The 72,089-nt window shown below is 46.9% G+C and overlaps 1 protein-coding gene and 1 long non-coding RNA gene across 2 annotated transcripts; one reads left to right on the plus strand and one right to left on the minus strand.

Annotated features, from left to right (window-relative positions):
- Positions 1–25,174: 25,174 nt before the first annotated feature.
- LOC146170937 (uncharacterized) lies at positions 25,175–45,424 on the minus strand. The gene is made up of 3 exons (XR_014703061.1): positions 45,272–45,424; positions 41,053–41,256; positions 25,175–25,631 (listed from the first exon to the last, which is right to left on the minus strand). It is a non-coding gene; the product is annotated as an uncharacterized LOC146170937 (long non-coding RNA).
- Positions 32,166–38,580, plus strand: LOC146170938 (uncharacterized). The gene is made up of 9 exons (XM_084586693.1): positions 32,166–32,416; positions 33,043–33,167; positions 33,266–33,451; positions 33,517–33,601; positions 34,713–34,859; positions 36,461–36,682; positions 37,897–38,071; positions 38,158–38,231; positions 38,308–38,580. Exons 1-9 carry the CDS (start codon positions 32,270–32,272, stop codon positions 38,578–38,580), a joined length of 1,434 nt encoding a protein of 477 aa, XP_084442819.1. The 5' UTR covers positions 32,166–32,269.
- Positions 45,425–72,089: the final 26,665 nt, after the last annotated feature.

Here is a 72,089-nt window from a genome sequence, read left to right on the forward strand (position 1 = left end):
CTAAGGAGACGAAAGATTTGATTAAGAAACGCCAGAGTATGAAAGCTTCCAATCCAACAGACCAGATAGAACTGGCCGAGATATCAAAGCTAATCAATAAGCACAAGGTGGCCGATATAAGGAAGTATAACATGGATAAAATTGAGGATACTCTAAAGAACGGCGGAAACCTTAAAGGGATAAATAAGAAATTGGGCGTAGGCAGAAACCAGATGTATGCGATATGGGACAAGGCGGGCAATGTCATCATGAATATGGACAAGATAGTCAAAGTAGCCGAGGTGTTCTATACAGATTTCTACAGTAGCCAAAGTAGTCAGGACCGTGTTGAGATTGGCGATAAGGAAAAACTGTCAGACGTTCCACCAGTGACGAAAGACGAGGTCAAGAAAGCGTTAGAAACTATGAAATGGGAGAAAACAGCTGGAGAGGATTAGATAATTATAGAGTTATTGAAGGACGGGGGGGGGGGGGGGGATAGTGCTAGAAAGACTAGCCACCCAGTATACGCAGTGCCTGGTGCCATCGACGGTACCGGAACAATGGAAGAATGCAAACATTATCCTCATTCATTAGAAAGGGGACGCTGAGGACATTGAAAAATACAGATCAATCAGCTTACTGTGTGTTACGTAAAAGGTATTTACTAAGGTAATCGCTAATAGAATCCGGACAACCTTAGACTGCAATCAAGCAAAGGATCTAGCAGGTTTTCGGAAACGGTACTCTACTATCGATCATATTCATACCATCCACGAGGTGATAGAAAAATGCTCGCAATATAACCAGCCCTTATACACAGCACTCATTCGTTACGAAAAAGCATTTGACTCAGTAGAAACCTCGTTGGTGATGCAGGCTTTGCGAAATCAGGGGTAGACGAGCCGTACGCGAAAGTGCTGGAAAATAAATATAGTGGCTGCACAGCAACCATAGTTCTGCATAAAGAAAGTAACCGAATTCCCATAAAGAAAAGTGTTAGGCAAGGAGACACGATCTCCCCAGTGCTATTCACAGCTTGTTCAGAGGAAGTATTAAGAGACTTGGAATGGCAGCGGTTATGGATAAGGGTAGGTGGAGAATACCTCAGTAATCTGCGGTGTTCTGATGACATTGCCTTGCTAAGTAACTCGGGGGATGAACTGCAAATAATGATTGATGACCTAGACAGGAAAAATAGAAAGGTAGGCTTGAAAAGCAATATGCAGAAGACTAAGGTAATGTTCAACATCCTCGAGAAGAAAAGTTTACGTTAGGTTCGAAGCGCTGGAAATAGTGGGCAAAAATGTCTACTTAGGACAGGTAGTAACCGCAGATCCGGACCATGAAAAGGAAATAACAAGAAGAATAAGATTGGAATGGAGCGCATTTGGAAAGCACTCGCAGATTATGACTAGCAGCTTACCGGTATTGCTCAAGAGGACAGTACACAACAGTTGCATCCTACCTGTAATCACCTAGGGGCTGAAACATGGAGGCTAACCAAGAGGGTTCTACTTAGGTTGAGGACAATGCAGAGGGCTATTGAACGAAAAATGGTAGGGGTAACATTAAGAGATAGCAAGCGAGCAGATTGGGTCAGAGAAATAACTCAAGTTACTGACATTCTAGTGGAAATCAAGAAGAAGAAATGGGCATGGGCGGGACACGTAATGCGAAGAGAGGATAACCGATGGTCACTTAGGGTAACAAACATGATTCCCGCGTAGCAGGGAGCGGCAAAGTTAAATGGCCGGATTAGGTTAAGAAGTTCGGAGGGGTCAAGTGGATGCAGCTAGCACAGAACTGGGTTAATTGGAGAAATATCGGAGAGGCCTTAGCCCAGCAGTGGGTATAGTCAGGCTGATGATGACGATGATGAATCTCATTACGGTCCTGACTGTTTTGGCTACTTTAGAGATCTGTATCGAACTCCTCAGCTACTTTGATTATCATCTCGATATTCGTGATGACGTTGCTCGCCTTGTCCCTTATCGCACACATCTGAGTTTTGCCTGTGCCGAATTTCTTCTTTACCGCTTTAAGGCTTCCCCCGTTCTTTACAGCATGCTCAATTTAATCCATGTTATACTTGCTTATATCGGCCACCTTGCGCTTATTGATTAGCTTTCATATCTCGGCGAGTTCTATCTGGTCTGTTGGATTGGAAGCTTTCATGCTCTGGCGTTTCTTAATCAAATCTTTCGTCTCCATATACACCTTACCGGTATCCTCTGTAACTATCCTACCGCCTACATCTCCAGCGCACTCAGTAATGATATCTCTGAAAATATTTTTCATTGCTTATAGGGTAATGTCTTCGTCCTCGGTTAGAGCTGAATATCTATTCTGTATCCAGATCCTGAACTCTCCGGCCCTTCTCACCGTAATTCGTTGCTGGGTTTTTTTATTACTAATCTGTTGCGTTCCTTCTTCAGATATAGGCTAATTCGGGACCTCACCATCCTGTGGTCACTGCATCGCACTTTCCCGATTACCTCTACATCTTGCATAATGGCGGGGGTTGAACACAGTATGAAGTCAATTTCATTTTTAGTCTCCCCATTAGGATTTTTCGATGTCCATTTCCGGTTCTTCCGTTTGCTGAAGAAAATATTCATGATTCCTAAGTTATTGCGTTCTGCAAACTCAACAAATAACTCCCCCATGCTATTCCTAGAACCAATGCCATAGTCGCCTACTGCCTGGTCTCCTGCCTGCTTTTTCCTTACCTTCGCATTTAGGTCCCCCATTAGCACAGTACACTGCATCTTTACATTTCGCATTGCTGATTATATATCTTTGTAGAAGCTTGCAACTGCCGGGTCATCATAACTACATATAGGTGCATAGGCCTGTACAACCTTCAGTTTATACCGCTTATTAAGCCTAATTACGATGCATGCCACCCTCTCATTAATACAATAGAATTCATCTGTATTGCGCGCTATACACTTATTGACAAGGAAACCTACTCCTAGTTTTCGCCTCTCCGGTAAGCCTCGATAACACAGTGCATGCTCATCCTTCAGTACAGTATATTCCTCCTTCGGCCTCCAAGCCTCTATAAGCCCTAAGACAACCCATTTCATGCCCTCTAGTTCCTATAATAGCACTGCTGAACTAGCTTCACTAGAGAAAGTTCTAGCGTTAAACGTTGCCAGGGTCAGTTTCCAATGGCGGCCTTCCAGCGGAGCCAGGAATTCTTAGCACCCTCTGCTGCGTCACAGGTCTTTCCCCCGCCGTGGTCAGTTGTTCCGCAGCCGCTGGTGACTGAGAGCCGGGGTTTTTAAACAACTAATCATGAGAGGTTGCGGCCAATTACTGCACCAGGGTGGCCAACTCCTGTTCTGAAGAGGGAGTGCGTTGCCGGAGGTGTTCGCCGGCATCAGCTCGCACCCCAAGCCTGTTTTTACAATTCCATCGACACGCAGATTTTTTTTTAATCCGGTGGAAATTTGCGCGGCACCGGAACTTGAACCCCGGTCCTCTTGCTTGCGAGACGGATGTTCTACCGTTACGACACCGCTGACTTTTTTCATAGGGCCAACTAAAGCTGTGTATCTAGCACCGTATTCTAGCAGCAGCTTGGTCTCTCCAGGTGTTAAAGGCGCTGCGAATAAAGGTAAGCAGATGAATTTTAAACTATTAAATAGTCAAACTTATTACGAGGTAACCTTGCAAGGTATAACTAGACCAATAATGTTATTGCAAATCTGTATCACAATTCTCATTCCGAAACAAATATTTGAAACCAAATAGCCGCCCTCCTTCAGCGCTTCAGTGCATATTTTGACGTGTCCCAGCCTTCCTTGGACCGCGCCTTGATCGTTTCTCATGCAATCGACACTGGTCCTCATGTTCCCCTGCGGCAGCGACCATATCGCGTGTCGCCCACTGAGCACCGCGTCATTCGTGACAATGTCGCCGATATGCTTCAACGGGGCATCATACGACCATCTCATAGCCCTTGAGCGTCCCCCGTAGTGTTGGTGCCGAAGAAAGATGGCACGATCCGCTTCTTAGTGGACTACAGGCGTCTGAATAAGATAACCCGCAAAGATGTTTACCCACTACCACGAATTGACGACGCGCTAGATTGTTTGCAAGGAGCGGAGTTTCTTTCGTCGCTAGATGTGCGCTCTGGCTATTGGCAAGTACCTATGGCTTCCGCTGACCACCCGAAAACAGCCTTCATCACTCCCGATGGCTTGTATGAATTCAATGTGATGCCATTCGGACTGTGCAACGCCTCCGCCACCTTCGGGATAATGATGGATAACATTCTCAGTGGGCTCAAATGGGAAACATGTCTTTGTTATCTAGATGACATTGTCGTTTTCTCGAAAGATTTCCCTTCCCACCTTCTGCGCCTTTAGCGTGTCCTTACGTGCCTTACTGAAGCCGGCCTACAGCTCAACTTGAAGAAATGTCACTTTGCCGCTACCAAGCTCGCAATACTTGGTCATGTCATATCCAAGGATGGCGTTCTACCAGATCCTACCAAACTTCGTGCGTAGCAGACTTCCCCAAGCCCACAACCTTGAAAGAACTTCGCAGTTTTGTCGGCCTATGTTCGTATTTCCGCCGGTTTATCCGCAACTTCGCCAGTATCATCGCCCCTTTAACGCAACTTCTCGCCGGAGGCCCGAACCTCTCCTCTTGGTCACCAGCCTGTGATGTTGTGTTCAGTACACTACACCGTCTACTGGTCTCTCCCCCTATACTCCGCCATTTTGACCCTGCCTGCTCGACCGAAATACACACTGATGCAAGCGGCGTAGGTCTGGGCGCTGTTCTTGCTCAACGGAAACCTGGACATTCCGAGTATGCCGTCGCGTACGCTAGTCGTACCCTCCCGAAAGCGGAATCGAACTATTCTGTGAACGAAAAGGAGTGTCTGGCCATCATATGGGCCATTACCAAGTTTCGTCCTTATATTTACGGTCGTCCATTCTACGTTGTTACTGACCACCACGCGCTCTGTTGGCTATCCTCCCTCAAAGACCCATCCTGCCGTCTCGCCCGCTGGGCGTTACGTCTTCAGGAGCACGATATCCACGTCATCTGTCAATCTGGACGCAAGTACACCGACGCTGATGCCCTTTCCCGTTCACCACTTCCTAACGACTCGACGGCTGGCTTCGTTTGTGCCTACGATATGTCGCCGCTCAACATTGCCAATATGAAATCTGAGCAGCAGAAGGATCCATGGATATCCTCCCTCTTAACATTCCTGTCTACGCCCGCAGAGCTGTCTACGTCACGTGCACGTCGTCGTCAGGCCCACCACTTCGCCACTCGTGATGGACTTTTATACCGCCGCAATTACCATCCTGCAGGGCGAAAGTGGCTTCTCGTGATTCCGCGACATCTCCGTGCTGAAATCTGCGCCTCTTTCCACGCCGATCCCCAATGCGGCCATGCAGGTGTCATGAAAACCTATTCTCGACTGCGTATGAGATATTACTGGCGCGGTACGTACCGCTTCATTCGTCAATACATCCGATCCTGTACCGCCTGCCAACGTCGCAAGAATCCAACCCCTCAGCCAGCCGCTCCGTTGCAGCCATTGTCTTGCCCCAGCCACCCTTTTGACCGTGCCGGTATCGATCTGTATAGCCCGCTTCCGACCACTTCGGCTAACAACCGCTGTGTCATCGTAGCCGTTGACCACCTAACCCGTTACGTGAAAACATCGGCCTTGCAGTCTGCCACCGCACGGGATGTTGCTTCATTCATTCTGCATCGCCTCGTTCTTCGTACGGCGCACCGAAAGAATTGATCAGTGACCGCGGACGTGCGTTTCTTTACGACACTGTCGAAGGCCTCCTCAAACAGTGCCAGATCATTCACCGGAGCACCGCAGCGTATCACCCCCAAACGAACGGCATGACTGAGCGATTTAATCGCACTCTTAGTGACATGCTAGCCATGTACGTTGATAGCGCTCACTCTAATTGGGACCAAGTGCTGCCTTTCGTAACGTACGCCTACAATACGGCTACGCAGACTGCGACTGGGTTCTCGCCCTTCTTTCTTTTGTATGGTCGTGAACCCACGTCCACCATGGATACTATCCTGCCCTACCACCCCGACGCTTCAGAGACCACTCTACTGTCTGAAGCACCACATTTGCCGAAGAATGCCGACAATTGGCGCGCTCCTTTACAACGGAGAACCAGGCTCAACAAAAGCATAACCGCGACCCTACAAATCCAGCGCCTTCATATCCCTGAGGTGCCCTCGTTTGGCTCTGGGTGCCTTCCTCAGCACCCGGCCTTTCATCCAAACTCCTATCGCGCTATCATGGACCTTACCGCATTCTCAATCTTCTCCCGTCAATTACGTAGTAGAGCCCTTGAACCCATCCCCAGATCATCGCCGCCGCGGCCGAGAAACTGTACATGTCGACCGCCTCAAGCCGTATTTGATCCCCCTACCCTTTCCTCACCATGAGTCGCCAGGATGGCTCCTTTTCCGTCGGGGGGTATTGTAGTAATCCCGATCGCCATCAGCTCGCGCGCCAACCCGAAAAGGTAGACGAAGTGGAGCCGGAGCTTTGTTGGCACTGCACTGTTGGCAAGCTGTTGGTTCGAACGCTACCCCCGTCGCTTTGGTTTGCGGACGTTGCCTATGGTGTTGGTGCTCCAATAAACACCTTACAATACAAAAGCAGCTATGTTTGGCACTACACATAGCGGAAACTGTTTAACCTATTCTGTACTCTCTATTTAGAACGTTTTAGGCACCTACTGCACTCAGTGACCAAATGTTATGGCACCGCTACCATTTCTCCATTATATATCCACCTCAACTCTTGACTATCAAATCCAGCTCAGCCCCTGCTCCATACAGGGTGAAACTACTCATTGCACGAGCTGCTTCCAAGATGGCTCTTTCCAATCAAAAGAAAGTTGCAAAGGTACAGCCTTAAGCCTAATTAGTTTTCTTATTTTCCTTCCTGTAGTTTTATTATTCTGCTCTTATAAACAACTGCCATCCAAATATAGAAATCTGCTGCAGCACTAATGTTTGTCTTTCTCAATGTCGATCCATGCCTAGTTTAACATTGAGGCGCGTCTACATGCATTGTAAATGTCATAAAAAGAATTTCAGGGGGGCGTGGGGAACTGCTCCAGAATATTTTACTTTTTCCTAACGATGTTCCTGCGCATGAAGCTTATGCACTATCAGTGGCACCACCGCATCGCTGCTGTGGGTCAAGGTTGGATTCTACGGTAGGTTTTGCTGCATGCTCTGCAACAGGCTCTAGCAAGAGCTCTGTTGTAGGCTCATCTGAAGGCCCTGTCGTGGGCTCCGAGGTGTGTGAGTTTTGCTCTGGGATATCGAAGTCACTCCCTCCAGTGCTGCCATGGTAGCCTGTTAAAAGCGAATCTTGAATGTTGGTGCAGTTATTATATTTGAATGGTACCTGCTCTGCAGATGAATCTTGAAATAATGCTGACACTGCTTAAAAGTTTCAGCTCTGAACTTCACCAAACATAAATCTACCGTAGAATGTTCAATTTACGACGTTGAGGAAGGTGTTGAGATCGGCGAGGAAGCGGTGCGATCTGCACGATAGCAATTGCAGCGACTGCTTCTTCTTCGTCAGCGTCAAGCGAAGGGGTCCATCTTCTTCATAATGCCCCGAGAGAGAGAGAAACCATCCTGGCGACTTAAGGTTACAAACATACAATGAGGTCGCAGAAGGGCTTAGGGCGCTGCACATATAATGTCTCACGACCACGGCGCCGGAAATCGGAAGCTGGCGTAAGCGGCTCCACAATGTTCACTGGTGAAGTGCGCTCAATGACACGGTAGCACCTATGATAATTAGAGATAAGATTTGTTGAGAGGCCGGGGCTCTCGGATGGAACGCATAGCCACTCGAGTGAACCCCGCTCGAACAGTTGTGCATTCTTCTGATCTTTGTCATGGCGATGTTTTTGGCGCCACTTATCGTCGGTCGTGAACGACCAGGCAATGTGGTGGCATTCTTCGGCATGCCGTGCAGCTTCGGTCACTGTAGTACATTCAAATGCGTCAGGGGTGTAGGGGAGGACATAAAAGGGGAGCAGCTGGATGCCGACTGTAAAGCAAAAAGAACGGAGAGATACCCGTGCTGTATTACGTTGCAGTGTTGCAAGCTTAGGTGATATAAGGGAGGACAATGTCCCAGTTCATGTGTTTGTATCCGGAGTGTTTCGCGAGCATGTCACGGAGGGTGAAAATAAATCGTTCAGTAAGGCATTTTGTTTCCGGGTAGTAGGCGGTGCAAATCCAGTGCATGATTTTGCACTGACAGAGCAGGTCTTGAGCGACTTCAGATAAGAAAGCACAGCCTCTGTCGTTAAGTAATTCACGAGGAGCACCATGACGGAGAACGGAGTTCTTCAATAGGAAACCGGGGACATTTCGTGCTGTTGCAGCTGGGATCGCGGCGGTTTTGGCATATCGCTTCAGGTGGTCGTCGACGACAATGTGCAAACGATTTTCATCAGCTGTATAAGGGTCATAGAGGTCGATGCCAATACTGTCGAATGGTCTTAGCAAACATACCAGAGGCTGCAACTCACTAGCCGAATGGTGAGAAACACGTTTGCGGAGTTGGCAAGCTAGGCACGCTCGAACGTACCAAAGAACCAATTTGTACATACCGCGCCTATAGTAGAGAAGATGTATTCGAGTGTACGACTTGAAAACTCTGGCGTGACTGCGCTGCGAGTCACAGTGAAAAGCGGTCCATGTTTGAGTCTGTAGATGGCGCGCAATCACGAGGAGCCATTTCTGCCCACTTGAGTTGTAGTGGCTCCGACAAAGGAGGTTATACCGAATCTCATATTGGGAAGCTTGGAGGCGAAGAGCACTTAAAAAAGTAATCGCCGAATGGGTAGGGAGGTAGTCAATAAGAGATGCGTTCCATGGATCTTTTCGTTGTTCGGTGGTCATGTCACTGACGTCGAGCGAAGATGCCACGGAGCCCAAGACGTAGAGGCTGGCAAGGTCGGCTGGAAGCGAAGAGCGAGATATAGCATCCGCGTCTTTATGCTTGCGACCAGATCGGTAAACAACACGGATATCGTATTCTTCGACACAAAGAGCTCACCGAGCCAAGCGGCCGGAGAGGTCCGTGAGCAATGAAAGCCAGCAGAGGTCATGATGGTCCGAGACTATATCAAATGAACGACCGTAAAGTGAAGGGAGAAATTTCGTGAGTGTCGAAACAACTGCCAGAACTCCTTTTCCGTTACGGAGTAGTTCGCTTTGGCTTTCGTAAGAGTACGGCTGGCTTAAGCGACGACGTATTCACCGAAGCCAGAGGGGCGCTGAGCAAACACAGCACTGAGGCCGGCAAAACTGGCGTCTGCGTGCACTTCAGTGGACGCCTGAGGTTCAAAGTGGCGCAGTATGGGCGAGGCTGTCGTCGCGGTCTGGTGCCCAAAGCGAAAAATCTGACTTATTGATGAGGAGCTGAGTCAACAGGGCGACAATGGAAGCAGAGTTGCGTATAAAACATCGAAAATAGGACAACTGGCCCAGAAAACTCCTTAGTTGCTTAATGGCACTAGACTACGGGAAGGCAGTCACAGATCAAGTTTGACGGGATAAGGTACGGATACCCTCCTCGGACACAACGTGGTATAATTGGCTAGCTCATGAGCAGCGAAACTACACTTCTTCAAGGTGAGCTGCAGCTGCAGACCGGCGTTCGCAAGACATGTCAAGACCTGCTTCAGGCGAGAGAAATGGGTCGCAAAATCTGGCGAGAACACCACGATGTCGTCAAGGTAACAGAGAAAAGTTTTCCACTACAGACCAGGCCGAATCGTATCCATCATTCGCTCGAATATTGCATGGGCATTACAGAGTCCGAAAGGCATGACGGTAAATTCAAAGAAGCCATCGGGAGTGACAAATGTTTTAGGGCAGTCTTCCCCAGCCATGGGAACCTGCCAGTAAAGCGGATCGTAAATTGAGGGAAGAAACTAGTTCAGCGCCTTGTAGGCAGTGCAATGCAACATCGATGCGCGAATAAGGGTAGACGTCTTTCCGCGTGATTTTGTTGTGGTAACGTTAGTCGACGCAGAAGCGAATACAACCATCTTTCTATCTCACCAAGACAACAGAGGAGGACCATGGACTGCTAGAAGGCTCAATCACACCATTCTGAAGCATAGTGCTAGCATGGGCTTCAATAACTCGGCGCTGGATGGCCGAAATTCGATACGCGCGCCGACGCAGAGTAGCATGGGAACCGGTGCGAATGTGGTGAGCGACAGGTGATGTGCAGGTCAAAGTGAGAGTCGAATGAAAAGCGGTACTAATGAAGCAATGCGAGACGGTCAGGTCTTTGGGGCCCAGAAGATTGGCATTGATGGAGCGAAGAAAAACGTCGGCAGAAGACTGGTCCAGCGCAAGAAGGTGGTGTGAGTGCAGCCAAGTCAGCGGGCGGCGAAGATTTTGTTGCATTACCGGTGAAAAAGGAATCAATGAGTTGTATGTTGCCAAGGCATTCACCGCTACACAGGGACACGGGAAATGAGAACGGGTTAGAAATACGGAGCGCGGTGAGGCCAGCTGATAGAGAAAGTACGGGGTAAGGGAGGGAAAGATTTTTTGCTGTTTACAAAGATGGGTAATGGCGTGAAAAGTATCTCCGCACTGCGAGAAAAAGCCCTAGCAGTGGGCGCAAGAACGAAAGAACACGCAGGTAGGTATACCTTCGGCAACGATGACTTGGGAAAGGAACGTTCGGCGACGGCTCTTCAAGCTCAAAGAACTCCAGTTCGGCGCGAGTGCAGTTGATCACCACATTATGACGCGACAGAAAATTCCAACCAAAGATAAGATCCTGAGAGCAGGAAGGCAAAGTGGCAAACACTACTGCGTACACAACTTCCTGAATGACGACTCGAGCTGTGCACATCGCTATTGGTCTCGAGGTCGAACAGAGGCGCCACCTAGCGGCATAATGCCGCACCCTACTAGGTGTGAATGCGTTTTCGCGTCGCGTACGAGCCCGCAGTGATTTACGTGCGCGCTTGCGGCGTGTACAAGAGTGATTTTTGTTTATTTAGCGGTTTTTGTGCGCTTTTGCTTACCTCTCTGCCTCTTGCAAAATAAATATGAACAGCCTATTAGCCCACGCTCCATTAAAAAAAAAAAAAAAGATAATGCTTGTCGATATCGAGTATGTCACGCTGGAAAGGATGTCATCAGTCGATGTCATCAGCGCTTGAGATTCTTTGACAAGCGGTGTCTCAAACGAAGCTCTGCTCGTTAGGCGCCGTGCCAAAGCAAAACAGGTTGCTGCCGTCAATACAACCTAATGCAAATGCCTAAAAATCGTATTTCCCGTTTCTGTGTGGAATACCGCAACTACCGAAACTTGCGACCGCAAATTGCTGCATAGCGAAATCCACGTTGAACAATCCACTCTTTGTCTTCTGTATCCATGATAGCGTTGTCTCAGTAGCTGTTCTTTTTTTTTGTGTGCTGTTAAACCTCTGTCGCGGTTCTCAGTCGTAGGGTACTCAACTGCTGATTTTGAGATCGGGGGGTTGGACCCCGGCGTTTTCGAAAGGCGCTCCTCAGCTGTGGGAATTTACTGCACGTTAAGCAATCCCATATGGCCAATGACACCGAGGCGCGCCCTTACATAATCCGTTCTCACATGGCGCGTTAAACCCACATATGCATTTTATTTCTTTTTTTTTCTGTTGAAGGATTCTGCGCATCCGTAACAGTGGTAAAGAGTACATTTCGCTTTAGAGAAAAGCTCGAAAGTTTGCGAAACAAGTCTTCGCAGCACCTATTAAACTAAACAACATAATACATATGATCGAAGTACACTGGTAGCCCATTAGAATCAATAGAACCCCTTTTCGTCTGTGCTGTCTTTCGAGCAAACCGGTCCTTTCTGACAAGGGGAGTAATAGTTTCGTGCAGGCTTAACCAATGGTGTTGTTTAGTTCAGGAATAAAACATACTTATAGTCACATGATAAGATGAACACCATTTCTTTTATATATCCAGTATCTGTTTTGGAAGTAAACGACAGAATAGCCCCAAGTCACTGCTCAACAATAATTGCAATGATAAAGAAATCTTCAGCCTTCATAATTCGCTGCCTGAGCATGACAACACAGTTTTTACGATGTCTTCGCAGCTACTGATTCGTAGCTTGCACTTTAACCTTACTGAAAGTGAATCGCTGATAGTCCTAAATTAATTGTCAAGTTTGTCACATAGTGAAATTCATTGTCATTGAAAAAAATAATTACACTACTAATTTATCATTTATAAACATGACATAGGTCAAACATTCCTTATAGTTCTCTCTGTTTCAGGAATTCATTTAGAGTCATTTCAGACAACAACACCGATTATTTGCCCTAAGAGGCATCCGCCTTGTGAGCTCGGCAAACTCAATCCACCCACTGCTCTACACATGAGTAGTCAGCTTTCCTATGCGGCGAGATTGTTCCAACTACCGCACGATCGCGCTTATTTCGCATGCTAGCAAGGTGATGTTAAAAATCCTGCAAGGTAGGCTGCAGCAGTATGTGGATCGGGAGCTTCCGGACGTGCAAGCTGGGTTTCGCAAGGGCAGATGAACTAGAGACCAAATTGCCAACCTTCGCTGGATCATGGAAAAAGCAAGAGAGTTCCAGAAACCCATTTACTTCTGCTTTATTGATTATGCGAAAGCGTTTGACTGCGTAGATCACAGTAGATTGTGGCAAGCTCTCCAAGAGATGGGAGTTCCAATTCACCTCATCTGTCTCCTCAGGAACCTTTATGAAGGGCAAGAGGCCACAGTCAGAACTGGGCATGGTCTTACTGATTGGTTTCCGATTGAGAAAGGGGTGAGGCAAGGCTGCATACTGTCGCCCTGCCTATTTAACCTATATGCAGAGTGCATCATGAGGAAGGCCGGTCTGGACGAGTCTTCAGCTGGAGTGAAGATTGCTGGAAAACGTATCAACAACCTTAGATATGCGGATGATACCACTTTAATGGCAGAAAGTGAAGTGGAACTCAAGAGACTTCTGATGCGCGTACAAGAAGAGAGTGAGAAGTTTGGGCTTAAACTGAACATTAAAAAGACGAAGATCATGGCGTCTTGCCCTATCAAGTCCTGGAGCATCAATGGACAAGAAGTGGAAGCTGTGACAGATTTTCTGTTCTTGGGCGCCAAGATTACCTCTGAAGGAGACTGCAGCCATGAAATTAGGAGACGCCTGCTTCTGGGAAAGAGAGCAATGGTTAGCCTTGACCGCCTAGTAAAGAGCAGAAACATTAGTCTGCCAACCAAGATCCGTATAACCCGTGCTATGGTCTTTCCAGTTGTGATGTATGGATGCGAGAGTTGGACTGTGAAAAAGGCTGACCGCCGAAGAATTGACGCGTTTGAATTGTGGTGCTGGCGAAGACTCTTAAGAGTTCCTTGGACTGCCAGAAGATCAAATCAGTCGATATTGTCGACCATAAACCCTGACTACCTAAACCCTACGGCAACCCGCTGGGCAGTACGCTGTCAGTGCTCCATAACCTGCTTAATCCTCGAGTCAAGTGCGATATAATGAACCAGGCTGCCTCGATTCATTTTAAAGTACTGCAGATCAGAGCACGAAGATTGTTTCTTCGTGAGCTTGACACTAAAATTAGCCCGTCTCACTCGTATAAGATACGCGCACGCTGCTGAAAAGGCAATAAAATATGTGATATTCAGGCCCGAGTATCAGGCCTGTGAGCGCCGTACAACGCAAAAAGCGTGCAAAGCGATGCCAGTAAATCTAAAGGATTTGTGGTTGCGTGCCTTGTTTTCCTGAAATCCGAGCATATTTTTTTCTTGTTTGCTTGCATTGGCAAAATCTACGAATTTTTTTTCTGCAATATTTGAACACTCTAAACAGTAAATCACTAATGCATTGCATAAGGAACGTTTTCATCGCCAACAAACCCGCCGTAAACGTAAAAGCAGACGTACGCCGCCGGCTGCCGATCCCGATGTTGCCACCACACCTAAGTCATCTGGCGGCGAATAGGCTCTGCTGGCTGGGCACGTGCCATGCATAGCGAGAATCCTAAAAAAAGATGTCTTACTTTGCGCAATGAGCGGCAAAGACTTGCAGCCTTGGCAGAAACAGCAGCGCCGGTGTCGACTAAAGCCAGCACTAGCACGCCCTCAACAGTGACTGCAAGCAGGTTTGCAGGAGATACGTTAGGCCTTTTACAGTTCGCTCGTTGCGGAGTTCTCGCTTCAGGAACGGCAGCATTCGGTTTTCCTCTTGGTCATGGCGGAGGAACAAATGTAAAGGGTTGGCGATGATCTGGCGAAAGGGCGCCAACTTACGAGACAGCTCGCAGTTTGTGGGATGTAGTGATATCTGTCGAGCACCGTCCTCGCGGATAAAGTCTGAGCTGCTGCAGCAGCGAGGAGCTCTCGAATATAGCGGAGAGGCCAGACAGTAATCCGACAGGTACTGCTTGCGCAGCCCATCGTAGCTCTGGCAAAGGCTGACAACTTGAGCAACAGTGGTCAAAATCAACAAGGTTGACGACTGGGCTAGTTGGTAAGGGTTCATTTTTAACCAGCCAAAGGACGAGACACAGGCAAGAAGACGACAGGACAAGGCTGGAATAACAACTGAATGTTTATTGAACGAAAGAAGACAACGAAGACTCGTTCTGAAAAACACGCTCTCAACCCAACCGGTGAAATGGCATGAAATTGAGAAGAGGAAGAAAATTCAAAGTCAAGGCTTAACAAACGGCTTTTCTAGTAGAGCGAATTCCTTACAATAAAGGCTAACCGATGCCTTAGCCACACACTTATCCTCAGCCTTAGCAATGTAATACGCCTCAACCAACTCTCTACACAATTGTTTACCATTGCTGTAAACTACAATCGTATTACTGAAATCAGGCGTGCAAAGAGACGGATCATCCTCCGATTTACACTCCCAGCATTGCACATGTAGCTCCAGATTAGAATTCGCCTTCCCTCAGAGAATTACAGCGAACAGTTTCTGGATTTGGATCTGTGCTTTGGAGACAATCACGTGTGTTGGGACTACAGCCCTAGGTCAGAGAAGCCTCTGCTTAGCTTTGAATCGGACCACTCGAGGTTGGTAAAGGATGGGTTGGCAGTCACATGCATCAAGTCCGCATTACGTACATTTTGCCAGCACCGTGTTCAAGATGCATTTTCACAACAAATTTCGAAGTAGTTGGCGGCAGGATGTCCAACTATCCATCTCGCTCGTCTGTCAGAACATGTTTTAACACGGTCGAGAAACAGCAAAACGGGGCATGTTGATTTTGGTGTGGCGTCACGGCGAAGGAAGGTGGCTGCCATACCTTACCTCCACGGCGTTTCGCACCGACTCAAGGAACTTGCGGCAAGGTCGACGTTGACATTGTATTTACAGCGAAAAACAATATAGGAGGCTTATGCGCCAGACTTAGAAAGGGGCTCGACAATGTGGCTCGTGATAGTTTTTGTTGCAGTGGCACATAAGAAAAGGTTCACCACCTGCCGAATGAAAGTGGTTTATCGCATTCCGCTCAATTGTGGCCGGTTCTACCACGGGAAAACAGGCAGATGTCTAAATGTGCGCCTGACGGAGCACTTTAATTCTCTGGGAGGGAAGGCGAATTCTAACCTGGCGCTACATGTGCAATCCCGGGAGTGCAAATCGGAGGATGACCCGTCTCTTTGTACGCCTGATTTCAGTAATACGGGTGTAGTTTACAGCAATGGTATACAATTTTGTCGAGAGTTGATTGAGGCGTATTACATTGCTAAGGCTGAGAACAAGTGTGTGGCTAAGGCATCGGTTAGCTTTCATTGTAAGGAATTAGCTCTATTAGAAAAGTCGTTTGTTAAACATTGACTTTGAATTTTCTTCGTCTTCTTCTCAATTCCTGCCAATTCACTGGTTGGGTTGTGCGCTTGCTTATCAGAACGAGTCTTCGTTGTCTTCTTTCGTTCAATTAGCATTCAGTTGTTAGTCCAGCCTTATCCTGTCCTCTTCTTCCTTGTGTCTCGTCCTTTGGCAGGTTAAAAATGAGTGGTCAAATCCCGGGATGTTAAATTTTGAAAGGCGTCATTTCGATACCCTTCATGACATGCTTTATCATTTCTGTTTCTGATATCTGGGAGATCAGGCGACTGCACAGAGCGACCACATCTTGAATGTAAGTTGCGTCTCTCCGAGCGGCTGTGTTCGATCGTGCAGGCGCTGTTTGGCGAGGAACGTGCGTACAGCATGACGACCAAACAAAGTTGTAAGATTCGCTGTGAAGTTGTCCGAGGTCGTGATATCGGTTTTGTGGTTATGATATCACAGGTTGACAACTCCGGGTAAATAAAAGATGACGTTCGTTAACTTCGTGGCATCGTCCCACTTATTGTATAACCTCACTCGCTCTTATGAAACAAGCCACCCAGTCGGAAAAAAACTACAGAAAAGTTTCTGTTGTTACGACAGAATTTCTTTGTGGGTTTTGACGGGAACCCTGTTGTGGCAACAGAACGCCCTGTAGTAACATTAGAAATGTTTGTAGTTACAACAGGAAAGTGCCACAGAACTACAGAAAAATCTTAAGTTTACGAAAGAGCTGCACAATAATTTGTCGTATTTTTGACACGGTTCTGTAGCTTTTTCGACTGGGTAGACTCGTCACAGTCAGTGTCGTCAGTCCCACTGAAGAGCGCAGGGTATCGATGGCGCTAGGAGCCAGAGCAGACGACCGGTGGGGTCATCGGGGTGGCGTGTAAGTGTTCGTCTTGGCCATACGAGGTGCCGGTAGCGTGCGGATGCGGAGCTGCATCGTGAGGCAAGGTATCAAGCCGCACCTCCACCAAATGTAGAAGGTTTAATTTACGACCTTGAGGACGGCGTTGAAGTCGGCGAGGAAGCTGGGCAATCAAGACCGGTGTGATCTGCGAGATAGAAATTTCACTAACTGCTTCTTCTTCGTCAGCGGCCAGCGAAGGGGTTCATCTTCTTCTTCACACTACAAATACTTAGTATAGATGTGTCTGTGAAACTAGGCTTTTGTATCAGAACTACAATACAGTTAAAGTTAAAAAATAAGGTACGAGCATCCAAGCAGATTTTGAAGTATAGTAGCGTTATTTACGAGGCTTGCATTAAAGTAAGGTTGGCACGGCGAACACGTTTCAGGCCTCAACGTCACCAGAGTTAAAGCTACAAATACTTAGTATGGATGTTTCGTTGCAACTAGGCTTTGGTATTGTAAATAGAAAAAAATTAAAGGTAAAAACCAACATGCCAGGACCCAAGCAAATTATGAAGGGCAGTAGCGTTGTGTACGAGGCATGCATTAAAGTTTGTTTTCTAGCTATCTTTCAAGCTGTTAAACTAGATGCAGCTAGGCTATTTCCCTTACACATAATATATGCCTGCTCGGATGAAGAGTTACGAGAATGTAGAATCAGAGCTACAAATTCACGCGGCTGACATGGCCTCAAAATTGTCGCTGTGCATACTCTGATCTGGAAGTGTCAAATGAGTGTCTTGTCAGCCTGCAATGCAGTGCTGATGTGATCGCACTATCCATGGAAATTAAGCCCCCAGCGCATTTTGAAAAATCAATCGGACTCAAGACTCGCAGCACACAGTACAGTACAGGAATTGGTAAACGTTTGCGAGATTCGGGCCCCGTCAGCTGAAAACTGATGCAATTGGTGAGGAATGCGTGTTCCCTCATTGTTCCAGTTTTCCAGTAAACTGGTTTTCCAGAACACGTAATTTGTTTATTTTCTCCACATCCACAACCTATAATTGTTTGATCACGTATGCATGCCGCCTTTTAGTGATTCGGTAAAACACTTTACAACAGCTCAGTCCAAAATCATGAAAATTATATAGGGATAATAGTGCCTGCAATATCACCAACAAACTATGGCTTCAAACGCGTGGAGGCTGTACTCCGCACACCTCACCCATATCAATAAACCTCGAGCAGTCCCTATTATAGCACAGCATTTACAAGAGCGACGCTAAAACTTATCGATTGAATTATAAAGACATGATATAAGGAGACCGCCAGCCGGGATTGGATGCCTAGGCAGTACGCTCTCCTTAAGGTACACCGAACATGGTCATGAGGGAGGAAAAGCGAAACAAAGTGTAAAGGTGTACTTTCACCATACTATGAACTGTGAAGGAGATAATCTTGCCAGCCTTTACCAGGTAAAACGGCTCTTGCGCAGGTGTCGCCGCCTCACCTGAAGTATTCTTGCTTCTATATAGCGACCCTGTTACCGCAAAAGCTGCTACTGAGTAGCTGGAACCACGACTCATTACGCAGCCACCCCGCCGCCATTTTCTCCACAACAGTGGCTTTGACTGAATGCGGCTGTCATCTCTCGTGACTTTGTCAATTTCATCGTCGGGCAGGAAGTTTGTTGCTTTCCTTTTCTATTGAGTTTCTGCTCCGAGATCGTATCTTGAATACGGCCTGTTTGGCGTTGCTCCAACTGTGGCTGAGAGTCAGACGAGGACCTGGCAGCTCCGAGCCTGAGCATCAAGGCTACACGTCGCATATACCGTTAGTCTGCGAACAAACTTCACCTGGTCTCGACCAAATCACAAACATCATGCTCTGCAATCTGGAAGGCCAGTCGATCACAAAAATTACGGCTACTTTAACCAGTGATGAAGGAAGGGTGTCCTGCCGCAGTCCTGGCGCCACGAGAAGGTGACATTCATATCCAAACCTAACAAACCACTTCTACACGAAAACCTTGGTCCGATTTCGCTGATCTCATGCTTCAGGAAGCTCTTCGAGCATGTTGTGTTAGCGAGACGTACAACACATATGGCAGACAGCAATCTATATCCGCACAGAATGGTGGGATTCCGACTACATCTATCCGCACAGGACTCCATGCTGCTACTCACCCACAACATTTCTGACCCACTTTTTCCTGGTCACACCAAGGCAGTCTTGGTTCTGGATCTGTCGAAAGCTTTCGATCGCATCAAACATCAGGCGATCATCACTGCCCTATCCATATTGATTGTAGGAGCGCGAACGCACACCTACATTCGAGAAATCCTCGCTGATCTCACGGCTGAGATATATGTCGTCCCTTTTGTTTCCTCCTCCTACACACTTCAGAGTGTCAGCGCGCCGCAAGGGTCCGTCTTGTATGCCTTCTTGTTTAACATCAGCGTAATCCCCCTCGACAGAAAACTGTCAGACATCCCACATTTGAAACACACCCTATATGCCTATCACATCACGCTGTGGACCACTCAGGGCAATGATGGTAATATAGAAAATCCCTTACAGGAAGGAGCCCCCCATACCGAAAATTAAACAAGGAACGCCAGACTCACCTGTTCCCAGGAAAAGTCCGAACTGCTGCTCATGCGCCCCAAGAACCACCAATCCCCTCGCTCCTCTATTACTAGTAAGCTGAATAAGATCCCAGTACCGGAGGCTGAAAGCCTCCGCGTATTGGGCCTACCCATTCAAAGCAATGGTAAAACACCACCACCCTTAAGAAAGGCAGGCAGGTTGCAGGAGCGATGTCGCACCTCATCCGCAGAGTTTCGGGCCACCTAGGGGCATGAAGGAGCGCGACTTTTGTCGCCTGATCCAAGCCTTCATACTCAGTCATGTGCTTGAGAATACTCCATAACTACAACTGTAAAAACGCGACATAAACGCTTTGGATGTCTTAATCTGCAATGCATACAAGGTCGCACTTCACCTTCCCCTCAACGCACCGACAGGCGGATTGCTAGTCCTGGGTCTACACAACATGGCTGGTGAGCTCGTGGAGGGCCACCAATAGGCCCAATACATCAGATTCATGCAAACATCCACTGGACGGTATATCCTAAACTCCCTTGGAATCAGGATACTTACTAACGGCCCATCACTTCTCTTCGTCCCTCGACACATCCAGCGAGAACTACTCATGAAGCGACCGCAGCCGTGGTGGATTCCTGATCTCCTCTCATTAAAATACCTTTCCCACCAGACTCCTCCCAGAAGTTTTTAGAAAGCCGCCATTGCCGTAGCCGTAACCCGCATGGAAGCCCAGTACATTTTAACTGGTGCAAAAACAGCGATTTTAAATTTTCTATCAGGCCGTATCCATGTCCCTGCTTTTAGAATACTGGGCTCGCCCTATGCACCCCCGCCTCGCCATGTGGAGCTAATAATGGTGCCTGCGCCGTCCAGGAATCCCGGAAACAAGGCTGCCAACCTTTTAGCTGGACGTTCTTTAAACCGGGCTCAGACAGCCTCTAATACAGGATTCACGGAGTGAATATATTCGTTCAGCAAGCTGAAGCAGACCTAAAGAGCTTCGCGCCAGCTCTGCCACAATCCTACCTCTCCCTAGACATTAAACGCGCAAGATTAATGCGCAGACCGCAAACACACACTTCCTTCAACCCTTACCCTATCCCACTACCATGCCTCCTTCCCCACTCCTGCTTGTACCATTTGCCCAGAACGTTTTGCCACTTCCCTGCACATCCTCTCCCTCTGTCGGCGGACAGACCCTCGTGGGCCATAGATCACGTGAAGAACTGGGAAGGCTGGGAGACCCTGCTGTGCACAAAGACCCGGCCATGCAGAACATCGCCACCGTCCGGGCTGCCAGTGTTATGAGCCTGAAGGCCAATTTTTTTTAGTTTCAACGAGGTCGTGCGTGGAACCGGAGATCTACGCACCCTGAATTTCTACGTACAATAAAGTTTTTCTACCTGTCTGCCTGTTTTCGTTTCGCTTCCATCGAAACGCGACCGGAGGATTTCAGAATGGACGCCTGGTACGAGTAAGCATTGCTAACAGTCATTGAGATCCTCAGAAAAAGGATTTGAATGGATTTGGTGCGGTGTATATACTGTTATGTGCGTGATTCTGTTCTCTCAACGGTAGAGTCCTCTGAGCAGCGTCACCTGGCGACAGATAGCGGAAACATTGTAAAAATGAATAAGAGAGCATTTAAAAGGGTGCTGTACTCGTTGCCTCAGTGGCGCAATGTCCTTCCTTTTCACTGAACTTAAGTATTCTGTCGAGAAGCGAGCTGACAGAATTCGAACACTGCTGACAACCTCTTTGAAAAAACTAGAAAGACGCCCTGGCATGCTTTCCGTGGCAACAACGAAATTGGGCGACGCCCGCGCGAGCCTCACTTGGCACACAGTGCGCAAAAAGGGGTCGGTAACGTCGCGAAAGAAAATAAATCTGTTTACAAGCTGGCGCACGAATAAGTGAGCAAGCCCGAGACCTCCGTCTTTAATTGACCGGAACAGGTTATCCCAACTACATCTTTTTCAGCTTGATGCCCATACAAACACAAAGATTCGGTGTAGCTTTTGAACACTCAACCTAGGATAATGAAGTGCTTGCATGACGTACCACACCTTCGCAACAAATAATAGATTACACATAGTGGCTCGTGCAAACATAGACAGCGGCACTCCTTTCCACTTGTCAGCCTTCTCCCGTATTTCCTGAACTTGGGTTCGCCAAAATGGCTCGCTCTCTTCATAGAATTCTAGAGGTACGCCCAAATACTTCACGGGTGTTGTAACCATGTAACGTTGGCAAAAAATCAGGCGTTGAGGTCCACGCCCCGTGCCAAAAGCCAAGACACTTTCCCCAGTTTACTGGACTTCCTGTGGTCGCACTAAAATCTTTCACATCTTCAACTGCGGTGTGACTACTTTCTTTGTTCGCACAAAACACTGCTACATCATCAGCGTACGCCAAAAGTTTGACCTCAGACATGTACAGTTGAAAGCCCTGAACAGATGGATTTTGCATAATTCAGAATAGAAGAGGGCTGAGGGGACAACCCTGACGTACCGAACGTCGCACATTTATGGGTTCCCCTAGTACTTTATTAACGATCAATCGCGTTGTGCAGTTTCGGTACGCCAGGACTACGCCCTCTCTGATAATTGAACCAACATTCATATCATCCAATATTGCAAACAATGCATCATGTTTGCAAACATCTTTTCTAGGTCGAGCTGAAGAAGCGCGACCCTCGCGTAGGCAACGTCACAACATTCCAGCACGCACCTCGCCTTATGAATATTTGTTGTAATGGACCGGCCCTTTATACCACACGTCTGGTGGGAGCCAACAATATGTTTTATCACTGTCTGTAGCCTGGCTGCCAGAACTTTCATCAGTATTTTGATATCCACATTTGTAAAAGAAATAGGCCTGTATGACGTCACAAATTTTAGTTTCTCTGTTTGATTTGACTTAGGACTTAACACTGTGTGTGAGGATGCGAACGAAGGAGGGAGTGCACCAAGTTCATAGCCTTCGTTAAATACTGCAGCTAACAATGGGGACAGATCTAGCTTGAATGCTTTATAAAAGGCTGCGCTCAAACCATCCGGCCCAGGCGACTTTCCTGGGTTCAGATTATCAATGGCGCGTTCAACCTCGTCCTCGGAAATCGGCTGCTCTAACTTTTCGTTTGTGGTGGCATTTGGTCGTGGCAAGGAGGAAAGAAACACCTGCTTAAACGTCTCCTGTACAAAGCTGTTTGTGACGACTTCTTGTCTGTTCCTGTGTACAGAGCCTTGTATGGCGGCCGTCTAGGTCAAGACGTACTGAAGCCTGTCAAAAGAATGCCAGTTTCTCCTGGGGTAAAGACGTTTTTCTTTAAGTTACATACAGGAACCTTATCGGTACAAACGTTTTTTGAAAGCAAGGGCTTTTATCTGCCATGGGGTTCACTTTGCTTAATATGTAAACAGCCAGAGACAATAGACCATGTATTGCTGCACTGTTGGGAGGGCGTCTATTTTTGGGATGTGCTGCAACGAACTTTTAAAAAAGAATTACCATTAGACTCATACGGGATTAGATTCCTGCCAACTGAAAATAATGATGGGATTCCACTTGATACGGTTATGCTAATAGGCCTGCACACTCTATGGCGGTCCAGAATGGCGGGTTTTCACTGTGACCCTGACACCCGCCCTGCAAGACTCTACTTTCGCGAGAGTATACACGCATTGGTTGAAATGCACAAATTGAAGACCGCTGTGCCAGACTGGATTTCAAGAGTCGAACCACTATGCGAGCTGAAAGAATTTTAACTTTACAAAGGCAACTCGTATCAGCCTGCCGGCTTCTGTATTAACAGTGTCATGCTTGTGGTAACCACCCTGCTGTGACGAATCTGTTTGTAGCTCGTTTTTGTTGGTTTTGTTTTGTTTTATGTTGGTGATGACCGGCAATAAAGAAAAAAGCCTCAGTGGCGCAACGGATTAACATTACATAACTGAGCACTTAACGAATAAAATGTATGTTCGAATCCTGTTTTTATTTTACTTTGCAACATTAAAATAAGCTACAGGTATATTTCCTGGGGGGTGTTCCCCTTTAGGTTGCATCCTGGGATGTTTTTATTTATTAATAGCCACGAAACCAGCCGTGAGCACTGCCACGAGACAACAGTATGACAACGCTAACACTTATTTTCACCGTAATCATTTCCTGCCTTTAGTGAGTGTATGTGACCTTTAGGTTGCGTTCAGACACACCTCTCAGTAACTATAGCTGTTTAACCCGCTGAGAGGCAACCAGTGACGAGAAAGAAGTTGCGGGACCCTACCATTGAGGAGACGGAATTACACCTGTTGTGTAGCGAACTGCACTTATGTGGCTTGGTATACAACTAGAGTTATTCACCACTAGAGTCCGCACCACTCTGGCGCTCACTCCGACCTGCTCTAATTTCAAGACATGGGGCACTTTTGTGGTCATGTTGTCCCGCATTGATGAAGCGCCCGCCTTTTAAAGCGCACCTGGTAATCACCACCCCAAATTTTCCACGTGGAATTATTGAGTTGCAGAAAGCAGTTCAGTCTTGCGCCCCTGCGGGTTGTCGGCGCAGAAAACGTTGCCTAGCAAACGTACTCTCCACATGACGTCGTACGCGCTACATAATACTAACCGTGTGCTTCCTTGCCTCTAGCAAAGCGTCCGACCACTACCACCGGCGACCTGCGCCAAGAACTCTCCGGTGCCACCGCACATCATCCGGTGCCCTTCAAAAAGCCCAAGTCGGAGACAACCTCCAAAGTGAAGCGCCATCCCGAAGCACAGGTACGTAGGCTTCCAAAGACTACAAAGATCGCGACGGCACAACAGCTAGGCGAAGCGCGACGCATTAAGCGGGCCACTATCGTGTCATGCTCTCCATATCTTGCATTCGAAATCTTTATAACCGAAAGCCCACAACCTTCTATCGTAGTTCTACTTTCGGAGAATTCCTGAAACTCTTGTCATGGCCGCTTGTCACCATGTGGTCTCAATCTTTGGTAGCCCACGTAATCTTTTGCAACTGACTCACGAAAGCCAAAACAGAAAAAGTGCGGTAATCATTCTTACATGTCGCAATATCTTTAGAATATATATAGAAGGCCAGTGATGTATTACAAAGATGCAAAATGTTTGGTCTTCATCCGACGAAAAGTGGGATAGGTAGGAAAAGAACAGGTCATCGCTGCCTTCATCGAGCCATGGCCTTGGGTTCAACAGACGAGGGCCGCAACCACTGCACTATGCTAAGCATTAATGCAATGTTAAGGCAAGGGGGCAGCGTGTCCCCCAGGCAGCACACCAACATCGCACCAACCCCGGCCCAACGTCGGCAAAAATTGGTACCAACATTGGCGTAACACTGGTTTTATGAGAAATTGCTACATTTTTATATATTGGTCCGGCTGATATGCCAACATTGCTCCTGTCTTGGCACTGCCAACATAGGCTATCAGCTGGCCGTGACCCTAGTGTCACATACTGGCATGCCACTAGTATTTATTGGCACATGTGACATTGGCAATAAACCGGCCGTGCCGCTAGTATCACATATTGGTATTTATTGGCATGCAACAAGTATTCATCGGCACACGTGGCAAAGGCACTGCCACTCTTAAGCCACCTTTAGCCATGCAGTTATTTCACCCTTGCCCTTACTGCTGCCCTTTGCTTAACTGTCACTCTGACAATTGTGGTTTTCTTATGCAGTCATTTCTCAATACCACCTTGCATGTCATCTCCCTAAGGAGCCATAAAAACCATGCAATTAAATGAGGCAAGCAAAATATTTTCCGAAAACATTTTATTGAGAGCTTATATACATGTACATGCCACAAGGAGATCAGAGGGCCAAAATACAGTGCAGGGGGCATTGGGTACAGGGTTAATATGGGAGAGGCTAGTAGGTGTAATTGGAAACAGGGCACTAAGCAGCACATGATCAGGTAGTGCAGGTAGAGGTGATGGGGTGCAGTGTGCATTGGTCATGATGGAAGGGGCTGGACATGTTGAGCAGGGTTGATGCACTATAGCCTTGTAGAGCGAGAGGTGTTGCAGGAATAGGAGGCTGAGCATGGGTGCATTCCAGGGCAGTGTCCACCATGGATGGAAAATGGCAGTGGACTGTGTTGAGCATGATAGCTGGCATTGAAGGTTCAATGGATCAAGTGATGAGGTTGAGGGGGCGGGAGAAGCGCATGGCCCAGGTAGTAAGCTGGGCGCCCCGCAGGAAACAACCATTCAGGAACAGTTTGTTGAGGAGATTGGCCCGTGGGTCACACAAATGACATCTGCACAAAAGACAAGCATATATCACCATAAGATCTAAACTCACCTTCTCAACACATCCAAACACATATTTGAAGTCTGGGTGCTCTATACGATCGAGTACAAAATACAGAACCCTGCTATAGTAAAACCTGATATAGTAACGTGAAACTGAAGTCCCAGTTCATCGTCCATAGGCAACTGTACATTTTCCCCCTTTACAGTAAAGATGGCGACGACTCCCGCGCACAACCTAGAGTCGCGAGGCCAAGACTTTTTGTATTTGAAAACATAACAATAACCCCGAGTGTTCGTTTAGGTGGCTTTACTACTAGCCGTAGCAGCAGTCAGAAGAAGCCTACTTTACAGAAGCCTTGGAGCCGTGAGGAAAAGCGCGCAGCGCGAAGAAGAAAAAAGTAAAGTTGTCTACAAACATAGCAAGTAGGCGGCGTGTTCCATTCAGAAAGTAAAGGAGTAAAAGTGCAGCAAGAAATAGGAAAGGGAAAGAAATGGGTGAACGTTCACTGCAATGTGCAGTACAAATCATGAGGCAGTGGTGGCAGAAAGTGGAGGTGCAGCGAGTAAGGTCTTACAGCACTTGAGTGCCATGCGAATTTATCATTTATTGCCTTTTAAAAGACAGAAAGAGCAAAAAGGGACACCATGTTCATGCAAAGCTTTAGTTTTTACATGAAATCGAACTTGATTGCATTCGTAATCACGTCTTCATGATTCAGAGGTATTTCCACAAGATGTAGAGAAATTTTATAATGAAAAAATCACACAAAGAGATGATAAACGCGAGATGGAAGGTATTTAGGTTTTTTTTCATTAAGCAACAAGACGTGTTCAGTAAGTGCCTATTTATCTACTAGACAGCACTTTCAGGACCATGTCATCACAGACCACTGATACAGTAAAGACCATGATATAGTAAATATTTTTGCTGGCCTCAATGGCTTTACTATAAAGGGGTTCTACTGTATATATTGAAAGCCTATGCCAGACATTCTTCTTTTAGAGCACTTTGCGACAGGTTTCTGGGCCTGCAAGGGCATGCAGCATCTTATGACGTAGGGATAATAAACATATATGCAAAATAATATCCATTCCAGATACAAAAGAGAGATATTTGGAAGGAAAAACCTGCTTCCGGCAAACCGATAACTTCAGGTGGATGCTTAGTGTTCATATAGAATTACAGTTCCTGAAAATATGACGGTTCAGGCTCCAGAACTTTCAATTTTTAAAACATTCTTAAACATTCCTGCAATAGACAATATGGATTACTAAGCATGCAAAACTGGATATTAAAGAACACATTAAAGAATATTTTTCTGCAGTACACCAGTTACAGGCACGCACACATTACTGCGGCCAGAATAAAGAAATAATTGCCCTGACAGAATCAATCAAGCTATCTTCAATCAGCTAACTGAGAGAGATGTGTACATCGCATATATTCTCAAGGCTGTGTACGCATATAATATTCTCAAGATAACCGTACCATTTCAAGTTCCAGCTTTTTAGTTTTCACAGCTTTATTGGTTGCTGCATTCTACTATAAACAATTGCCTTACTTGTAATGTACCAAGGAATAGTTTTCATACAGTGCTGATTATAAATTAGACACCAGAACAACATGCACACAAACAAGAAAAGAAGAACGGGACAGAGCGCCATTCACAACTGATTTATTGTGAAGAATAAAGTACATATATATCTCACTGCCGGCATATGCGCAAGGAACCCATTCAGCATCATATAGTTTAAGGTATGTTCAAGAAGCCCATGCCTCATACCACAGCCTCTTTCTCCTGGAAAGCATTTCTTGGACATATAGCTTATCCTAAACTACATGATGCTGAATGTGATGTAGCTGATTGTGTTCCTCGCGCATGTGCCGGCAGTGAGATATATATGTACTTTGTTCTGCACAATAAATCAGTTGTGAGTGGAACTCTGTCCCGTTCTTTTCTTGTGTGCGTGCATTGTTTTGGCGCCTTCAGTTTATAATAAATAAACACGGACAAGCCCAACAAGAAGTTCTAGTAATCATACAGTGCATGCTTGTTCAACTAAAATTATTACAGTCAGCCTGCAATGAGCAATTGAGCAAGTACTAGACACTTACTTTGCATAGGCAGGAAAATGTTATGCTAGATCTGAGTACAATGATATCGCACTTCCTTATCAGCTAGCAGCCTACCAGGTATGCATTTTCCCTCATCACAGCTCATCATATGGCCATACCATCGGCAACCTTCCACGTGCAAGATTATATTCAGTTAGGCATACATGGGTGATTTTATGTCCAGGTACCAGGTGTGGTGCTCGGGCATCTGATTTCTTCAAACCAATTCGTAGTAGTTGTTGCTATAGAGAATAGTAATCTGCCTGAATATCTGAGGCCAAATATTATTTTCATTGCTTAAGCACGCCTTAAAATACAATGCTTGATGTGACTATGAGGTCATAAAAAAACGATACATCTAGCATGACAGTGATTTTTCACTTTCACCCTATCACAAGTTCCTTGAAAAACCAGTTTAATCCTGAGCTGAATAGTTGTTTCGCACACATTTTATATTTCAGTATCTTTAAAATGTTTATATTTTGTGAATATATTTCAAAATCAAAATTTCCTAACAGCCTCACAAATTATTTTTTTTTCAAAAATGGACAATATCTTGTACTCAAATTAAAAATAACATTGTGTCTGGAGAAGTAGTACTGTTTGCAGACCAAAACAGCGCATACGCAAAAAAGCACCAATATCGCTTAAATTTAATGTGCACTCTTAGAAAAAAAGGTAGTGAAAACGTAGTAACGGCTGCTGTTACAACGTTTTTTAACCCTTACTACATATGTACTATGTTCCTACGACTTTGTCACTACCTCAAAGAAAAAATAAGCAGTAACAAGGTAGTGAGGTCTGTTGTTACTACGTTCTTTGGCAGTTACTACACTTGCACTACCTCACTATTGCCCTGGTAGTAACCGTTACTACCTTGATATGGAAATGGATGATCGGAATATGCAGGTGTATGCATACTAACATTTCTGGTGACATTGCTACTCGGTGCCCCACTTTTTTATATAATGAAAAGGGCATCCTAAATGGCAACAAAACTGCCAGTGCTGTTTTTGTTTTCAATAATACATATATGCAGCACGTATGTGTCCGATTCTTTAGTTAAATTTTTAATTGCACTTTTTCAACGACCTCAAACTACTGTGCCTGACTTGCACTCATTTTTCCTTCTGGTTTTACTGCAAGATGCATCCATGTTCAATGCTTTACCCTTTTGTGGTGGGGTATTTTTTTTTCCTTGGACATACGATGCAATTTTTTTAATCCGTAAAGTGAGCAGTCATTGTCAGCGACATGTGTGCTGTGTTCCAACCCTTACTACAGCCTCTCCATAGGCTAGAGCAGTTTGTCTAAATAAAATAAATAAATGGTAATAAAATACAAAAGTACTCTTTATTCTAGAGGCACAAAGGAAAGAAGTGTAAACATTTTCAACTAAACAATTGTAGCCAGCCTGCAGATAATACTGCCAGTTCAATCTGTGATCATTATTTCTGGCTTCAGTACTAGCTCCTTCTCAAAATACAGGTCTAGAACTTGGAACGATTGCAGTTCTGCAGGCTGTATAACTCTCTCTTCTGTTGTTCGACAAACAGTATATGACCAGCGGTGTCGCTGAAACAACACAGTTCTAAGAACACTCACATGAATAAAGACTGACCCACAGTACATATACAGAGCTATGATCTGTCCAAAAATAGGCAGCAGGTCTTTCTCCAAGACCACTACATCTAACACTTTGTATTTACAACTTGCAACAGTAACGGATGACACTCCCCACACAGGAACACCTTCAGGAAAGACTTCATGAGTGAATGGGGCTAAGTCCTCCTGTCTAAGAGGCTTGGCCTTCGTTGTCTGAATGCCCATGTTTAACTCATCTCCAGACAGCTCGAAGCTCTGAAGCAGCTGATGCCGTTCTGCGATTGACTTCGAAATATTCTTGAAATTTCTGTTGCGACATGCTATCATTTTCACATATTGGTGTTTTGCTTCGTGACGCATGCACCAATATTGTTTCAATGGGCCCAACTGGTTGATCAGCCTTGGATAATGCACCAAAAAATGGAGCTTCGGGGTCATTTTTCCAGGATAAAGAGCTACAAAATTTGTCAGAAAAAACCTAATTTCTTCTTGAAGGAAAGCAATATGGTCATGTGGGATATCATCGGAAAATATTATGTCAACAATCCTCCTGAGTTGAAGATACACTTCCCAATGCTCATTGAGATCTGGAACAATGTCACCAAATATAAGTGAAAAGAAACGAAACAGGCACCACTTCTGTGATGCAGTGCCTTTATAAGCAGCTTCCCCCTTCACAAAAGATTTCTCGAGTCCTTCAGGTTTGTTTTTCCTGTCGTGTGGCCCAAACTCAAACAAAGTGACACGTTCCAGATCAGAGTAACTCATTACTTTCGAACTGATGAGGCCTTGTAAGATCTGTCTTAAAACATGAGTTATGGATCCTTCGAGCAAATAATGCATGATGTCAGGCGGCAGTTGTTGCGTCACATCAAAGTAATTGAGACCTGACAATGGCGACATACTTTTCACCCCATGAATTGCTGTACTTAGTGGTTGGTTTACAACTGCAAGTTCAACATGCTTTTTGTGCGCAGTTGCATCTCGTACCTGTACATCTTTTTCGTGGAAAATTTTGCCGAGTTCTGAGAATGCCACAGTGCAAAAACGGCACGGGTGCCCTCGATTGAAGCAGCAAGTGAAACCACCTAACCTGTTCATTGAGAGGTTATCCCCACAGAAGGCGACAAGAAAAGCTGTGACTCTCACAGCTGTTGCATGCAGCTGCACAGTGAAACCGGTTGTGCTTATAGCTGAGAGCTCAATGATAAGTGGTCCCAAAACTGCATCGATTCCATGCTTAAGAATAAGTTTGTATTTTGCAATAATTGCTATATGTATGGCACTAAGCTGGGACCTGTAACGTGCGTGAAGGTTCAATACACTGAAATACACAACAAGTAGCTTGTGCACGTTGCGCTTGGGTCCTATCGGGTTAACAATCTCAAGTTCATCTGTATAAAACACAAGAAACAGTGTGAACTGAGATCCTTCCTGTATAAGTGCTGACAGCTTTTGCTTGTACATGAAACCATCACAAAAGTTGTGCAATAGTGGAGATGATTCTCCATTTGATGCCTCCTCATTTAAATGACTGCGAAAGGATTCTGAAAGCATTAGGTTTTGCAGAACATTAGTGACAGGAATATACTGGAATGTTTCTCCAGCAGCCAAGACATGCTCCACAGGTTTTGTGTAAGGAAGGCATTTCTTGGCAAACTGCTCTCTCTTGTGTTTGCTCACCACATCTTCAAAAATCTCATCCAGAAAGTCACAAGCAAGCAACGTGTGCAAGTCTTTTCCGAGCGGCAGAGGATGAATGTCTTGCTGAATCTTGGTGGAAAAAAGGCGAAACATATCGCACAAAGTCACTTTCATATGGCAAATGACGCTTTCCATTGTAGAGTGTGGCAACTTGTGTACTTCTGCCATGCGGAAGAAAAGTAAACACAGGTGCTTCTTCATTCGCGCTTTGAAGTCGATAGCTCCACTGGCAGCTGAAAAACCAGTACAGGATGCGACCTCTTGTTCTCCATCGGTATCGTCCATGAGGAGGCTAGAGCTTAGCAGTTCATTCCCACTTAAAACGTCGCCTTCCGCAATGGAAGCACTCGCCGAAGCGTCCAACCGTAGCTCACCACTACTGCTTTTTTCCGCGACAGCGGCATCGCCAGGCGTGTCGAGGTCCATATAGCTTCTGTGGTCCCGATAAACGTGCCTCCGATACGACTCAAAGAGACGGTACGTCTTTGCGCAGCCTTCCACACCACACATCACAGAAAAATTGCTATCATAGCGGTGGTCCCCTATGTGCCTGACCACTTTGCAAAACTTCACAGACGTAAAGGGACAACGCGGACACGTATGAATCATTTTGAAGCACGTATACTTGCGGGTGACGTATACTTCGCTGTCACACCATTAGGCCAGCCATTTGATGCACTCTGTCAACTGCAACAGCTGAGAGAGGCTTGGTTGATAAACATTTCCGAGGGAGGTAGATAAAAGCAAGCTGGAGTAGAGCAGTAGAGACCTCGGCAGCGCCGCTAGCTGAAGCCACTTTCTGAACGGAGCCTCGAAACTAGCGAAAGTGACCTTGGCCTGTCAATACAGGCACAACAAACATAACTGCGCTACGCGTAATGTCTGAAAAGGTAGAGCAGTGACAGGAGTAAACATGGCCTCCGTGATGAGGCGCGCCGACGCGCTGCCGCCGATCTCGGAGGGCTCAAAAGTACAAAAAAAAAGCAACTTTCTTTACTTATTGGTAGGTGGCGCTTGCTACAGTACCAGAAAGGGATCGACTTCAACTGGTCTATCCATAGTACTGGCCATGGGTTCTTTATAACTTGTCCATACGTTGTGTAGTCTTACTTTTGCTACTTTTGCAAATGGCGTGTGTTTTGCATCAGTAGATAGAAGAGCCCTCCTTTAGAACAACCGAATTACTACATGTGCTGGCCCTTTATCCTGCTATAAGCAATGTCTTCGTCGCCGATCGAATGCCTGGTTACCTGGAAAGGCAGGAAACAGGTTCTTCTTGTCAATGGAGATCACAAGAAGTCCGATGTGATTGATGCTGCCATGCTGACGGAATCGTGGACATCGTTGCAGTGCGACCGAATAGAGGTATGCACATTTTTTATACGATAGATTTTAATCGCTTGCTGCTTTCAGGGCCTGTACTTGTGCATATAATCGCGTTCTAGTTATGCGCTTCAGGCCAACGTAGTATCGTGGTTTGCTTATAGGCCTGTGCTGTGTCCAAAATTTGCGTGCAAGCTTAGGATAGACACCGGTGCCAGATGTATATATATCAGAGCCTGTATCTTAGCTGTGAGCAACAGGCGAGCATGCAATAGCGATGCCTGTCGCGCTGTTAACTGCAGCGCTAGTGTTGCTTCAGAAATTGTTTCCAAATGGATCATGACTCCGTTAAAAACGGGTTCTTTTTTTTTTTTTTTTTTTTCTACACTGCACTGCACGTGTGCGCGCCTCGCGGAGCTGGAGCGGACGTTCGCCTTCGCAGGGTTCAAGGTACGCGGCGCGCACACGGGCTGTGGAAGAGTAGTGTGTTTCCATACATGCGCGCGTGGAGAGTTTGGAAGCCATCATAATGTGTAGGCCAATCTTATAAACAGATGGGAAACTAAGTAGTTTCAGAATGCTCGTAATGAAATAATTACTAAATCAATTGTATCCACATTCATTATTATGTTTTTGGCTTCCAATTCATAAACACATTTTTGTTGTAGGTCTACAATTCCCGCTTTGAAACATATGTCGAGGTCCCGGAAGGACACAAATTTTGCGATGGCGACAAGATAAATCTGGTTGCCAGTGACAGCTGTGATGAAGAAAGCTTGCCACTCAAAACTGGGTTAGTAGGCCACCTTTAACCCTGTGCTGGAGCTATAACATGGGACATTACAGTCATGATACTTACGGTGCACTTAATTCCATCCTCTCTTTTTTCAGATCTAACGATGGTCCATCAGTGGTGGCTTCATGTATCAGTGGTTTTCAGCAAATGCATTATGAACTGCCTCCAGTTCCAGTTGACATCAAGTTCGACATTGACAGAACAACATTAGGAGAAGTGTCGAGTCGCACAAAAAGCCGCATTGTGTCTTGGATTACATCCCATTTGCTGACAGTTGACCTGTAAGTACCACTTAGTAGTGTTGTATGCTCAAATCCTGCTCATGCAACCTCTCTTGCGCTCGCAGGTATCCTGGGAAATTCTACGAGCCTGCAGCTAAGGCTCTTGTTCTGAAATATCCAGTTCTCCGGGATGCGATGGGAACAGGCTTTGTAAGTTCCCTACCTGCTTGCCAGTCTTTGTAAACAAATAGCTGGTAATATCTTCCTCAAAAACACCTTCCGAGGTTACTCCTACTATCAAAGTATAAAAACGAGCCGTCTTTTGAAGCATAAAAGGAAAGTATCTGTAAAATGCTTTGCACTGAGTAGGTTACTTTTTTTCTCAAAAAGAGAAAAAAAAAAGCATGCGATGAAGTGACTAGCCATGTATGCAACCCATGCTTGGGTTCATATTGCGACTGGTCGACCCATCAAAGATGAGACAGGCGAAGTGTGTGTGCACTTGGCGACGTCCGGTGCACCCTGTGCTTGTGTCGCGTTATACCGGTGTTTTACGTGGTGTGTACGCCTCTTGCCGCGTAACATCTTGGTGGAGGTGCGGGGTCACAACAGCGTCTCTCGTAGCCTGAATCGCTTTGGAATGTGAAACCCCACAAACCAAACCTCATCACAGCTGCTTCTTTCCCTGTGTTTGCATCATATGTTTTACATACTGCCTGGCAAGCAAAATTTCACCTCCTATTTTCTTGACTGCTTACTTTTTTACTTAAGGTGGTATTTTTCCTTGAGGTAATATTTTTTTCTCGTGTGGAATTCACTGCTGCTTGTGGACCATTCTGGCATACATTGGGAATGTTCTGTGCACATGCATTGTCTCCTCTTCAATGATTTTACAAGGCATCAATTAACTGCAGTTTTTTGTGAACAAAATTTTCTTGAATATTGGTGGGATAGAACACAATACAGTAATTAGATGTGAATTCTCTTATGCCCTTGCAGGATGTTCATGAGGCCCGCACATGCACTATGGTTTGCAAACATCTTTGATAGGGAATTAAGCATGTTAATTTGCAGCTTTAATAATGTACTGAGCAGCAGGTGCGTCCACAGATTGCTCATGCATTTCGGCTCGGGCTCGAACAATGCAGTGCTGCTTTTAGCTCTTTTCCTGCAGTAAGAGCAAGTGGCTTGTGCGGAAGCATTTATGATGCCTATTGCCGTTTGAGTCTGTTTTCTTCAAGGAAAGTCTGTATATATTGTTGGCTGCTAGGCAGATGTTTAATTGATTTTGCATTTCCAATGTGATGGTTTTAATTTACAGGATTCTTGGAGGGTCGCATTTAAATACAAGATGTGCAATATTCGAAAATCTGTGGATAATAATCCTAAGGTTGAAGAAGCAAGAAAGAAGTTTTGTAGGAAGGGGAACTTTCAAGACAAATGTCATCCAAAGAAGCAGTGCCGCCTGGTAAGTGAAACCCCTGATTTACACCAGTATTACAAATATCTGGAAAAGTTTTACATCTTTTCTAGCTGGGTTATCTGAAAAGAAATGTTGCAAGTTAAAGTGCCCTGTGAATGTCATTGCACACAAGTAGGCGCAATTTATTATAGTAATTCTGCTTTGTTTTGAGGTGGTGGTAAATACTGACTTAAAGAACAAATTATAACAGCCAAAAATAAAAACCATGGTATTGCACTGGTGAAACAAGGAAGACATAGCCACAAAAGTAAATGGAAGGCAGGAAATCGGTGCAGACCCCTCCCTGGCCACGCATTTCATGAAACGAGAAAAAAACTGCGACTACAACACCTGACTCTAGAACTTGCAGTTACTTTAAAACTGTAGAACAGCTGAAATTTGGAGAAAGTTGGTGCTTTATGCTATGTAACCAACACACAGTGGCAAAAATAAAAAAAAGCAGAGCAGTAGCTGTATGTTTAACTGCTGTATTAAAAAATAATTATAGTAAAATCTTATTAATTGGCCTTTTAATACCAGCAATATATTAGAATTTTCCAAAGGTCTGATTGATCTATTGGCCTTAAAGAACTGCTGAAAACTATTTGCATCACAGCAATTTTATTTAATGAACACTGGGATTAGGGTTATGCATAAACTTGAGATGAAAGTAAAGAGCAAACCCGATTTTTCTTGGTATTGTGAAGTGCCATGTTTTGTGAATACTGTTGGGATTGTCGAAGAATTGCTTCAAATTTGCAACTGTTACCATCGGCCTTTTGGCAGTGCGACACAGTAGCAGTGATGCCTCGTTACAAATGGCCCTGTTGCGTTTTGAGGATGCTTCACCGTTTAGATGGTGACACTTGCTATCGGCACCGTGCGGAAACCCAGCGGGTAGCACTCGCGGTGAAAAGGCAGTGCAGCGCCACGAGTGGGTGCTGGAGGATTTTTGCAGGAACAGGCGTGGCCGCCTGGGTAGGGCACGCACTTGAAAGAGGCAGCCATGGGAATGTAATTGGGGTCTGCGCAGAAAAATAGTGGCAATTTTGGCCAGCTTGAGTGATGTAGTGATGCATAAACAATGCGAGAGCCACACGGCACAAGACGTAGAGGCACGGACAAGTCCTGGCTGCCTGCTGGGCGTTTATTTCTCGGCTGGAAACACAAGAAACAAAAAATGACAGAAGGAGAAGCATGCTGTTGGGGAAGGCTGAGCAAAAAGCTTATATCAAGCAAAACAAAGGTAAAAGCAAAGAAACGTTGGGTCCTGCATCCCTTTTCAAAAGCTGTTAGGTTTGCCAGAGCAAAAGAGATAGCAAACTGTAGCCTACACAGTTAATTGCAATACCTAAAAACGCATGCAATGGTGGAATTATAAGGAATTTAGCATTGAATGGAAGGAAAGCACTTCATAAAGGTAAGTAATACAGCTGTAGAGTAAGGGCTGACAAAACAGACTGATATTCAGTTGTGTTCAACCTTTGCACAGGTTGTAGATCATAAAAAAGATTTTGGAATCTTAGGTCTGCGTTATCTAAAAATATGATAGGCATTACTTGTGATATTTTACTCAACTGTGTTATTTTTATCATTTCTTTTGCAAGTCAACTGGTGCTTTGGAAACCGGAGGCGAAGAAGATGATGGAGTCGTTGCTGCTCACATAGAATTCATAATTAAAGAAGTGAAACGAAGCACACCTGACATCGCAAAATTGAAAGCTTCAATGAAGGCCACCTTCTCATCACGAAGGAAATGGATTCAAGAAAGCAGCCCATCAACAGCGGTGTTGCTGGAAAGGTACCCAGCGCTGGCACTTCGTGAACTGGTAAGGTTTTAAGACGTGTAGCATCAGGCCGGTTTCCTGAAATGGTTTTTGATGATGGGTCGTACGCATGCCATCAGTCGGGCTTCACAGAGACATGCAGTATATAGTCGGCTGTTGTAAGAGGCTCAATAGGTTATGAGAAAATACTCTATTTAGTTTAAACATTTGCAGTGTTTGCAAAATCAGGATGCAGAGATCCACTGCAGAAGGTAAAACAGAAAGATTGCATTTTTGACAACATAAACTGACATAAGCATGGGAGAAATATTGCTTGGTAGGAAACATTTCAACTGAATAATTTGTCTTCATCTGGGTGAGCACAGTCATCACTGGTAAGGGTATTTAGAACTTTTATCTGATGGGGAGGAACAGGTTAGGTTTGCTGGAGAAGGGTGAATATGGGTGATTGATAAAGAGTGTTAGTGCTAATTATTTATTTGGTAGACTAAATGGGCAGTTTTGTAATCGTAAAAACATTGAAATATAACTGCTGAAGCCACAGCGGGTCGTGAAGTAATCATTGCTTATGTTTCGGCTGAAATTTGAGCACTTCTGCATAATTGCGTTCCTCTCTGTCCCACTTTTGTATTCTATGTGCTACTAAAAATGTTTATGCAAGGTCATGATTGCAGTCGCATTTGGATGGAGGGCGTTCTTTGAGGGGCATCTGCTGCTTTATTTTTAGTTGTGTTTGCCTATGGATACTGCATAATTTTCCAGCTGCAGTGGTTGGAAGAAATGCTAATGCACCAGTCAGCGTGCATGTCAGGCAAAGAGATATAGGCTCTGAATTTCGGTTCACAACGGGTTCAAAGATGCATTCCCAAAGGTGATTAGGAACAATTAGGGAATAACAGGGTGGAGACGAAGGACAAGGAAGAAGACAACACCTGCACTGTTGTTTTATTAAACAATTAGGGATTGATGGTAACAACGTACATAGTTACGTTTATTAATGGATTCACCCTTATTCCCTCAGAAAAAATTTCAGTGCATCACTGATGACATATTTAAACAGAAATCAGAATGATGCAACCTCTAAATTATGATGAAAGAAAGCAACTATGCAGCCTTTGGACCAGCTTTCCAACTTTGCACCAACAGCACAACTGTCCAGTGCTTGGCTTGGACACTTGTGCACGAGCGACGTGATGTCTTTTTGTATTTTGCAAATATTGTGCTAAATTCCCCCTATCATTTTTGTTCATTTTCAGCTTCGCCAGGAGTTCATGAGTATTACACAAGTGGACTTTGAGTCAAAGTTGCTCAGCTTTATTAACACACATGGAGAGAGGTGTCTCCAACTCCTGAAAATGTCCCGTACCGCAAAAAGTGCCCTCGCCGAAGCAGAACGGGCGATTTCAGAGACAGAAGGCGACTTGAAGAAATGTGAGTGTTCAGAGCTTTGTCTTTTAGTTTATGTTTTTATGTTTTTGTAATCGTCTGGGTGTTCTATGAATTTTCTTTGTGCACAGATTACTTCGCAGTTGCTGTCCTGCAGCTCCTCCCGCACTTAGTGAAGGAGCAGCCCTATTTTCTGAGAGGACCAGTAAGATTATACTGTTCATTTTAATTGTAGTTTGCTTGAAATTGTCTCGTTTCTTATTAATTCTATTTTATTACAGGACAGCTACCCCTCCCTTGTCATGAACAACAAGGCTCTAATTGCCACAGAAATATGCGCCACTTTTGAGTCCTACAAGGTGGAAGTGATTGACCTGATATCAGGGACAAGTGCCCTCATGGAACTTTATTGGATAATGAACATCCAGTATTCTAGCAGGAATAAGAACACATTTGCTCTGATGGAGCATTTCTGCGGCCTAAATTCGGCAGCACGGTCACCCCTCGTGATGCGGGCGATCAGCTTAATTGAGAAAGTTTCAGTCAACAAATAAAGTTAAACCTTTTGAGCTACACTTGTGTTGAATTTGTTTTTTGAAAGCCATATAGGCCCACTGCTTCATAGTGCTTCTAACATGCTATTGAGGTTAGTGGTTGCCTGGCCGTCAAACCAAAGCTAAGCTTACTACTAAGGTAGTAAACGAGGTTGTTGCTGTTACTACTTTAGGTAAGCTACCATTCTTACTACCCTATAGTAGTAAATGTTAAAAAAGGTAGTTGCTGTTGCTACCTGTCCACAGGTAGTAAATGTTACTACCTTTGCAGTTACTACGTACAGTCACTACCTAGGTAGTCATATATGTGACGGTTGTTGCTACCCCAAAATGTAGTAACCTCAACTACCTTTTTTTTTAGAGTGTGCAACACACGAACTGAGAGTTCACGCAAAATTACAAGTACAATAGCCCTGTGTACATGGACTCGACAGCACCGGGTTGAATCAGCGTTGAGTAAGCAAGGTCATCATTCTCGACCCGGCTGATGTCTACATGAACTCGCTTTCTAGTGAGTAAGTATCGTAGCAGAGATTCGAAGCTATTTTGCAAGTTCTTACTCGTATTTGATCCCATTGCCTTTTACTATCGAGAGCTTTGATTACTTTTTATCGTTGATGAGCGCTAAAATGCATTCATTTCGAGTGACGCTCGTGGCCGCTCCAGAGGCTTTTTCATATCCCAGAGTTCCCCATAACTAGACTCCCTGACTGGACAGCGTCTTTAGATAAGCGGGTCAAGCGAATTGACCTACCCCCTGCAAGCGAGTTAACGCGACCCGCTCCGCCGCCTATTTTACTCGATCCGACTGTGTATACATGAACCCCAAAACTGATTTTTTACTCGACAGACGTACTCGACCCAATTCTGCCGAGTTCATGTATACAGGGGTGGAACGCACGTGTAACAAGTAACAATGCTGCTAAGAATCCAATCTGCTTTCTTCTGGCTCATCCAGTTTTCTAAAAAAATATCTTGTCTGACAAAGGAGGATATTTGGAGTTAAGCAGCTAAGCAACACAAGACCCATATGCTTGCTCTAACGCATGACTCTTCAGTGCACTTACAGTTGCAATTTGCTTGGTCATGTGGCAGTTCACTAAACCGTTTAACTAGACATGACAATAAAAAAAAAACGGGGGATAATTTCTACTTTTAGTAAGACATGCAAAAGCTTTTTTGTTGTTGACATAGCATTCAGAGACTGTGCGGGAGTTTGGCAGTTTTATTCGTCTTATTTATACGTCTTAGTTGCAAGGGGATGTAGAAAAAGAAATATGAGTAAGGAATATAAGGAGTGGTAACATCCCGAAATGAAACTAATGGACCAGTGATGCACACTGCGTATCTTAAATGGCGTCACTGGTAACATCAAACACAGAAAATCGTCCTTGAGTATGACAAATTTGAAGCCCAGGAGGTGAGTTGGTTGTGGGCAGGTAGTTGGAAAAGGGCAGTCCCCCTGAGAGGTAAGCGGCAAGATCACTGCCACCCATAATGGGGAAAGCCCTGGCAAGCATGCAGGCAAAGCTGCACATATATAAGAGCAATAAAAGCACAAGCAATACACCCCTGAATCAGCAGCTGCACTAATAAATTGCCTTTGTCTTGCAGCCCACCCCTCCTGTACTGTAAGCAAGTCTGCTTTGTTTTCCGAACTCAGAAGCATATGCAAAAACAAACAGAATGTTCTCTAAAATTAACAAACTTTGAACGAGTACTTCATGATCTCTTTTCTGTAAATGTCTTGCTCTTGGGTTACAGAATAAATTCATTGCAGCTGCAAATAAAGCTAGTTGGGAGCTAATGGCGAATCTCAATGGCTTGGGGAGAGAATTATTTATAATTGTCACTTTGAGCAAAGTAAATAGCCTGGTTTAGATCAAAGTAATATTACATCTAAATGGCTGAAGCCAGTGTAGGCAACCAGAAATGTACAAGCAGTCAGTAACTGCATGTCTGTATGAACACATACATACAGTGCAGGTAGCAGTAATGAAGGGAGGGTGGAAGGCAAATAACCTGAGCAATTCTGAATGGCTTTCTTCTCTGCAACCTCTATACAGGCTTCCTGCGAATTCTTGTAATGCAAGCATAATCAAGTATGCTAAATATTCCATCACTTAAAGCACTTGCACTCCCGTGTTACGCAAATGACAACTACTTCATCAGTTCAACAAGATATGTCTGTTATTGTGCTATTACACCACATGTTCACTCAATCATGCCTCCACTTGAAATAGTCACATACTGCTGAGACAAAGCAACGAAATATAGCACCAGCTATTAAAGCACTGCCAGGGACATGAAGGATATTATTTTCTGCATACTGGTGGGCAAGACTTCTGAACAAGTAAGTCTTGAGCTAAAAAGCCAGAAAAAGTCATATAGCATGCAATCATATAGCAAAAAGCCAGCAGAGCATTTAAAGCCTTTATATAATGCAAAACAAAGGCAATGTGTCATACCTACCGAGGCAATGTTTTCTTACACACAGCATGTTTCATGGCAAGGCTCCCACAGTTGTTGACAGGTTATGCAGCACCAAAATGTTGACGGTGTTGTCTGCCTCACATTCAGGCAGCACCCCTTTGATGGCAGATGATTGCTTGTGCAAAAGCAGTGCGATGATACAAGTGGAGCAGCTGGACTGCGGGCGTTATAGAGCAAAGAGCCCTAAATGCAAGGAGAAAGTCCATTAAATCGATGCCTCTAAATTATGATAACAGCATACCACGGCTCTTCTCCGTTTAGTTAATCTATGATTTAAATTGAAAGCTGTCTCAAAAAATGGACTAATTGCAACTCTATGTTACACATGGTATAACATAGCTGTGCCAGGGCGGTGGGGCGATCAGTTAGCATAACGACCGGAAAATGCATACTGATGTTTCATGCAGTCTTGATGCTGGAGAAAAGTGTCATGGTGCGAAGAACAAAATTAAAAGCACGCACGGGCGCCAAACGTGTGCTACACAACCGACGCGACTAGAGGTGTGCACGGGCATAAAGTTTGAGCCCACCCGGGCCTCATGATACAAACCCGAACCCGGCCTGGAACTGAAATTGCCTGAGCCCACCCAGCACTCACATTTAAGGCTCCGGCCCTGCTGGATATGCTATAACAGACCAGTTGCAAAACCTACAAGTCGGCTTCCCTGTGAGGCAGGAATTCGTGCACCGTGGCGACAGAACCTGATTCAGGGATAATAGTTAGGTGCAGTACATGCATCTACCACAGTCCACGCTGCTTGGGATGCAGTTCCCCACGCACAGGCCATTGTCAGAGAAAGGTTTGCGGCATTCTTAACACTGGAATAAATGGGGGAGCACTGTCACCCTAGGGGTGAAGAAAGAAAATTTAGAAGAGGGACACTAACCGGAGAGGGTAATAGTGGGGCGACAATGCGCACGCGAATAATACTGTGACGAATGGGCAAGAGGTGCGGGAATTACCCTACCCGTCAGGCGATGTGCTAGCACTGTACCCAACTATTACCCCAAAGTCTATGCCGCCATTGTGCAGGAATTTCTGCCGCACCGGAAAGCAGACGTGTAGGTTTTGCAACTGATCTGTTGCAGCTGAAGCAACGATACAGAAAGAAAAAAATAGGCGGCAATCCCTGGCGATGTATCGCGCGACGACGACGCCAACGCCTGTCGCTGCCGCTAGTGCACATCGCACAGAGCGAAGGACCTCAGCGACAGAGACGCGTCTTCAGCCTTGCTTTGTTAGCGCCGCCTCTTCGTTTGGTAAATCAGTACAGTTACGCTATATCCAGTTTCTTGCACTAAACAGTAACACTGATAAAATTTCTTGAAAAGCGTCGAGCCCCCCCCCCCCCCCCCACCCAGAAAAAAAAAAAGAAAAAATGGACCCAGCGCAGCGGCGTGCTACTATACTGCGATGCAGACATGATTGAAAGCAGTGGCGTTTTTCTGCAACTTTCGAAAATTAGCAGTATCTAGCCACACTAGCCTTTTTTGTTTTGCAACACTACCCTACCAAGCTTTTACTAAACCGTCTCGATGCGCTCATATATGCACGGATCAGACGAAATGAGCATCTGCAGGATTTTCGCTCATACCGGACTAGGGAAACAAACATTGCATGCAAAAAAAAACAACGAAGGTGAGTACCCCAAAGCTTTTTGCGATTGGCTACCTCGCGAGCTGGTTCCAGCATCATGAGCGATTTTCTAAAAACCCAGAACCTGGGCGACAGCGCCAAGCGGCAATGCTTTAGCGGTCCTCAGCGCACTGCGCATCGTACTGCCGCGCGACTCATGCGGTTAGCGTTTTATCGCACCAGACACGAGAAAATATGCTTTTGCCTGGACTCCGCCGACTCCGTCCGAAGTCACCTGACTGAACCCGAGCGGCCGAGCCACGCGACGGCTATAGGCAACCTGCAGTGGCCAGGCGGCGCTAGTGGAGCGCAGCGTTCAGCGCCGCCAACGGCGGCGCCGAGTAATCTGAGTAGGCTGGCGCGGTCGGGTTGCGTTCGCGTTGTACGGCTAGAAGCATCTCGGCTCTCATTTTCTGCAGTTTTAAGGCAATCGAATGTCTTGAGAGCTACTTCCGAAAACCAATACTGACGAAAGGACACCGCCTGTTGGAGAATGCTCATGTTTAAAACGTGAACGGTGTCGACGTCACCGCGAAGTGCGCGCCGCTCGCGACGGAACACCCCCGCGCACAGCTTTGAATGTCGCGTGAGTAGACGGAATTTTTTTTTAACGAAATTTATTCTCTCAGGGCATTAGTCGGATATGTGATGATGAATCAAGAAATAATTAAATGAATGAAAAATGTTGTAAACGTAGCTTTTCATTCACCTATTGCGTTCACACCTCATACCCAAACATTGAAAGTGCAGAGAGAACCTGAGAAGAGATTGATCGCCGTTTCTTCTTTTTTTTTTTGTTCTTGCTGTTTGATTACAGCAGCATAATAATTTCCTCGCGGTTTTGCTTTAAAGTTTAGTACCATGACGAACACTTTTGTTCGTGGTGCACCTTTCGACAGTGCTGCGGAAGTTACAGGAGGCATGGTGCGGTACCCGCTACGGATGTCGTGGCGATTGCAAGCACTGTGCGGTTGTAGCGTGCGTCATCAACGATAACTGTGCGTGCCGGGGGCGGGGAGTAGGGGGCCTCCTACACCGTTGGAAAAATAAAGCCCTTAACAACAACAATAACTGGCATGCATTTTGTATCTCCGTACCTCAAGCTTGGGGAAAGCCGGCGGGAAATGCTGGCACTCAACGGCAAAGCTTTCGTAACGGAGGTCGTTAAGAGTTAGAATTTTTTACTGTTGTTACTAATGATGAAATATTCTATCGTCTGAGACAAGAGACTCTTGAGTAGCTTGAGCAGTCGGTGAAAGAAATATTTGGCGCGGAACAATAGAACGAAGTTCCATTCTCAGCGTCCAGTATCACGGGCCTCTATACACTCCGCCACTTCAACTTTTTCAGCACCTTAAGAACTAATTTACAGATAAATATGCTTATTGAAATCTGTAATTGGAAGTTTTGAAGATATTTTGGCTTTGTGGTTCCGAATAGACACCGCATTAGAAATCCGGTTCACAGATCCACGAACATTTTTTTTTTATTATTTCGCCTCCGTTGAAATGCGGCTGGAATACGATACTGCGGCTGCACGGCTTTGTTGATTTTCTGGACGTATGCCACTCGATCTTGCACAGCATATACCAGTACACGCCAAATTTTACAGCGCGTACTGAGTAGTGTGCCCCAACCAGCGTGCGACTCCCCGAGTCAGAAGTTTATACCGTTTCCTCCGCTCACGGGCAATCGTTTTATTTTACGTTCAGCGCTCGTCTTGTTGTCTTCGTTCGTCCCTGTCGTGTTTTTCGCGCTGTTCTACACAATGAATTACCAACATGCCCAAGCTTCTGTTTTAACGTCTTATTTTAGCTTCTTGGCGTCTGTACGCCAATGGCCCCATAACAAAACAAATTTCAGTTACATTACTCTCTCGCAGCCAATATCTCCTTCTCTCATCATTCTCCCAGCAAGCGGTACGCTTAGGTCTCCTTCGTGATTCTGGTAGTCTTTCTCGCCGCCCTTGCGCTTATTTTTATTCTTGTTCACATCCGTAGTAGTCGAAGCATCGCACGAGACCACTGAAGTCACTAAATGAGTAAATCACACTCACTGGGATAACAAAACGCGAACGCAGAAGGAACACAGCGGCCGCAACATATACGGCGTCAGCTTCTGCGCCGACTCAGTATTAGCTCCCGTCGGCCGCCAGGTGGCGCCACATGTCTCAGCAAACTCCATTGCAGGTTGCCTATACGCCGTTCCAGCCACTGTAACGCCGTGAATATCCGAAGTTGGCTTTTAGGGCTACGATGCCACGCAGTTGTTTACTTTAGAAAAGCAGTACTCAGCAAAACAGTAACGGTTTAACTTGAAATAAGCTGCAAAATGATCGGCATCATGTCTCGCACACTTGAGAACCACTTTTGAAAAGTTAACAACGTAAGAAATATGCTAAAATAAGACAAATCTCCCTAGCACATGGTTTACGCAGCCTGCAACAATAAAATGTAAGACAACGCTTGTAATTTAAAAAATGCTCAATCTAAGAGGCTAATATTTTGCTCCAATATAGATAAACGCTTTATGAAATCTGAATAAAAAAATTTGAAAACGTACATGGAATATTTCTTGAAGGAAGAAGCATTTTTCGTGCGCGGTGCCACCGAACGTCGAGCCGAGCGAACGAGTGGCCGTTGGATGGACGAAAGAACGGAGCGCCCTCTTTGAAACAAAATACAACTGTCGCCGTCATGCCGGCTAAGCGGTTGTCGCGTCATCCTTCGAGCTTTTTCGTAATCGCTTTTTCAGCAGCAGCAGCATAGGTGCGCTGCTGCTGCTGCTCATCTATGTAGGACTCTGTGCCAGCAGCGAAGCGCGTCGTCGCCCTGGAGAGGCGCCTAGCTGTTTTGTTTATAACACCCAAACCTGTTCAAGTTTTATTTTGTGAATGCTGTGTTCTACTACGAATAGTTTGCTCACTTTTAGCATACCAACGAAAATGCTTTCATACAATAGTGCTCAATTGAGTGGAATATTTCAATCACCCCGAAATGAGGATTTGAAGCAAGTTTATTGAAAATTATTCAGCTAAGCTTCTCAGTATCACGACTCGCCACCTCTTTATAAGCTAGTTGCATGCGATGCTTACATTTTTTCTCATATATCCGCACCGTCAGCATCATTCTATCTGCTAGATTAGTCGTTTGTTGGCCCGATTCATTAGGCGCTTGTTTCTTTCTCACAGTTTAGTTTCTTGCGTATATTTTATTGACCAAGAAAATGCGGTAAAAGCACATTTCTCTATGCAACCTGTTATGAGAGCCCGGAAATGTTTGAAAGAAGTCTCCAGTCTGTTAGCGTTTGTGTTTTTATTACTGCGCAATTCCTTCCCTTGGGCGGCGGCCGTCCGCCCCTTGGACCCTGAGTGGTGCGTCGACCCGTCCACCGCTTTGGCGCACCTGCGTGGATTTCGACGCGCGCATGCAACCTCGGACCTTGCTCGCATCGCATGCGGTGAGAGAGTGCGATCCGGGGAACGACAGGAGTGCGAAGTGGGCGAGGACGGGATTGAGCGGTGCGTCAGCACGGAGAGCAGGCGCTGGAAAACTGTGCGAACGAGCGTGTGCGAAACAAAGATCTCATTTTAATCCAGTTGTTAATATACCCATTGTACCTTTTCGTATTTTATTTCTGTTTCCAGTCTTTTCTTTCACATTTTTTTTTCGTTCTAATGCGAACAAGTCAGTTTACATGTGGGTATCTTCTCTCCATACACAATATTTGTAAAAAAAAAAAAATACCTTCCCCCCGCACGCCTGTAACTGTTCCACCACGGAGGTAGTTAGAGAATAAATAAGGTTTGATACCGAATTAAGCTTAATTGTAAAACATTGACCGCTTTATTTAGTTTTTGAACTCTACAGTTATTCCTTCTTGCCATATGTAGCGCAAGCATTGTATTGCAGTGAACGACGACGGAATCGCGAATTTGGAGGTGTGAATAAAAGCGGAGAAACGTTACAGACTTGTTTTTTTCTCGCACTTGTGCAAAAAAAAATAATCCAGAAATTCAAAAATTATGCTATCAATGCACTTGCATGGCGTCGAATCAAATGTTGTTCTGCTGAGCTGCCGTTCTTGTATACTGGCTGCTACACGAAGGTATTGTGAGCACTGTGTGGCGCTTCTTCTTCCACACGGCTGAACGTGCTGCAGCCACCGTAGTGCTGCTTCATCTTCATCCTGCTCCCTCTTGTAGATACCCATCGTCATCGCGGAGTGTGTTTGGCTGCAGTGTGCGACCAAGGCTTCAGGTCTGCAATAAAGCCTGATTCCCCAAGTCCGACCTTCGCGTTACCTTACACGTGGTGGAGGTGCGCCTTGATTTCCCCGCTGCTTCGTCACCTGCATCCACCTGGAGCTTCGTTCTGGCCGCCGTTTGACCCCGACCACCATCGTCATGACTCAAGAGGGCCACTCCGCTACTTCGGCTTCTACCAACTCGACTCCAGCTCCCCTTGCCACTTGGACTGTCAGCAGCCGTCAGCGCGACCCGCAGATGTTCGCCGGTCTCCGAGGCGACGACGCTGATGACTGGCTCGACAGCTACGACCGGGTCAGTGCTTTCAACCGGTGGGACGATTCGCTTAAACTAATTAATGTGTCCTTTTATTTGACGGATGTGGCCAAAACGTGGTTCCTAAATCATGAATCGACGATTCCTGACTGGGCTACCTTTAAACAAAAGTTACGCCAGATTTTCTGCGCTCCTACTGTTCGCACGGAGTCCGCCAAGAAGAAGCTAGAAGCCCGACTTCAGCGGTCTAATGAGACCTATACCTCTTATATCGAAGATGTTCTAGCACTTTGTCGGCGCATAAATGACACCATGTCAGAGGCCGAGCGGGTTCGGCACGTCCTTAAAGGTATTGGGCCACTCGCCTATAACGCCCTGGCCGTGCAGAACCCTACCACAATTGACGCCATCATATCGACCTGTCAACGCCTTGACGAACTACAGTCAATACGCCTGCAGCCTGATCCCACTTCATTTGGTTTCACTGCCGAAGCTGACCTCCGTGCTCTTATTCGCGGATTAATTCGTGAAGAGCTCTCGGCTCAAGGTAATTTGTGCCGCCCTGCATCTGAGCCACATCCTTCAAGTGCCGGCCTGCGTAGCATTGTCAAAGAAGAGCTGGCCTCAATGACCTATTGCCCGCCAACATCGGTCGCTCCTACCATCTGTCAGGCGCCAACGTACGCCCAGGTCACATCCTTGCCGCCTGCAGTTGGAGCGCCTACGCCACCGGCGCCTACCACTGCTCATGTCGCTGCATTGGCACCACCTGCCGCGGCGCCGACATACTACCCTAACTGGCGCCCAGCCCGCCCTGTTTGTTATTACTGCGGGTACCGAGGCCATATTTCCCGCTTCTGTCGTCGCAGGCTCCAGAATGAACGCCGCGGCTACGAATCATTTGAAGCAGACTACCCTCCTCGCTTTTCCGGCTCTAACCACCGTTCATTCCCTGATTATCCCCGACGTTCGTCACCCCCGCCAGAAAGCCCCGCTCCGCCTGCTGGTTACAGGCCTTCAAGACGCCGTTCTACTTCGCCTTTTCGCCGCTCAACCTCGCCTCTCCGTCCAGCTTCTCTGACGACCCCCCGCTTGTCGGAAAACTGACCACTGCAGTTTTAGGAGGGAAAACTGCACTCTTCGACCATCCCAAAAATCCTCCGGAACGTCCCTGGAATATTATTTTAGTGCGGGTTGAAGGTTTGTCTGTTGAGGCTTTGGTTGACACGGGCGCCGCTGTTTCTGTGATACACACTGACTTGTGCTCCCGCTTGCGAAAAGTGAAAACGCCTTATGATGGACCTGAACTCCGTGGAGCTAATGGTGCAATAATTCGGCCTTCTGCTAAGTGTACTGTGCGAGTTTTTGTTGATGGTGTCCGCCACCATGTACAATTTGCCGTGATGTCACCCTGCGCTCACCCAATTATTTTAGGCTGGGATTTTCTGTCTGCCGCATCAGCCAGCATTTCGTGTCGCGACAGGGTCATTTACATGACCGAGAGCGATCCGTCTTCTGAACCTCCCGAGCCCCGTTATCGCCTACTTGCCGCTACTGACTCAGTGTTGCCCCCTGGATGCGAACAACTTGTTGCGCTTACTGCTACTGACATTGATAACGGAGATGTGCTAATCGTGCCTTCTGATCGCCATCTGACCCGTGGAATCGCGCTACCACCAAGTCTTGTTCGGTTTGAGCATGGCACAGCGCTTGTCGCTGCTTCGAACACTTCGCCAGAGCCCATTGTGCTGACTAAAGGGACATGTTTTCCTTGTGCCCTGGACATTCACCCGGTGTCCCTCACCACCCTTACCGCCCCCTCTTCCTCACCAGCAGCTTCTTCTGATGCTTCTCTCTGTGTTCTCTTTGGCACCATCAATCCCGACCTTCCTGCGACTCACCGCCAAGCTTTGCAGGAATTACTTCGAAAACACCAAGCCTCCTTTGATGTCACTTCTCCGACCTTGGGCCGAACGTCTTCTGCACAGCACCGCATTATTACAGAAGGTACTTCTATTGTTAGCCGCCGCCCTTATCGTGTTTCCTTATCAGAACGTAAAATCATAGAAGATAATGTGAATGATATGCTCCGACGAGACGTTATTCGGCCATCAGCTAGCCCCTGGTCATCTCCGGTCGTCTTGGTCAAAAAAAAGGATGGCTCCGTGCGTTTTTGCGTTGATTACCGCGCACTTAACAAAGTCACTCGCAAAGACGTTTACCCTATGCCACGAATTGACGACTCCCTCGACTGTCTTCAGGGCGCCAAATATTTCTCCACTTTGGATTTGCGTTCCGGTTACTGGCAGATACCGATGCACGAAGCCGACAAAGAAAAAACCGCATTCGCTACTCCCGATGGGCTTTACGAATTCAATGTCATGCCTTTTGGACTTTGTAATGCCCCCGCTACGTTTGAGCGCATGATTGACACTGTTCTTAGAGGACTGAAGTGGAAAACATGCTTGTGCTACCTGGACGACATAGTTATCTTCTCTGCGACTTTTTCTGATCATTTATGCCGCCTTGATCAAGTATTAACGTGCCTAGCATCCGCCGGTCTCCAGCTGAACACAAAAAAGTGTAATTTCGCCAAGAAAGAAATCAAGATCCTGGGCCACCTCGTCAGCCGCGATGGCATTCGACCCGACCCTGACAAGCTTGCTGCAGTTTTGAACTTTGCACGCCCTCAACGGACTAAGGAACTACGCAGTTTCCTTGGCCTGTCTTCGTACTTTCGCCGTTTCATTCGCAATTTCGCTACCATTGCTGCACCGCTCCACCGCCTCCTTACCGACAGTACTACTTTCAATTGGTCCGAAGAATGCGAAAAAGCTTTCCAAACCCTAAAGAATGCCCTCACTTCGGACCCTGTTCTCGCTCACTTCGACGACACTGCTGCTACCATTCTCCACACCGATGCCAGCGGCCTCGGTATCGGCGCCGTACTTCTGCAACGTGACACCGCTTCTCGGGAAAAAGTAATTGCGTTTGCCAGTCGAACTCTAACACCAGCGGAACGCAACTACACTATCACAGAGCAAGAGTGCCTCGCCGTCGTTTGGGCAGTTCAGAAATTCCGCCCCTACCTCTACGGCCGCCATTTCACGATCGTTACCGATCACCACGCTCTGTGCTGGTTATCAACCCTCAAAAATTTGACTGGACGCCTTGGCCGTTGGATTCTGCGTTTGCAGGAATACCACTTCGATGTCATATTCAAATCAGGTCGCAAACATCGAGATGCCGATGCTCTTTCCCGCTGCCCGCTCCCAGAATCACCACCTAGTGCTTCTTCGCGCCTTCCTGCGTGCACCCTCGGCGTCGCAATGTCGTCCAGAGCTCCAAACATCCCCTGTGCTACTCCTGCCGCTGCTCCAGATCGGTACGCCATTATTTCACACCAGCAAGCCGATCCCTACTGTCTTTCCCTAATCAACCTTCTCACCGGTGCTTCTCACCCTCCTACCGCTAGGATGCGCAGACAACTCCAAAATTTCAAACTTGACAACGGCGTGCTGTCCCGTTATATTTATTGCTCTGAAGGCACCCGTTGGGTCCCCGTTATTCCGAAAGCGCTTCGCACCCGTATCCTGGCGGCTTTCCACGATGATGCTACAGCCGGTCACTTAGGCTTTCATAAAACTTACCACCGCGTGAAAACCCGTTTCTTCTGGCCAGGCCTCGCCTCAAGTGTGGCAAAATACGTCGCCTCTTGTCTGCGATGTCAGAGCCGCAAACGGCCAACTTCTCCTCCTGCTGGCCTACTACAGCCGCTACCTTGCCCAGCTACTCCTTTTGCCGTTGTTGGCATAGACTTATACGGGCCACTTCCATTGTCCGCACGAGGTAATCGCTGGATCGTCACCGCCGTCGACCACCTAACACGCTACGCTGAGACCGCTGCCCTGCCTAATGGCTCAGCACATGAGGTCGCGACCTTCTTTTTGGAATCGCTCGTACTGCGTCATGGGGCCCCTCAAGTGCTTCTCAGCGATCGTGGTCGGACATTTCTGTCGACGATTGTAGCCGAAGTTATTGAGGCCTCAACCACACATCACAAATTGACCTCCAGCTATCACCCGCAGACCAATGGGTTGACTGAGCGGTTCCACCGCACGCTTTCTGACATGTTGTCTATGTACGTCGACCAGGACCACCGAAACTGGGACGTAATACTTCCTTTTGTTACGTTCGCCTACAATACGGCTGTACAGCGGACCACAGGTTACACCCCGTTTTTCCTCGTTTACGGCCGTTCTCCTGCTACCTTTCTTGACGCCTCTTTCCTTTCTACACATGCCAGTTCCTCGCCCTCTCTTCCTGACCAGTTCCTTTCCCGAGTGGCCAAATCTCGCCGGCTTGCTCGCGTCAACACGGAAGCCAGCCAGGAAGACCGCAAATGCCGCTATGATGCAACCCATCGCCAAGTTTCGTTCCGTCCCGGCGACGAGGTGTTACTTTGGACCCCATTACGCACTCCTGGTCTTTCTGACAAGTTACAGCACCGTTACATTGGTCCTTACACAGTTCTTGCAAAAACCTCCCCGGTCAACTATCGCGTCTCTCCTCTTCACCCTCCTCCGGACAGTCGTTACCGTGGCACTGAAGTTGTCCACGTTTCACGTATGAAACCTTTTATTCGGCGCAATCCTGCGGACTAACTGCGGCCAGGCTGGCCGCTTCAACTGCGCGGGCGAAATAGTGTGAGCACTGTGTGGCGCTTCTTCTTCCACACGGCTGAACGTGCTGCAGCCACCGTAGTGCTGCTTCATCTTCATCCTGCTCCCTCTTGTAGATACCCATCGTCATCGCGGAGTGTGTTTGGCTGCAGTGTGCGACCAAGGCTTCAGGTCTGCAATAAAGCCTGATTCCCCAAGTCCGACCTTCGCGTTACCTTACAGTATTTTTATTTCCTATGAAATTCAGTGTGACAAAGCCCCACGCGGATATATTTCGCGTTTCAAGTTCTTGTGAAATGTGGAAGCCGGCCCGTCGCCGTGCCGCGGGTGACTCTAGCTGGCTCTGCGATCATTTTTGCCACTGCAGTGATTTGAATATTCGCGGCTTGTTTAGCAAATAACTGGCGTACTCGTTTGCCGAATGAGTGTTTCAAGATAATCATAGAGCATTTACCAGTACCGTATGTGTGCGATATTCCATCAGTGATTAATGCGCCATGGTCATTGCAGTCGTACTTTTGATTATACACGTATGGAATGGTCTACTCTTGCAAAGCCAAAGACGTAAGTTACGCTAGCTCTGCGTATGTCAAATAGGTATATGAAAGAAATACAGCCTTAAAGTATAGCGGCTGACGCATTGCGTCGTAAATTGCCGCCCGGGCGGCGGCCGTGTGCACCTTGAACCACACGTGGAGAGTCAGGGCCTCCGTCTTGGATTGCATCGCGCAGGTGTAACCCGACAACCCCACCTGCAGAGCGCATCCACTCAGGCAAGTCGGCGCCGCTGTTGCTGGCGCCGTGCCTCCATATTTTTCTTCCTTTGTTTGTGATGTTTTCAATGCACCTAGCAAGCAGCGAACAGAGCGTCCATATTTCAGCGCGAGTGAGTGCCATCAGTGGACTGGAACAGAAGTGCGCGGTGTGTCGTCAACAAGGGCGGACGCTTGAGAAAAAACAAATGTGCGAACGAGTGCGATGAAGAAAAGTGAAACTGTAACCCAGTTATTTGTTTCAGCATAACCTTAATATTATTCATACTTTAATTGTGCATGCAGTATTTTCTCTCCATGTTTTTTCTAACACTTCACTTCTTAGAGCGACAACGAAGCAGGAAGCGTCGATACGATTTGCCATATGTGGGAACGTCCATGCATGTGCGGACCGACGTTTAATTTACCGCTCAATTACCCAGCTTTAATTTAGATCACCATTGTTAAATCGTTTAAGCGAAAGTATGTGCTGCGATGCTTCGTATTCGTATAGCTTAAACGGCCTAGTGTATTTTGAAAGTGTATTTCGATGGAAGCGCGCTCGCTATAGTCGATCTGAGTCACGTACGCGCCTTAATAGGCCGACGCTTATCGCTCATTTTTTGCATCGCACTGCATGCGTGTCCTGCGGTAATCGTATGTTTGAAGCCTCTGTTGTTAAAACTAATACACTCGGGGGCAAAGAAATTTCCTAAAACTTTTGGAATTCTCTTCACCCAGAGCAGCAGGAATCGCCACGGGAGCAGCCACGGAAGAACCTGGACCATTGTCGAGCAGAATACAAGATATAGCAACCATTGCCTATGCACAATATATGACATGTCGTTTTGATTCTTTCTAATCTCCCGGTCGGCGTGGAACTATTTATCGCCGCCGCCGCCCTGACGGACCAGCAAACGGTGGTGAACTTATTATTATTTGACGCCGTTGACCGATCGTCGGTCTCATCCAAATTCGTCACAGTATACATGCGGATTGATTACAGTGCCAGCTTAAGTCAATGAAGATCTAGTGTAAAACAACACGGTGTAATCCCAAGCAACATCAACAACAGGTAGGTGGGATTAAAGCAAACACGACGGAAACCAGCACCGCGGAACTATAACTATTTAGACACAAGATTTCCGAGGTATATGAAATTGCAAAGATAACTTGAAAACGGCGATTACAACAGCACAGTTAACGACTACAAGTATTAAATGAGCCTGCCAACCGCAAAAGCACGCTAATGCGGTTTCCCACGGAATATTTCCAGCCACATGTTAATTTGCATCTAATATTGACCAGTAGGTGAAATAAACAAGACAATGTTGACTAAAGTGTATGCCAATGCATCTGGCGGGACATGGTAACAGAACTGACAGTATTGTCCAGCATATGCCATATATTAGCCAACGTCAGTGGAGTAATGGCTAACGCTGTTCGATATAGCCATCCTTATGAAAGGGCAATGCCAATACCGTTGATATGTAAGGTATGCCAGTGTATATCTGACATTGGCGGGGCATTGTAAAAGAGCTTACATTATTGTCCAGCATATGTCGAATATTGGCCAACATCAGTGGACTGACGGCTAATGCTGTCCGTTATAGCCATCCTTATCTCATGGCAGCGCCAACACCGGTGATACGCCGAATATCCAGGGCCGTCATTGTCATCCTCGTATAAAGGTACCACCGATATTGTTAGGGCATCGGATATGACGGGTCCATGCTGTTCCATTGGTTACCAATGGAATCCTCAGGGCCAGTGTTGGACGTGTTATAGAATGGCACTACCAATACCAGCCATAAGATGGCAGCGCTGGGCCTACATAGGGCTGATCTCTGCCAACTCACTGACAATATTGGCCCGAGCTCTTGTGCTGCCTGGGCCATCGCATAAGAGGTTTGCAAACAGCTACAAAATGAACTAACAACAATCCTCCCTGTACGCTATCTGCAACTCCCACTGCTGCAGCTTGGTTCACGGCACGTATACCACGACAATGAAAAGCCGCTACATGGCCTTGAGGGCAATTATCCCCACGATTTGAGGCCGAAAATCGATGCTGTGATAAGAATGAGTGATATTACGGCATCCTAGTGTGCATACGCACTACGTAGACTACGTTGCAACCACCAGCGCTGCTCGTAACATTGCTTTAGTACGACCGACGGCCACCATCATAGCCAAATTTCCTTCTGCAATAGAGCAAACCTTTAAAATTCGCGTATTTATACCAGAGCTTCGCGATGTCACGCGCAAAACAATCAACTGTTGAAATTGTTAGCAATAATTGTACCTGTTCGCTAGAAACGGGTTTTTCCTAAATACAGTCCTGCTTTGTTCCAAAAATAACAGAGCTAACAATGAGCAGGAAGTGAGGAAAAAGCAGGGCAAGTGCTGTTACTTAGCGCTGTTATTTGGCAGTCAGCGCTTGTTCCGCGTTTTTTCTTAACTTCGTCCCCGTTGTTCACGTTTTCTTTTTTTGAATATGTATCACCAACTTGTCCACCCAGCCGTCGTCTTCAAGTCCTGCTTTAGGTCCTTGCGAAGAGCATGCTCTCTGAAACAGAGGGAATAAGCAATTTTCTTAGGGATTTGGTACTATAATTGCTGTGGGTGACGGCGACTTAGGAATTTTATTCGTGCAAACAGCGCTGTTATGGTAAAACTGAAGCTTGACGAATAGCGTATTTACGCCATGCTGAATATTATGACGCTCACAGCAACTGCTGTGTACTTTATCCACTGTGTAAATTATACTTAAATATTTGTTGCACGAATACGAACATGCAGTATCATGTCGCCCGCAATAGGACAGTATTCATGAGAAACTAAACTGCATGGTTGCGAATGGAGCTAACATGGGTGTTATCATCCTGCTAAACACCATAAGCGATGCAAGACAACGGAGAGAAGGATACGTATATGGTGCGCACTGGCACACCCGTTCGATGGAAGGGCACTGTGTGCACTTCTACTGGCCGTGGCAGTGGTTACGGGCCATGCCTGCTGAGCACAAGGCCATGGCTTGATCAAGGCAGCAATGGTCTCTTCTTTGCGCTCCATCTCCAAAGTGCTGTGCTAGCCAAAGCACGTTTATTGCACTCAAGACCGTTGCGCTGGCTCGGCTCGTACGAGTGTGGATCGCGAAACAAAGAAGGCGTATTCGGTCTCAGTCATAGCGGCTGTGCTTCGATGCAAACAAAACGCAAGTAATCGTTGTCGCTGTGTGACGTCTGCGCTTCACTGACTCTTAAGCGGTCCCAAAAAGTGCTGAGGGCACAATCTGCAGTGGAGAAACGCGAAAGCCTGAGCGTTGCTGCTGCGCACGGTACATCGCGCGCCCCTTGTCGAACACAACCGTTGAACCGCATCGAAGCTCATCGGCGCTCTATAATTGGTTTACAGGAAAGCAAAGGCCTTGTATCTGTCACTCGCGAAATCCCGCTGCTGTCATCCTCACGGTTAAACAAGGAGAGTTAGGATGTGGCTTTCACAATCCTGGGCGTGGCAGCGTTTGTTAAAGTGCTTTGCTGGGGCCTGAGGGATGGGGGTTCAATTGCTGGTAAAGACAGGATTTCGAAACGAAAGCTTCACTACGACAGGTAGTTCAGCCTTCAGGGGTCCGTGCTGTCCCCTTTCTCTTTAACTTGCTCCCTTATCACTCCCGCACGAACTGGACCGTATACCCAATCTGTCCCATGCGTTATACGCCGACGACATAACGCTGTGGGTGACATCAGGAAATGACACAGAAATAGAAGAAACCATACAACTAGCAGTGGACACCGTTACCGAATGCGTAAAGAGATCTGGTCTTTCCTGCTCCCCAACAATATTAGAACTTTTGCTCATTCGTAGTAAACCAGGCACAGGGGGCCATACCCAAATCCGAGGGCACGTTAAGGGACAACTTATATCGGACGTGTCCGTTATACGGGTTCTTGGAATTTACGTCCAGAACAACGGCCGAAACAGGGGGTCCCTCCATCGCCTCAAGGCTAGCGTCTCTCAGACAGTGCGTCTCATACGTCGAATCGCCAACTGGTATTGGGGTATGAAGGGAACTGATCTCGTCTGCCTGGTCCAGGCATTTGTCATTAGTAGAATAACCTACACGCTACCCTACCTCAAACCTAACGTAACAGAAACACAACGTGTTGATTGCTTGATCAGATGGGCGTTCAAGTCCGCACTTGGTCTCCCCATAAACACCTCCACGGAGCGCTTCAACGCCCTCGGAGTCCACAACACTCTTAGCGAGCTGGTAGAGGCCTGCCTCACTTTTCAATATGAACGCGTAACCCACGCACCGACCGGACGCTTTATTCTTGACACTCTCTTAATCGGTAACCCCGCAACAAGATAGGCCAAAGTGTCCCTTCCAATGAGCCTGCGAACTCACTTGAAAATCCTACATCTCCCGAAGAATATGCACCCTGAAATTCATTTAGACAGGCGAGTAGAAAGATATGAAGCCCTAAACAAGCAATAGCAGTCCAATCACGACGTGGGCTATGCATTCAATGCATTCACGATTGTGACTGTAAATTATCAGGGTCAACAACTCACGGCTGGTTCGGTCATTACCAACCACCCGGAGGAAGCGGAGGAGGCTGCCATCGCCCTCGCGATAAGCTCAACCCCACCCCTTCATATAATTAGCGACTCAAAAACCGCAATAAGAAATTACAGCAAAGGCATTATATCCAACATAGCACTCAAATTGCTTCTTGCCTCTTAAACAACTCACCGTTCACCACAGCTAATCCTGACACCTGCACATTCCTCCATTTCTAATAATGAGGCTGCCCAAAATTTCGCCCGAGGACTCATCACCCGGGCGACGGGACTACCCATCATGAGGTCGGCGAGAGACCGCATGGTTTCTATCAAGAAATTACATTACACTTTCGTCAAACAAATACCCTATACCCTCCGGGGCACAAATCTCTTACAAAGGCACAGGAGGTCACCTGGCGAAAATTACAGACGCATTCCTTCCCAAATGCAGTCACCTATGCTCATGCATACCCTGAATTATATACATCGTTCTGTAATTTATTCCACCACAGAGCCAACTTACGCCACACACTATGGGCATGCCCACGAGACCTCTCTCCGCGGGATCTGCAGCTCACCACCTGCGAGCAGTGGCAGGCCGCTGTTGTTGTTGTTGAAAACTTTTATTGGCAAAAAGAAGAAGAAGAAGAAAAAAAAGAGATGATTATACATTTCGGGTGGGATCCTTATTTCAGGATCCCAATGACCACCGCTGTGGCTCTGGCCTGAACAACCATTTTTCTTTGGGTCTCCAAATCTGAGCTCAGCAGGGAGGTCTCCCACTGTTCCTCGGAGTTTTGTGTGTCCAAGCCGCGGGGTTTATCACTGAAGCATCCCCACGTGACGTGGTATGTGGTTGGGGTCTCGCCACACCAGGGGCAGGCGTCTTTATATTGATTAGGAAAAATGATGTTAAGCTTATGCAGGTTTGGGAAAGTGTTTGTTTGTAGTTTGCGCCAATCTCTAGCCTCTCCCGCGGTGAGTTGGCGGTGCGGAGGGGGAAAAACTTGTCTCTGTATTCGGAGAGAAAGTAGTCTTTCGCCATAGGAGGGGGGTAGAGGGATAAGGTCGGGAAGGTTGCCTGCTCGGTTTGTGTATCCTCGAGCTAGGCCATCCGCAGCCTCGTTACCCTCAAGACCCTCGTGACCGGGAGTCCAAGTGATTTGATGCTTGCTGGTGGATTTTTGAGTGTATTCAGTGTTGAGTATAGGTGCGATGGGTTTCGGGATTCTGCCTGAGAGAAAGAGCCGACAGGCTGACTTTGAGTCTGTTACTATATTGAGGTTCTGTCCCGAGGTGTCTCCATGTTGTATGGCCAGCGCTATTGCGGCTGTTTCAGCTACAGTTGGGCTACTTGTTGGAATAGAGGCGCTGGTGATTTCCTTGAAATTGGTGTCTAGCACTACCGCCCCGGTGTGAGCTGAGTTTTGGTATGTGGCAGCGTCAACGTAGACTACGTTTCTTGTCTGTCCGTGAGTTCGGCGCAAGCAGTCGACTCGAGCCTTTCTTCGGCCATCGTGCTTTTCTTTCTGCATGTTCTTTGGCAGTGGGGACACATAAATGCGAGATCGAAGAGTGGGATAGATGTCTTGTGTGTCCTGGACTTTCTCGAGATCCATTGGTGTGCCAATCCTTTCCAAGATAGTTCTTCCGGCCCTGGTGGTAAAAAGCCTTTCCTTCTGTGAGGTAAGAACCGCCTCTTGTACTTCGGCAAAGGTGTTGGTCAGCCCGAGGTCTTCAAGGCTGTCGTTTGATGTGTACTTGGGTAGGCGCAATGCGTGTTTATAAGCCATGCGGATGATTGCATTTGCTTTGCTCATATCTGCTTTGAGCAGGGTGAGATACGGTAGTCCGTATGAGAGGCGGTTCATCACCAGGGCCTGTACCAGGCGGGTGGTGTCCTCCTCGCGCATGCCTTTGCGGCTTCGAGTAACCCGCCTGATCATGCGAGCAACCTGATGAGATGTGGTTTGAAGGCTTTGCAGGGTTTGTGTTGCCTTCCTGTCACTTTGGATCCATAGGCCTAGTATACGTATAAGCGGAACCTCACTAATTTTCGTGCCCTCGAGTAGGACCTCGATGGTTCCCGGGGACTTGTAGGCATATCCCTGTATGCGGATTATTTGTGACTTCTCCGGTGCGCAGCGGAGACCGCATTTGGCAGCTTGAGATTCTACGCACGTGGCCGCTGCTTGCAGGGTTTCCTCTTTAGCGGCAAGGGAGCCTCGAGTCGTCCAGATGGTGATATCGTCTGCGTAGATCGTGTATCCAATATTTGGGATTTCCTCGAGAGCTCTGGCCATACTGATCATGGCGATGTTGAAAAGTAGTGGGGAAATAATTGAGCCTTGGGGAGTGCCTTTGTTTGGCATCTGTTCTGTCCCGGAGCGCACCTCGCCTATACCAATTGTTGCTGTACGGCCAGTAAGAAAGGCCTTAATGTAGTTGAAAGTCTTTGTACCGCATCCCATAGCGCTTAGCTCCCTAAGGATGGCGTCATGGGAGACATTGTCGAAGGCGCCTTTTAAATCTAGAGCCATGATGCAGTGTTCCCCACCTCGTGGAATGTTCTGGAGGACTTCTTCTTTGAGGAGAAGAAAGGCGTCTTGCGTGGAGAGGCCCTTTCGGAAACCTATCATTGTGGGGGGGAAGATGTCGTTATCTTCTATGAAATTTTGGAGGCGCGTTTGTATGACGCGTTCGTACAGTTTTCCCAGACAGGAGGTGAGAGAGATGGGTCTCAAGGCCTCCAGGCTAGGTGGTTTGCCTGGTTTGGGAATGGTTATTATCTCAGAGTGTTTCCACTCTGCTGGTATTCCACCTTTTTCCCACATGGTATCATTTATGTATGCCGTGAGTGCTCGAATCTGGGCCTTGCTCAGGTTACGAATCATTCCGTTTGTAATTTTGTCTGCTCCAGCTGCTGTATTGCGTGTGGCTGATCTTGCAGCGGCGTACACTTCGACGGTGGTGATGGGTGCGTCTAGTTTTTCATTTGGTGCGCCTGTGTACTGTAGCGTGCTCGGCGGGACATAGGAGCCGATGTATTTGGCTTTGAGGGCGTCTTGCAGGGCTTCATCATCTCCGGGGAAAAGATGTGCTATCTTTTTGAGTGTTCGGTTTGAGACGGATTTGGAGGTTGTGGGGTCAACTAGGCTGCGGAGAATCGCCCAAGTGCGGGAGGTTCCCAATGTGCCCCTTAAGGATTCACAGAAATCCTGCCAATTCTGTTGGGAGAGCTTGTCGGCGTACTCTTGGGCTTCTGTCGTTATTGCAGCGATGCGTAGTCTCAAAACGCGGTTTAGGCGCTGTCTTTTCCATCTGCGGGCTAACATTCGCCTGGTTTCCCAGAGTTTGAGGAGGTGTCTGTCCACAGCTGGCACCTCTGGGGTGCATTGCACTACCGTTGTGGCTTCCTTGTGGGCTTGCCGTACGGCGTCACACCAGTCACTGATGGAGCAAATGGGCGCTTCTGATTTGGTTTGCTGTCGGTATTTGGGCCAGTCCGTGATACGGGCTGTTCCGAGTTTGCGTCTGACTTTGGCGGTTGAAATAGATGTGCTCAGTATTGAGTGATCACTGCCCAGATTTTCGCCGAGATTTGTCCATGTGGCAGTGTGAATGTTCTTGATAATGGTGAGGTCTGGGCAGGAGTCACGACTTACACTGTTGCCCTCTCTTGTTGGATACAGCGGGTCTGTAATGATTTCTAAGCCTAAAGTGTCTCTTGCACGAGCCACTGCAGCTCCCCGTGGCGCGTTTCTGATGTAGCCCCAGTCCCGGTGTGGAGCGTTGAAATCTCCTAGGATCACCATTTGGTGTGGATGGGCGAAAGTGTCTGCGTCTCGGAGAATCTTGAAAAAGTCTGCTGTAGACTAGCGCGGCGGATGATACACGTTTAAAACGAAGGTGCTTTTCTGGCCCCTCTTGTTCGGAATGATTTCTATGAAATTATAGTCAATGTTTACTTCTTTCAGGCTGTGTTCCACTACCGTAATGTCTTTGGATACAAAAGTGGCAACCTTCGGAGTAAGTAGTACTGTGGATGGTGTAATATCCTGCAAGAGTCGGCGCCGTGTCAGCTCCTATTTCTTGCAGGCAGATGATATCGGGTCTAATGGGGGTTACTTGGATGAGTTGTTTCAGGAGGCCTTGTTTCCTCCGAAAACCTCGACAATTCCATTGCCAGATCTCTAATCGGTCGGGGGTGCCTGATTTAGAGCACGGAGCCATCTTGGATGCTATTTAGGCTTCTGATTGACTCATTGTCGCTATTCATGGCGACGGCTGCGGGCGCTGATCGGGATGCCTTAGCTCGAGGGTTATCCGTATTATTAAGGCGTTTCCTGCTGTCGGCCTTTGTGTCAACTAGGGCCTGTAACGTGAGGAGTTTGGCGTCATAGGCATCCATCCGCACGCTTATTTGTGCGATCTGAGATGAGATGTGGGAAGTGAGTGTGTCGAAAAGGGGGCGGAAGGTGGTTAGGAGACGCTCCTCAACGCGTGTTTCCATTTCTGTGCCTGTACTGGGGGCTACGGCGGCAGGTGGCTGGCGAGGCCGCTATGCTCACCTCTAACCCTCTACTCCAAGTGCGGGCCATCAATCGGACAACCCAGGTCGCCAGAGCTCAAGAACTCCTGGCCATCTAGCGCTGAAGTTTCTGCCTGCCTGACCTCCTCAAATAATAAATGTTTATCCTCCTCCTCCTCCTTGAGCCTTCATTCAGCATAGCGCCGGTTTTCACATTCCAGTGACCTTAAAAAATACTGCGCATTTCTTTTCTTATAAAGCAATCTACAATGGAAGCGAAACCTTCACTTCGCCTGCCACATGGGCCTGTCAAATCATAGACGTTGTCCCCAAAATTCGAAACCCGAGTGCGGAGCAATGGGAGACTCTACTGTCCAGCGACCGCTACGAGGACCAGCAAGGTCTGGTACAGCGAACTCAACGGGCGGCAGTAGCCAGCGGAGCCCTGGACTGAGGGCAACCAACCATTGTGTAGAAGTGGACGAGGTCGACGGGGAAGACTCTTGTGGATTCAACAAGCTTACATCTCTGAAGACGTCCCAAAAACCGCCAAAATAATACAGGGCTAAATAAAGTTTTTTTCATTCCTTCCTTCCTTGAAGCTACTTTGACCTAATTGGGTGTGGGTGTCCTCGTATTCGTGATGCTCACCCAAATGTATCCTGCGCCTTCCTTTCCCAATACTTAAATTCAAAGAAAATGCAATGACCTGTCGCGGTGACGCAGTGGTCAAGATGCCCGACCACTGTGCCGGAGTACTCTGGTGTTTTGCGATGTCAGTACACGTTAAGGATCCCTAGGTGGTCGAAATTTCTCTGGAGCCCTGCACTTTCCGATTTCGCTCCCACTCTCATTCCTTCAAGGTGAGGTTGAAGTGCCCACACAACATGTGACAGAGGCTGAACATTTCCTTTCCTGCAAACCAATTAATATTAACGGAGAGGCAGGCCTGCGTTGTGCAATGTCACCCTTGAACAATTCGTTCCTTGTACACGAATGTACAATATACAAGAAAAAACTTTGAAAACATGATCTTCACTTGGTGAACTGTTGATGCCCACAATTTTGTTGCGTCCACTCAAAGGTATAAGGCTCCTTCCTATCCCCAAAACATGATTTTGAACTCGTCAGCATCACGGAAGTTTTAACATTAAGCCTAAGCCCTGTTACGCACCCCAGGCGGTGTCGCCCATTGTCCTAACCTCCCATCTAACCTCAACATACCTGCCATCCCTAAAACATGTACTCTGAGCGAGATAAGGGCCGTAGAATATGCAAGGCCCACGCCCATCTTAGACTTTATAGCGATGATGAAGAGGTGATCTACGTAGACGCAGCGGAATATACGTCCTGCTCTCGTATGGCCTGGCTGTAGCTAATAATTAAGCAAGCTTACTTACCTCCGGCTCAATAATGACCGATGCCGTCACAGATGCAGAACAGGCAGACATTGTGCTTGCTCTCATCTCCACGTCTGCACCAGAAAGTATCGCTCAGATCAAATCTGCCATTTTAAAGTACGCCAGCGGCTATATATCCGGCACAGCTGCTCGCTTATTACTCTGATGTGCCGGCGCCCCATGAGCTTCATTTGGGCGCCAGCACATGCCGGCCCCCCTGACAATGAGGAGGTTAACTCCCTAGCCCGAGGTCTTACATCCGGGGCTAGACGAATGAAGTCCCCTCTACAGGCCGGGGAGCACCTGCTCTCCTTCCGTGACTTCTCGTACTATCGGGACAAATGGAGAGAACATACACTCCCAGCTTTATCCCTCACCATAGCACAGGCTGCCCAGTGGCGACGCATAAGGACTCGGTCTCCTCCATACCAGACACTTCTCATGCCCGATATCCACACCATTTCCCATCATCGTGCACACTTTGCGGCAAGCCAGGAAACCTCCTACTCATCCTTCTCACATTCCTCACTTTTTCTCAATCCCCATCACCGAACGTCGCGAGTCTTACGGGGAGCTCTTATGACTAGCACTTAAAATTAAGACCAGCGCATAATCATCTGCAGTGTTGTTAGGATTCCGCTCTATGGACTTTCTTTTGCTTTGTAAGGGTGTCTCTCGTGTTGTTAGGAAGCATCCAAGTGCCATTAAGGGGGCTTCGCCCCGACTATGTGTATACCTATGCAAAAAATGTGTCTACCATCACCACCAGCCCCTTGAACAATCTTGAATGTTAAAGATACTGTGCCTTTCGTGCAATTCTTATAAGCCAATGCATAATATACAACAATGAATGAATGAATAAAACCTTTATTTGATTGAAGGGATGGCTTTCGGCCGCTGTTTGCGTCAATTGGGAGTTAAGACGGATGGCAATGTATTTGGGGGGAAGTGGTGAAGGGTGGTTGTTCCTGGCCCTACGGGGCTGGGACGGTAGAGGTCAATGCCGTTTGCGGCGGGAGCTAGCCAGCCACCGAATTTTTATCTGTTGTAGGCCGTCATTACACCCGCCACTGCTTAGGTGGTGGATGACGGCTGTTTCGGCTCATTCTTTTTCTCCCTCTTTTTTTTCTTCCTTCTCTACTTTCTCTCTTCTGACGCACGAGGCAGCGGAGGTGGCTCAGCTACAGAGCCAGTAGCAGGCCCATGCACTTTCTTTTCTTTCTTCCAACAGCCACAGCAACAACAACATGGCAGTGTAGCTTCACGGTTCTCCAAGCTGTTTCACGTCGCTTTTCCTGTTGCCAATCTACGTGCTCTAAGTCGACCTCTCTCACATTACTCGAAGCAGGCTGCTCTCACTGCCAATGGTGGCAATGGCATATTGTACTGCGGTGCTTGATAGTATATGATGTACTAAGGTGGAAAACATGATCTTGATCTGGTTACGTGTAAATGCCCACAATTCCGTGGCGTCCACTTTTCGAAGAAATATGAAAACCCGCGGATTGAAAAGCGGATGTTGAAAAGGATATCGCTGCAACACTCACAGCTTTCGCTGTACACTAGGTTGAGGCCATACTTGAACCTCCACACTTTCTACTTTTCTGATGACGTCGTCAGGGGGATTGACAAGTTTAATTCTGCGGTATACCGCTCAATTTCGCGAAATTGGACACTTCTCGAAAACGATCGCTCCTAACGCAGAACACGTTTGCGCAACTTGCGCCATTAAAGGTTTTCGCTTTAACATCCTGTATCCACCGAGAATAAACATCCACCACCCGGATTCCCAGCCGAGCGCTTTAACCAACTGCGCTACACCCGGGATCATGAAACGTACGTCATAGTTCTCCTTGTCTACTTCGTTAAGCCTTCTTGTCTACCCTGAGAATTGTAGCGGCATTCCGCGAGTGACAGGTACTGCGCCTTTTATTCCGGTAAGCCAATTATAGAACGCTGGTGAACTTCTATGCGTTCAACAGAACGCTCTTTGTATTCGACAAGCAGCAACGCTCAGGCTTTGGCATTTCTCCACTGCAGATTCTGATGTGCCCTCGGAATTTTTTTGATGACGTTATCAGGATGATTGACAAGTTATACATTATCACATAGATTCCATGCACAGATCCGACGCACAGATCCTGGGCACATCTCGCGCACCGGAGTTCAATCCATGAGCCTAGAAAGGCTTCCGCTTCAATAATTCTAAGCCCCTCCACTATGGCGCTACCGCAGCCCACGACGGTTTATAACAATCTTCTTAGAACTTCTCATAAACCACATCACACTTTCAGCTGACTCTCGCGTCACCGGGGCCCTTACATTCTCTTGAAATTCAGTCAACAACACTTAAATACCAGTAAAATCTCATGTTCGTTGTTCTTCAAATCTTCCGCACCTCTCCAAGGTGCTCGTCGATTCGGCAGGCAACGTGTAGTTCAGACACATAGACAGAGTGAGACGTAGGATGACGCACTTGAAGTAACAGGACGAAAATAAAGTTTATGACACAAACACAAGAGACAGAAAACTTACAAAAGAGAGGCGACTACACTACAAGAGAGGTTCACTGAAAAACTACGCGCAGATCCACTAGCTGACACGCTAACAGCAACATGAGCTCATTTTGTTTTCACGACTTCTAAGTCGGAGCCTGCCTGCTACCGCTCGCTTCATCGACGACCGAAAAAAAACAGACATATAGAGAAAGGGATTGGATAAAGAGCGGACACTTCCACAGGGCCCGGCGGCCCAATTGAATGTAGCGCACGAAGCGGCGGAAGCTTTACGCACATTCGCTTTCGGTTAAAGTCGCGCAGTTATGCTAGCAAACGCTTGCTGCACTGCCGTGCCCTGTTCGCATATTATTTCCGTTCTGTACGGCGTGGTATAATTTTTCTATTTATTTTCAGCAAATGAATTATAAATTTAGGTCACAATTACTGCTGACCAGTCATCAAACCATTTTGCCAAATAGCAGTATTGCAAGCAAGATGCCAGGAGCTCTGTGAAATGAAAATGTATTTTGCTTCATGCAAACACGAAACTGACCCAATTCTGTCACAATTTCGTGCATAAAAGGAACCAGGAAGACCGACAAAACGTACGATTCATGAGCCCACGTGTACACTAGAAAACAGTGAAAAACTAAACTGCACAAGGCAAGAAACAATACATAGGTGGACAAATGTAGCATTACATGCAGATATACAAAGTATAGAAAATGATACACACGAAAATAGACACACACTATTCTCAAAATATATTCGCGGCTCCCTCAGAATACCCTGAATTTTATTTAAACACTGATTTCAAGCAAATATACTTAAAGTCGTCTTGGGTATTATGCCACAGACACATAGCTTTCAGATTAAATGCGCACCCTTCCCCATACAATCATGTGTTTTTGGATACGACTTTGGCAGCAAAATTCAAGCAGATGGTGACGTCTTTCATCCTCAGGATTACCTTTTTGAGAAAGTTTCAAGGGTTTCTAAACACAAATATTCTGTAAGCCCGAAATAAGCTGGAAAACATTGACTCAAAATGCCTTGTATTAATTTAACAATGACAGTATAACTAGCTTTCGTTAAATTCATAATCAGAATGAACAATAATGTCAATATAAGAATGGCTCCTCAATTGTGCACGTCGTTATAGCCTGGGTCTTTTTGAGACGGTAAATAGAAGCCAGTCAAGCCTAGCTTGCAATGTTCTCAGATGGTCAATTTGTTGGAATGTGAAAATTTGTACTGAGATTAATATTTAAGGAAACCTTTGGGGCATTATTTTCATGTCTATTAACACATTTTTCATGTTGAATGACAATTATATCGTAGAAATACCTGATGTGCACATCAAATCTCGTGAAATGGCAAGCCGAAAGTGAAAGCTCCAACCTACTGACTCGTGGAATGCGGGATATTGGTCCGGTCCTCTTGCACATATGCTGCAGTTGTTTAACCAGGGCACACAGCAGAGACTGCCGAATCCTGTCATTAGCTGGAAAATTTACAGTAGAAATTTATGTCATCGTGATACACCTTTTACTGACACTGTGTAAACAGATTAAACGCGACAAATCTGTAAAGGAATAAAGTTAGGAATATTGGTCAATTTTGTATCGAACCTTGTGTGCGTACCCACGTAAAATATCCAAATCAAGCTACACGGCGAAGATCCCTACAAGTAATTTCCAAGCATTGCTCAATTTTCTGATGTTAGTCTTTGGTTTTAAAAGCTGCATTGACAGCCGACTACGCATTTCATTCGATACAAATATCTGATACGAGGGCGGCAACAACACAAGGGATACCAGTGAGACGTCCACAGTGCGCGTTAAGAGCACTGAAAATAAACGCGCGGGTGGAATGCATGTTTTCAAAAACAGAGGACAGAATTATCGGCGCACCACATGTTTAGTATCAAGCTGTTTAGAAGCACCTGGACGTTTCCTTTTCTATTGTCTTTCTTTAAAGCGCATTCCTCGCGGGGTTTTCGTTGCATATTAGTCCTCACGAGTTTCTGGTTTTCCGGCTCTTTCTGTGTTACATTTTTTCCTGCCCTCTTAAAAATAACTGTCCCGTGCATACTACGCGAGAACACTCGTCTTTAACACATTAAAATATTTTTGCGGGCGAGTTGGTTCATTGCAGATCAAAATGTAAACTGCGCGAAAAAACGGGACAAAAGGCGAAGGAACACAAACAAGTTAAAATATTTTAATGCAGTATATTTCTTCTACTCTGCGCCCGTTTTGTCTTGTTTGTGTTCATTCGCCTTTTGTCCAGTGTTTTCGCGCAGTTTACATTTTTTAACACCTTAGCCTGCTCTTTCAATGTTCAGATTTCACTCGGCCAGCATTTATCACCTAAAAGAGATTGCGTACTGGTGAAACCCATACAAAAAAATTACCCACGATTACGTTACTTCCTAATGCGAAATTTGAGCGCAGTTCATCACCTGTTTTACCTTTTCGATAGATTGAGGGAAAGATTTCGAGCAAGACACGTGTGTACAATTACAACTTTTTTTAATTTTTCCCACGAATTCCTTTAAGAAATACTCCACTAACAGTTCTTGGCTGTCATAAAAGAAGCTTTGTGGTCGGAGAAATGAGAGCAATTCAGTTATCGGGTGGTTGCGGGAAGCAGCGCGTGAGCCCTGTAAAGAATATATAAAGAAAAAGAACAGCCGACCAACCCGGAGCTCAACTTCGAAAACGAAAAAGGGCCATAAATCTGAGCACAAAGCAGGAGAGAAATGCCGAGCTCTTGCTTTCGAAAGAACAGCCAGCAAGTTCCCGGGACTATTGGGGAGCGCGCGCTTGGGAACAAGAATCGGCGTGGCACCCCGCTGAGGAGACGAGGGGCCTGGGCCGGCGACGACGAGGCTGTGCGCACTTTCGGGGTGCGAGTCCTGCAGAGGAACGACTGGCCGAGAGAGAGTGAGAAAAAGAGCGGACGGGACAGTGCTAAAAGAGACTTCGTCTGAGAAAGACGCATGTAAACGTGGCTGAATATATCCAGTGTTTTTGTTACCGTTAAATAGTTTTTGTCTGCGTGTGATTTCTTAACTTTATTCGAATCCCCTAAAGTTTAAAGTTGTAGTAACAATGTTCAGTCTAATATCAAATTAACAACTATTACAGGCCCATAGGAACGTTGCGCGACGAACAGATAGCAGCGACTGATCGATGCCGCTAACGCCGCTAGCGAGAACGCGAAGCACGCATCGTGATCCGCTGTAGCGAGCCGGCGTTTTGGCAACCGGAGAGCACCTTCGCCGCCACGCAGAAAGGGGCGACCCCCTCCTCCTCTTTCTGCATGGCTGCGGCGGGTGGCGGCGAGGGTGTTCTACGCAGTCACGTTGTCTTGACTCGCTAGCGGCGGCAGCGGCGTCAATCAGTCGCTGCTAGCGCTGCCTCCGGCGACCCCCCCCCCCTCCTTTCCTCGTGACCTCCTGTTGCTGCGTGCGCTCGTGCCCCTATCGTTCGCCGCTGAGTGTACCCCCCCTCAGTCAGTCGCTGCTAGCGCTGCCTCCGGCGACCCCCCCCCCCTCTTTTCCTCGTGTCCTCCTGCTGCTGCGTGCGCTCGTGCCCCTATCTTTCGCCGCTGAGTGTACCCCCCCCCCTCAGTCAGTCGCTGCTAGCGCTGCCTCCGGCGACCCCCCCTCCTTACCTCGTGTCCTCCTGTTGCTGCGTGCGCTCGTGCCCCTATCTTTCGCCGCTGAGTGTACCCCCCCTCAGTCAGTCGATGCTAGCGCTGCCTCCGGCGACCCCCCTCCTCCTTTCCTCGTGTCCTCCTGTTGCTGCGTGCGCTCGTGCCCCTATCGTTCACCGCTGAGTGTACCCTTCCCCCTCTTCCTGCGAAACTCCGGTTGCCGAAGCGCCGGCTCGAACTGAGGGGATGAAAGGGGGGCGGAGCTGGTTACGAGTCCGAAGCGGCCGATGCCAACAACGACGACGACACGAAACCCAGGAACGGGCGCCTAAGAGCTGCGCTCAAAAACACGTCAACATGTAAAACTCAGCTAGAAACCACTGCAAAAGTAACAACTACGGAAACCAAGCAAGGAGCGTCAGGGGTGTGTTTGCTGCTATCTAACTGCGCAGTAACCGGCGAGCTCTTTTTGCGCCATAACCGTGCACATATAGGCCTTTCCTTCACATCCGCGCCCGCCAGAGTGCTGAGCTAAACTGCTTAAATGCAGCGTAGTTTTCAAGCAAAAACCATTTCTCACCTTGCCTTTGCTGGAAGCTGCCGGGGTGTCACGAATTGACCGACCCATTATATGTGCACTGAAGCCTGTTCACGAGTTGCGCAATTCAAGAAACCGGCCGGCGCGGTCAGCCTAAAATGGTTCAAATGTAGCATTTTTCAGCAAAATAACTTTCCTCGCCTTGTCCTCCTTACAAACTGCAGTAGTTCCTCTTCGAAGACCAAGAAAGCCGGAAAAGTACGAGGCCGGCCATGGTAGAAAGCGTATTTGGTAGCGTAACTCCCATAGAAGCCTGCGTGTCGACTCTGAGCGAGGCTTTAGTTTCCCGGCGCCCGCTGCGAACTGTGCGGCAAAGCAAAGACGTGACGTTGTAACGTCAGAAAAGCTTAGGTCGTCACAGTGACGTAGTATTGGCGGAGAATTTGTCTGTTTACTTTTGGAAGAAAAACAAGGCCAACGACGACGGAGGCAGAATGACGCTCGGATAAGGAAGAAAAATGGACACCGTAACTGTTCAGCCAACTTTAATTGAGATGGATATCTACTGTCAAGTTTTAATCACCATCATCATCAGCCTGACTATACCCACTGCAGGGCGAAGGCCTCTCCCATATTTCTCCCATTAACCCAGTTCTGTGCTAGCTGCATCCACATGACCCCTGCGAACTTCTTAACCTCATCCGCCCACCTACCTTTCTGCCGCCCCCTGCTACACTTTCCTGCCCTTGGAATCCAGTTTGTTACCCTAAGCGACCATCGGTTATCCTCTCTTCGCACTACGTGTCCTGCCCATGTCCATTTCTTATTAATTTCCGCTAGAATGTCGGTAACTTGAGTTATTTCTCTGACCCACTCTGCACGCTTCCTATCTCTTAATGTTACCACTACCATTTTTCGTTCCATCGCCCTCTGGGTTGTCCTCAACTTAAGTAGAACCCTCTTGGTTAGCCTCCACGTCTCAGCCCCATAGGTGAGTACAGGTAAGATGCAACTGTTGTGTACTGTCCTCTTGAGCGATACCGGTAAGCTGCTAGTCATAATCTGCGAGTGCTTGCCAAATGCGCTCCATCCCAATCTTATTCTTCTTGTTATTTCCTTTTCATGGTCCGGGTCTGCAATTACGACATGTCCAAAGTAGACATATTCGCCTACTACTTCCAGTACTTCGCTACCTATTGTAAACAGCGGTTTCTTCCCGAGGCTGTTGAACATTACTTTAGTCTTCTGCATATTGATTTTCAAGCCTACCTTTCTACTTTTCCTGTCCAGGCCATCAATCATTATTTGCAGTTCATCCCCTGATTTGCTTAGCAAGGCAATAGGGAGTGTTAGAATAGGGAGACCCAAGGCTTGGGGCCCCCAAGGAAATAGCGCGCGGCAGCGCAACCTGCTAGCCGAGCGGCGAGTTTTAGAATAGGGGCTTTCCCGACGCAGCGGAGCCAGGCTTGCGTTCGTCGATTGCAGCGCCACGACGGTAGCCAAGGAAAAGCATTTTAATATATAAAAGCAAACAACGTTATATTATTCATCAAAAAGTACTATTATTGTGCAAAAACTATTTAAGACTACAGGTTATATAAACCGTTTTCGTCAGACAAAACGAAATCGGCCAATTGTCAATCCAGGTCGAGACTGGGAAACCTCATTTGAACATTCCGCGCTTTCCGCCGTCTGGTCCCCATGGCAACCAAAGGAGGCGAACTCGCTAAGCCTAACAGCTCGGTAAATCCGGAAGCAGTCTGAAAATATATTGCGTTTTATTGCTAAAATTTAGTTGTGCAGGCATCATGAGACATAGCATAAGCTTCGTTGGCCTTTCGTTTTCTATGAACGCGTGACACCATGGAGCGGTGACGACGAATCTGTGCCGAGGCGAGCGGCCGCTGCTTGGCCGAGCGCCGCCATGTTGCCGTAACCTAAGCGACCAAACGGCGGCTTGGGGCGAACGCTATTTTGGAAAAATAGGGGCCGCCCCAAGCGTTAACCCAAGACCCCAAGCGCGCCTTACGTTCTGCGCATGCGCATTTCGACGCCCCAAGCTCCTTGGGGGCCCCAAAGCTTGGGGCCCCCTATTCTAAAACTCTCTAATGTCATCAGCAAATCGCAGATTACTGATGACATTGCGTAGATGAGATCCATCTACGCTTATCCCTAACTGCTCCCATTCTAAGTCTCTGAATACTTCCTCTAAGCAAGCTGTG

Source organism: Amblyomma maculatum, unplaced genomic scaffold (genome assembly GCF_055883805.1).
Source record: "Amblyomma maculatum isolate TAMU_Amacu unplaced genomic scaffold, ASM5588380v1 scaffold_27, whole genome shotgun sequence".
NCBI classification, from domain to species: Eukaryota; Metazoa; Arthropoda; class Arachnida; order Ixodida; family Ixodidae; genus Amblyomma; species Amblyomma maculatum.

Excerpts from the sequence above, each read along its gene's own strand:
- LOC146170938 (XM_084586693.1), top strand. The coding sequence starts at position 32,270 with ATGTCTTCGTCGCCGATCGAATGCCTGGTTACCTGGAAAGGCAGGAAA. Across the intron at positions 36,683-37,896 it reads CGCTGGCACTTCGTGAACTG|CTTCGCCAGGAGTTCATGAG; the intron begins GTAAGGTTTTAA and ends GTTCATTTTCAG. Across the intron at positions 38,232-38,307 it reads CCTATTTTCTGAGAGGACCA|GACAGCTACCCCTCCCTTGT; the intron begins GTAAGATTATAC and ends ATTTTATTACAG.